Raw genomic sequence first — 60,948 nt, forward strand, 5'->3', positions numbered from 1 at the left:
TTTTTTTCCTCAGGAATGTCCGCAATGTAAACTATTGTGTTGTCGTGCTGACTCGTCGGAGGCATCAGAGGCGGGCCCAGAGGCACCGACGGTCAACGAATCGGAGGTTTAAAACTGTTTTATAAGATGTTGAAGCTTTGTCGAGTTGATTAGTTTTAGGATAAGATGTTACGGTTTTGTAGGCTTAAGTAGTTTTTAAGATAAGACTTGTGGGTTTGTAAGATGTTTATATTTGTTAAGGTTGTAATATTTGTTAAGGATATTGTTAAGAAGATGCTTGTGATTGTAAAATTTGCTGGACATTTTGTTTGTTGTTGTATTGCGCATTCTTCTGGCCTTTTTCTCCCTCTGTCCTTCTGTCTTTCACACCGCCATGAAGCCAGCGATGTTGAGCCACGGGGCGGTGTAAGGGACCGTAACCGTTGAACTGCTTTGGCTCAACATCGCTGCCAACCCCCCCACGATCTCGTAAGGGATCTTTATTGCAATGAAGAGCTGATCTCGTGAGCGCTGCCAAACTGTCCCCAACGGAAAAACCATGACATCCACCCGAAGTGCGCTTATCAAGTTGAACAGCAGCGCACGACAATGCCTTCCTGGACCACGACGTCTACCCAAAGCGTGCTTACCAAGTGGCACCTGGGCATTCCTGAAAATGGTTGGACTATTCGGGGAAACCGTGGACTGGGGCGATAAATGGGGGAGCCTCTGGCTTCTTCGTTGCTCGGTGGGCTCGGGGTGCTCGACTTCGTCATTGCTCAGTGGGCTCAGGGTGCTTGACTTCCCCATTGCTCGGCAGGCTCGGGGTGCTGGACTCCTTCATTGCTTGCTTCTTCGTTGCTCGTGGACTCGACCTCATGTGTGTTGCTGTGTGTGCCTTCGTTGGACTTCCTGGAGCTTGGAACATCATCATCACCCCGTGGCTGTGTCTTCATCATCACCTGCACCGAGACCGATCCAACGGGACATCGCTGGATTCGTGGTGGTGGTAATTAGCTGCATCTCTACCGTCTTCTTGCTTAGGGATTCTAACTTTTCCTTTCTTTTCCTCTCTGTCCTGTCGCTGTTATCAGTTGTTAAAATAAAGCTCATAAGATTGTACGGCATCTGACCTCGTTTGTGCCTTAATCTTGGTCTCTTGGGATCGTTTAAGAACCCTCCCTGATATTGGATCGGGACGCATCTCCGAGTGTGTTGTCTGCTCCTTAAACCTTTTCTCTCTCCTTCTCTTCCTGTATCTTTCCCACCACCGATCACACTTTCTATTACCCATAATATACACACACAACAAGAAAACTGCCTGCAGAAATAACCGCACAAGAAATTTGGGATAAAATCTTTTCTTAACGATCTCCCTGCGTAATCTCACTCTGTCCTGCGTGTCCGTGAAGGGTAAGGACTATGATCCAGCTCCCGGGCTCTGGCGTGGATGGACTGGGCGAGGTCTAGAGCCCCCCAGGACCCCTTTAGGACTCCTCAGGACCCCTCTAGGGGGGAGAAGCCTGGAGAAGAGGAGGCTGAGGGGAGACCTCATAGCTCTCTCTAACTACCTGAAAGGAGGTTGTGGAGAGGAGGGTGCTGGGCTCTTCTCCCAAGTGATAGGGGACAGGACGAGAGGGAATGGCCTCAGGCTCCACCAGGGGAGGGTCAGGGTGGACATTAGGAAAAAATTTTTCACAGAAAGGGTCACAGGGCACTGGAACAGGCTGCCCAGGGAGGGGGTTGAGTCACCTTCCCTGGAGGGGTTTAAGGCACGGGTGGACGAGGTACTGCGGGACATGGTTTAGTGTTTGATAGGAACGGTTGGACTCGATGATCTGGTGGGTCTCTTCCAACCTCGTCATTCTATGATTCTATGATTCTATGACTTCTCCAGGAATTCTACTCAACTGGAGCCCTGTGTCCAGTCCTGGAGCCCTCAGCACGGGAAGCATATGGAGCTGTTGGAGCGAGTGCAGAGGAGGCCACGGAGATGATCTGAGGGCTGGAGCACTTTTCTTCGAGGCTGCCCACCTGCCAAACCTTTTCTGTTGTTTCCACTATTTCTAGTGAGCTTCCACCTAGGGGCACTGAACCTCCAGTGAATGTGGTCACTGTATTTATTGCTGATGGGTGGAGAAGGAATTCTTGCTTCACGTGCCCAAACTCAGCTGCACGTGCCCAGCTGGGGTGGCCTGGAAACGGTAGGGTTGGGTCCTTATTATTCCAGCTCCCCCAGTTCCTGAAAGAACTGCTGGCACTGTTCTTCATGCTTCAGAAAGCGACCCTTCAGTTCAGTCAGCTTCTCTTGCAGCATTTGCAGGGGTCTTTTCTGCTCCCTGCGTTCTTCTGTCTGAGCCCTCCTCAAACATTCGCCTTCCACTGATTTCCTCAGGAGCATGGACTTGATCTCCTCACGCTCCTTCTCCAGCTCTTCTCTCCTTTCTGCCTCCCTTTCAGGGTGTTCCCGACCTCTTCCAGCACCTCTGCCACTTGTGCGAGTTTCCTTTTCAGGGCAGCATTTTCCCCTTGAAGCTCTTCTGTCAAACCCACCTGCCTACGGAGGTGAGCGTTTTCCTGAGCCAGGCAGGAGTAGGCATTCCTGATCTTGGTGAGCAGCACCCGCAGTGCCTCACACATTTGGTAGTCGGTGCTGGCAAGGGAGTCCTCTTCATCTGCAACCACTCGAGCCTGAAGCTCCTCCGCCACGTCCTGTGTGAATCACAGAATCACGAGGTTAGAAAAGACCCACAGGATCCCTGCCCCCCCCATGGCTGCGGCGGCTCGATGCTGCAACAGCTTCACCGGGCGCTCGGGAAACTTCTGGCCTCCTCAAGAAGCGGCTGGGAGGGAGGCAGCCCCGCTCTGAGGCTTTGCTTCCCAGAGCTCCCTGCTGAGCCCCACAAGGAGTCCAGCCACGTGCCCAAAGCAGATCCAGGCTACGATCCTACAGCTCTTCACTAAGTTTGCTACGGCTCTAAGCCAATTCCATTCCAAAGGAGTAAGGTACAAAGCAAAAAACCAATTCAACAACAGGCTTGAGGATCCCATTGATCCCACGTTTTGGCAGCGAACGCTTGCTCTCCTCAGCCAGAGTGTGCACAGGCATAACCCCCAAACCCTCAGCTTGCTGAGAAACACACCGAGCAGAGTCTGTGAGGGAAGAGCCGGAAACAGCAGCCCCCAACTGTCTGGGGCTGAGCGGGTGCCAGTCGATCGCTGCCGGTGCTACAGACTAGGAGAAGTCTGGCTGGAAAGCTGATTCTATGGTTCTATTCCAACGTTCCCGCGCTGGCGACCTGGAGAGGCTGAGGCTGAGGGCTCTTCATAGCATTTAAAATGACCTTTGGGATTTGTGATATATAAATGTTCTGTGATATATAAATTTGTGATATATAAATGCTTCTGGCCAGCATTTACTCGGGGGGAGCTGGCAAGGGCTGTCTGAGCAGATGCCGTTCCTAAGAGAATCCCTGCCTCCTCTTCTGAGCTGGGAGCGGAGGAATGTGCAGAGTCACACACAGACTGCCTGGGGTGGGGACCTGGTGGCCACGTCCCGGTTGAGGCTGTAGGGGTTACTGCGGGTGGGGAGCCAGACACGGAAACCACAGGGAGAAGGAGCAGGTGATAAGTGCCATCCCAGCGCCCCGAGAGGGTGAACCGGCATCAGCCGAGCTCTGGGTTTGTGACCTTGGCCGCAGGCAGCTCTCCAGTGACAGCAGCTTGAGAAAGGCCTTCAGGATCACGCCCAGCTTCAGGCTGCTTCACACCTTCGGAAAGAAGGACGAAGCCTTCCAAAGAAAAGGACTCCAAGGGGAACAAGCATTTGCCCCTACCCTTCTGTACAATTTCTTCCCAACGAGCCCGCTGGGAACTGGAGCATCTGAGGCCAGAGGGTGGAGGAGGTCCCCGGGAACAGATACGCAACCAGGCCACACTGCCCTGAGGAAAAAACCCCTGGAGGGGCTGAGGAGAAGGGAGGAGGCACGCAGGTGGGAGAGCTGCGGGCAGGGGAAAGCCGGGGTGGCAGACCTGTTACAAGGAAGGCAAAGCTGGAAAGATATTAGGGCTGTGGGAGGAGGTTGAGGACAAGCAAAGACACAGGTGGAAGCGGTAGAGCCAGCTAGAAGAGCAGCGGAGATGCTGAGACGGCACGGAGCTGTAGGGGAAGGAGGTAAGGAGTAACAGCAGGGGATGAGGAGTGCAATGCTACTAGGAAAGGACACCAAGAAAGTACTCGGGCACTGCTGTTCTTTAATGTTTGCTTTGTCTCGATCCCTGGAACTGGCCAAGCCTTGACTCCCGAGAGACTTCCTTGGAAACACATTTCTGAAAGAAAAACTAAGCAACAAAGCAAATCCATTAAAAATTCCATGGAGCTAAAACATGCCCAAGGTATCACATCCATAAGAAAATTCATCTCCCCTCCCGCTTTGATGTCAAAGAGACAGGACACACGGAAGGACTAAGGGAAGAAGTTTTAATTGCCATTCTTTCTCCTTCTCCACACTGACCCACACTGTGGATCCAGCTGGGAAAGGACACAAGGGAATGCTTTCACCCACAACAAACGTGCAGCCTAAGGAACCACTGTCACACCCTCCGGGCAAGACCACTGGGTCAGCAGTGTTCACACAACTCCTGGAGACAGCAGGAGAGCCCTGGGCTGGAAACACAAAAGGTCTGTAGCCTCTCACAGTGAAGGGACTTGGAACGTTATTTCTTTCCTAGCCTGAAATCAGTGACCCTAAACAGATCTTCTGGAGTGCAACAGGGAACGCTCACTTACAAGGAAGACAAAGTCAGTTACAGTGACCTCCTGGATATTGAGCCTGTCCCACATCTCAAAATCAGACAAAATTACTTTCTCTCAGAACCAGACCACGCTCAGCAATTCTTTCTGCCCTGAGCTGCAGTCAAGGTAAAAGCCTCCCTGCTCGGCCTCTGCCAAACACACTGGACAAATCCCTCGGATGTGCCCAGGCAGAGAGAGCCCTGCCGGAACAGGCGGGAAATGAGGTGCCCTCAAATATAGCCTCCCTCTCAGCCTGGGAGAGCAGACTGAGTCGCTCTAACACGTCTGTGTCATTGGCATGTTGGGGATTCCAGAGGTGAACACAGGGCTCCAGGTGGGGTCTCACCAGAGCGGAGCAGAGGGCCGCAGTCACCTCCCTCGCCGGTCCCACTGCACAGAACATCTCTGCCACAGCCACTGCTCCCTCTGTGGGGACAAAAGAGGATGAATCCCAGCAGTTAATTTTCCACTCAGTAAGTCACCAACACAGAACAATCGAGTTCCACTCCCTGCCAAGGGCAGGGACACCTCCCACTGGATCATGTGGCTCAAAACCCCTTCCAACCTGGCCTTGAACACCTCCAGGGATGGGACACCCACCACTTCCCTGGGCAACCTGGGCCAGGGCCTCACCACCCAAAGCACCAAGAATTTCTTCCTACTGCCTAATCAAAATCTTCCCCCCTCCAATTTACAGCCATCCCCCCTTGTACTGTCACTCCACGCCCCTGTAAAGAGCCCCTCCCCAGCTTTCCCAGAGCCCCTTTCAGTACTGGAAGCTGCAATAGGGTCTCCCCAGAGCCTTCTCTCCTCCAAGCTGAACAACCACAACTCTCTCAGCCTGTCCTCACAGCAGAGCTGCTCCAGCCCTCGCATCATCTTTGTAGCCCTCCTCCAGACTCGCTGTAACACGTCTGTGTCATTGGCTTGTTGGGGATTCCAGAGCTGAACACAGGGCTCCAGGTGGGGTCTCACCAGAGCAGAGCAGAGGGCCGCAGTCACCTCCCTCGCCGGTTCCACTGCACAGAACATCTCTGCCACAGCCACTGCTCCCTCTGTGGGGACAAAAGAGGATGAATCCCAGCAGTTAATTTTCCACTCACTAAGGTCACCAACAACAGAAGCACAAGGATTTTCAGTCCTTGAAAACAGAGAAGATTCCTACATCCCTTCAAGCAACATCAGTTGCCTGTTTCTCTGAAACACAGAAGCAAAGACAACGCTGACACCTGAAATCTAAGCAGCTGCTGGCTGGACCCCTAAAAGAAACATTTCGAAAGCTGAAGCATTCAGTCACTTTGAGTGACGCTATGAAACACATCATGGTGCCAGACAAGGGCATTGCTTGAAGATCTCTAAACGACTTCACAGCACATCTATGTAAACCTTGCAAACGGAATTTAGTTTAAAACTCTGTGTTTCACGAAAGGCCGAGAGGCTGATCTTCATGCCGTTTCCCATTGCAAGCACCCAGAGAGAAATAAAAAGGCCCTGCTGGAAAGCAGTGCCCTGCAGCTACGACAGACACCTGCACAACAGCAATTTCCTCCTTTCCTTCCAATGTTTCTTCCTCTGCTCCACGCTTCCTGCAGCTGTTGGCGTCTTCAGCTTCAAGCTGTCCCCGGGTTGAAGAAATGACAGGGTCCTTGAGCTAACGCTTCAGCTGCAGTTCCTGTGAGACACGGTGAGGATTAGGTGGGTAGCGCTGCCTTTGTCCCTCCAGAGAACCCGGGCAAAGCTGACTGGTCTCTGACTTTCTCTTGCACACGGCTAGATTTGGACTCCAACCACCCAGGGGATCCCGAGCAGGAATATATTTCAAATGTATTCAAATCACAGATCTCAGAACGGCTTGGGTGGGAAGGGACCTAAAAGCCCATCCAGTTCCACACCCTGCCAAGGGCAGGGACACCTCCCACTGGATCACGTGGCTCGAAACCCCTTCCAACCTGGCCTTGAACACCTCCAGGGATGGGACACCCACCACTTCCCTGGGCAACCTGGGCCAGGGCCTCACCACCCAAAGCACCAAGAATTTCTTCCTACTGCCTAATCAAAATCTTCCCCCCTCCAATTTACAGCCATCCCCCCTTGTACTGTCACTCCACGCCCCTGTAAAGAGCCCCTCCCCAGCTTTCCCAGAGCCCCTTTCAGTACTGGAAGCTGCAATAGGGTCACCCCAGAGCCTTCTCTCCTCCAGGCTGAACAACCCCAACTCTCTCAACCTGTCCTCACAGCAGAGCTGCTCCAGCCCTCAGATCATCTTTGTAGCCCTCCTCCAGACTCGCTGTAACATGTCTGTGTCATTGGCATGTTCGGGATTCCAGAGCTGGACACAGGGCTCCAGGTGGGGTCTCACCAGAGCGGAGCAGAGGGCCGCAGTCACCTCCCTCGCTGGTCCCACTGCACAGAACATCTCTGCCACAGCCACTGCTCCCTCTGTGGGGACAAAAGAGAGTAAATCCCAGCGGTTAATTTTCCACTCGCTAAGGTCACCAACAACAGAAGCACAAGGATTTTCAGTTCTTGAAAACAGAGAAGCTTCCTACATCCCTTTAGGCAACAGCAGTTGCCCTGTGTCCAAGGAAGCTTTAGGCATCTGTGTAAGGCAATGATGCACCATGGACCTCCAGGAAGCCCTAAGCACCGCTCCAGACTGGGGGTGAATTCTCTATGATTTTTCAGAACCATCGTCTGGACTCGCTCTAACAGGTCTGTGTCATTGGCATGTTGGGGATTCCAGAGCTGAACACAGGGCTCCAGGTGGGGTCTCACCAGAGCGGAGCAGAGGGCTGGAATCCCCTCCCTCGCCAGTCCCACTGCTTTGGACACAGCCCAGGACACTGTTGGCTTCTGGGCTGCAGGCGCATCCATCACCAGAGCTTCTCATCCCATCACGTTTCTTGGGGGCTGAGGTCCGAATTGACACAAACAAACCATAGCTGCTTCCTTCAGGACAAGCTTTGAAGCAGATCTTCATTCAGACTGGTTCAACACAGAACACCACATGCTGTCTCCAGATACCTCTGATCCAAAGAGGTTTCTCAGGTCTTCTAAATCCAGAGAGGGGACAGGAGCGCCTTTGATCTCTGGAAGGAGAAGACAGTACACTTGAATCCAATTACAGCACTCGCTCTGGGAAGACCTAACAGAAAATTATTACTAAGGGAAGAAAAAAAGAGCCGTTCAAATATTCCCTCATCAGTTAAACAACCTGTCACTGGCTGATCACTGCCACCAACCGATTCCTTCTGGCCAGCACAGAACATCTCTGCCACAGCCACTGCTCCCTCTGCGGGGAGAAAGGAGGATAAATCCCAGGAGTTAATTTTTCACTCCCTAAGGTAACCCACAACAGAAGCACAGGGATTTTCCATCCCTACAGAGAAGCTTCCTACATCCCTGGAAGCAACAGCAGTTGCCCGGTGCTGAAGGAGCTTTAGGCATCTGCGCAAAGGAATGTTGCGCCAAGGACCCTCGGCAGGGCGAAGCCTTTCAGAACACACTCTAGAAGCCCCAGAAAAGCAGAGTTTGTAAGTGAGCTGAGGGGAGTGGGAACTCCTGTTATCCAAGAGCTGTACATTTCTCCTACCCGGTTTTCTGACCCCATGCAGAAGGAGGACTTATTTACCACCTCTCTGGCTAAAAGTTCCCTCCCGTTCTGGCCTTTAACCCTCTGTGGAAACAACCCCTGAAAGTCGCCTGCATCCATACACCAAATGCAGACACAGGCAAAAACCCACCTTCCTGGTTTTCAAATGTCAGTCCCTGGTTCTTCTCTGCAGTTTTCTCTGGAGAGGCTTCCTGGGCTCAAGGACAGTTCTCCACTCCCAACTCGGCGCTGACTCGACTCGCATGGAATGGATCCACCTGTTGATTCCTTCGACCTGGAGCTGCGTGTTGTTATCAGCACCTGAAAGGGTCCCTTCCAGCTTTCTGGAACTTCTGCTCTCCCACGGCTTGATGTCGACGGAGTCTCCGGGCTGGAAGGGGCATCCTGGAGAATCTAAAGCGAGAGGCTCAGGACACGTTACACACCGCCCCAGGTCATTTACCCAACAACATTTACCCAACAACAGCAGAGAAGATTTTAGCTGTTTCTCCTTCTAGCACCACGTCTTGAGGAAAAAGGGTCATTTGATAAGGCCTCCCAAACACTGATTCATACAGACTGCCCTTAGTCTCAGCTCTCGGCTGTAGCCTTGTTCTTAGCACAGCCAGTACAAGAGCTCGAGGCCACCACAAAGAAGTCTCCTGACAAATTTTACCCTTTTCCCTCTGCAGAGTTTGATTCACCCTTTCCACCTTCCCACTACTCTGGGGGCTCCAGGGCGGGTGCAGGGCCCATTTTATTCCTCGGACTCGGCTCAGCTCTTGTACAATCCCCGCTAGAAAGCGAGGACCTCTAGCTGACAACAGACCTGTGGCAATTCCAAACCTTGGTAAAATTCCCTACAAGGAGGTTTGAGTCACCTCTCTTGCTTTGACGGTGCTGCAGGGCAATGCCTCTGGCCAGCCTCAAAATGTGGCTCCTGGTCCCCCCAGGTCCCGGGATCCGCCCTGTCTGGGCAGCTCAGAGAAATCTCTCTGCCAGGGATCACCAGGGGCATTTCCTCTGCGAGCAACTCCTAGGGGAGGGCGCTTGAGAGGGACAGGATTATTTTTCAAACAGATTTCAGGCCTCCCCACAATGGATTTAGCAAGGCAAATTACTTGTCCCCTTAAATGATCGATTACAGCCTCTGCTCCCCAGTGAATTTCTTGATGCTTTTACTCAATGAATTTTAGCACTACCAGGGAGAAACTACAGCCTCTTTTGTAGGGGTCACCATCCACCCCCTCTCGTTTGCTGTTGCCCTCACTGATTTTGCCAGTTCCAGATCAGCATCACTAGAAATGGCACTTGAGAGGGACCAGATTATTGTTCAAACACATTCACATCCCCCCACAATGGATATTCAGATCCCTCTCCACAGAAGGGATTAATACCAAGATACCTTTTCCTTCTGCCCTCGAGCTGCTCGCTCTGCCAGTCCACTACATACCTTCATCAGGGACTTTCCCACCTGAGGAGCCTTGCGATGCATTAATGCCGCTTCTCTCCGTTGCCCGATGTCTTCCCGCAACTGTAGGATTTCTTCTCGGTGCTTGACGGGGGATCCTTGTGCAGTTAACACTCCTCTTCCCTTCCATGTTGCCCCACGGGCACGGACCAACCCCAAAGCATATTTGGAGGCCATCCATCTATTTACCTTCTGAAAGCTGTCCTGATTCGATAATTCCCCTGTTACCTTTACCCCTAGAAAGGCAGCTGCATTTCCTCCCGTAGCTGTTTTCAGCTCCTTGAATCAGGAGCACTGGTGTCGCCGCTGCCCGCAGGCCCTGGCCACACCCGGCTCACGTTATTCAATTCCTTAGAAAAGGACCCACCAGTCCCCACACGAGCAGCTCTTCCCCAGAGGCCTTAAGGGCCTTCTAGAGAGCCATTACCACAAGTCCGTCACGAGGTATCCCCAGGCGACACCATCAGCCGTTCCCAGGAGGTCTCTCAGCTCCCACACGCCTCTGGGCTCGGCGGTTCGGCAGACGCTTCCCTGCGATCGCTCCTGAGTCGCTGATGTCCCAGCTGTCACCCCAGGGCTGTCTCTGTGAGCAGCACGCAGGGCGCTGCAACTTCCTCGGCGCGCAGGAAGGCAGGGGACCCAGGCTTGGAGACCGTCCTGCTGGGACACTGCGGGACTCGTCCTCCGCATCCACGCTGGGCTTGCTCCCATCAGCCACGGCCTTCTCTTCCAGCAGACTCCATAAAAAAGACAAAGGAAAGCACTTGGTTAATTTTAAAACGTTAATTAACATTTATTAACATTTAAACTACGTACAGAGGAAACCATTTAAACTATGTACAGGGGAAACCATTGAAACTATGTACAGGGGAAACCGGGTTTCCCCACTCCCCCCCCACCTCCATGCCCTCATCGTATGGCCTGGCGAATGAAGCTGCTCTGGACTATGTCTGCCTTCTCTCTCTCCTTCTTCCTGATGGGATCCATCACAAAGCAGCGCCAGAGTCGCAGCGTTTCATCCGCAGCAGCCGAGGCCACTGTTTTGCCATCGGGCAAAACAGAGCCATGCTCAAGACTCTCGCCGTGTGACCTGAAGAGGAGGCATGCGCTCAGGGACGGGCCGCTCGGCGCACGCCCCGCTCCCTCTGCTTCTGCCACCACGCTCACATTTACTGCGTGGGTCCCGGGAACCCCAGCAGCTCGCAGAGCTGGCCCCGCACCGTGCTGCAGCAGCAGGAATTCACAGCCCAGGCGGGCATTTGCACCAACAGCGTTCCTTCAGCAGCCCCCAGGAGGGCCTCCCTCGAGCAGCACACACCTCTGCTCACCAGCCTGCACCAGCCGTGCTCCAGCTCGGGCCACCGCTCCGCTCCACCCAAGGATCACATCTCCTTCAGCCGCCAGCAGCCCCCCTGCCCCAGGCAAAGGGCCCTGCCTACCTTGCAGCTCAGTGACCTTGGACATGGCTGGATACTTCCAGATCACCAGCTGATTCTCTGCGGAGCTGTGGCCCGAAATGAGCTCCTTGTAGGTGGTCGACCACACGATGGAACAGACCTGGCAGGAGGCGGCAATGCAGGGAAGACGAGCTGCTCGTGCCGATGCTCAGCACCCCGAGAGGAGCACAGCCCCCTCCTCAGCCCTGCCTCGGGGCCTCAGGAGCCAGCAGCTCCGCTCAGGCGTCCCACCACAAGCTGTTTACATCCAAGCCGATGCTCACGTCTCACCTGGGAACAGGCATCAATATTGCCCAGGCAGGTGCCAGAAGACACTTTCCAGAGGAGGATGCGTTTGTCGCCGCCTCCGCCTCCAGTGGCCAGAACGCTGGGCTGCCACGGACACCACGCCACAGCCTGACAGAAGAGGGGTCAGCCTGAGGCGTGCAACGAGCACCCTGCGCGCAGGCAGTGCCGCACGGCTGCCTCGCACACAAACGCGTGCCCACAGCTGCCCCGCGCTCACCTTGACAGCACCCTGGTGCTGACGGAAGCTCTGCGCTGGAGCAAATCCTCCACGGCCCCCCTGGCTGCTCAGCCAGATGTTCACCACGTGGTCGTCACCACCACTGGCGAGGAAGCGGCCGTTTGGAGACCACTTGAGGCCACACACCTCCTGCGTGTGACCAGCAAGCGTGGCCACCTGGTGCTGAGCGACTCTGACGTCGTGGTGCTGGATGCGGCCGCTGCGAGCCCCGCTGCAGAGAGAAGGCTCACAGGGTCAGGCTGCACACAGTGCTGGGAAAAGCCATCCTGGCGCTGGGGCAGGACGGCTGCACCTGCCGCAGGGTTTCACACCGGTGCTGCAGGCAGATCCAGGCTCTTGGCGTGAGCCGAGCACATCCACAAGGATCTGCACCAGCTCCGCTCCGCCCTTCCAACCCCACCCACTGCTTTACCTGGACAGGATGTAGCTGTTCCAGCTGAGACACCCGACACGGGACACGTGGCTGCTCAGCGTGCGGACACGTTTCCGACGCTCCACGTCCCACAGCTAGAGAAGCAGAACAACAAGTTCTCCAGAGTGCCAGGTAACGCCAGCCCCGTTGCTTTGCCCTACAAACCGCACCGCGCAGGCTCTGCCATTCAGCCTGCTCACTCTGGGAGCAGGGAACGATTTGTATCTCCTGCCTGCAGAACGGAAGGAGAACGCCAGGGGTCAGAAACCCCAAACCCAAGCTCTGCCTCACTGCCGCAGCTGCTCACTGCCTGAGGACATCTCTAGCCCACACCAGGCAAGTCAGAGTGCGTTGCATCCTTCTAGTGCCAGCCAAGCCTTCGTCCCAAGGCCCCACAGCTCCAGCAACCCCTAAACAGCTCCAGGTCGACTCCTGCACTCACCTGGACCTCACCGTTGCTCAAGCCAACAGCCAGGCAGCTGCCTCCGTTACCCCACGACACAGACGAAACATAATCAGCTACGTGCTCCGTCTCCATGAGGTTGATGATCTCCCCAGAGACGTGGTGCCACAGGTAGACAGTGGTGTCCAGAGCCACCGCCAGGAGGTTTTGAGAGCTCCAGTCCAGGAGATTCAGATCTACAGTTTGGAAGAGCAATGCAATGCAGGCCATCCTGCACTGCCCTGGAGAGCCCTGCCCTTCACCGGTGCTCATCATAGAATCATAGAATAACCAGGTTGGAAAAGACCCACCCGATCACCGAGTCCAACCCTATTCCACCTCCACCAGGTATGTGTCCCCCCCAGCCCCAGTCCAAGCCACCTGCCCAGCACTCGGGACCACTGCTCCTACAAGGCTTCACCCCAGAAGTGGTCCATGCCAGCCCGAGGGCAGAAGAGACCGAAACAGCCCAGGCAGAGCTCCAGTCCCTCAGACCATGCTGGCCTAGGAACAGCACTGTGCTACACAACGATCTCAATGCCCAGCACGCGACATCGCAGCCCACTCACAACAGTCATCACGGATGTCTGGGGCATCCAGGACCCGCTCTGGCACACAGGGAATGTATCTGCCCTTCCTCCTGCCGCACCCAGGCATCACCTCGTGCCCGCAGAGCGCTGTGACGTTGTTCTGAAAGCCTGTGTGCAGAGAAACACTTCTGTTAACCGGAGGTCCCGTTTGCTCCCAGCTAAGCCCTGCTCACCCGAGGAGAAATCCCTCCCAGGGAAAATGCAGCCCTGAGAGCAGAGCCACGCTCAGAAGAGTGCAGGGCGCGAACAGCACTGCTGGGGCGAACTGCTGAACCAGGGGCAGCTCCAGAGCTGGAACTCAAAGGAACGAGCATAACTGACAAGCCTGTGGTTTTCTGTGACCCATTCCGTTTAGAGACAGTTAAGGTACAAAGGGAACAGCAGGGAGTTGGACGCTTGTGCCGCCACCGGGAAGGTTTGCCACGTGCAGTACCAGGAAGCACCCGGCAGCTTTTGTGAATCAGTTCAGTGGAGCTGTCACACAGCCCCTCAGCCGCTGGACACCTAAGGATTAGGGAGAGCCCGGTGTGCACAGCAGCTCCCAGAAGCCAGTCGATGCCTCCAAATGCGGAGCCTCTGTGCAGCTGTTCCCCTTCCCAGGGCTCTCCAGCTGAGTCGACTCACCCAGAGCCTGTCCCTCACCTGCCGCAGGGCTCGGAGCCTTTCCACTGAGGCTCAGGATCTTTGCGTCTTCCACATCGAAGCCGTTCAGCCTCACTGCCCAGGCTTTCTGGCGTGCCTGTCAAGGCAGGTCGAACAGGACAGGTGACCCCAAAGTGACCAACGGAGGATTCCATCCCATCTACGTCACCCTCGCTTTGAAACCCAAAGACCACGAGGGTCGGCCCTCTCCTCTGTGACGGCCGCTGAGGACCTCGTCTCTCTGTTTGCCCCCAACCCTGGACCCGCGTGTTCCTGACTCCAGTTCCTGAGCTCAGCTCCCTCCTGGCTGTGGAGCCATTCCCTCGATTCTGCTCTGCAGGATCTGTGGTGACGTTGAGTCATCGAGGGGTGGGGAGGGGGCACGATCTCAGATATTTGCATATATATATATTACCACTTCCTAATAAGATCAATAACCTTTATTATTATTAATATTATTATTATAATTTTAATTAAAGCTGCAGTTTTAGTTTCCAACTCGCAAGTCTCCTTCCTCTCATTTCCCTTTCCCCCTTTCCAGGGGTAGGGAGTGGAGGGATTTGGAAGCGCAACTGCACCGTTTTAGCTGCTGAAATCAGCTGGGCTGGGGCTAACCCGTGACACAGCTCCAAGGGGTCTGACAGCTACGCAAGAGCCCAGAGGAGAGCCTTCCCGAGGCAGCCAAGCTGGCGCTTTTCCACATCCCCTCTCGCAGACAAGCGGGACTCCCAGCACTTGTGCCATCCAAAGCCCAACTCACTCGTAGCTCTGCCCCCCGTCTAACGCACCAGTTAGAGGCTGCAGAGCTCTGTGCCCCCGGCCTCCAGAGCCCCTCGGCTCCCCGCACCCCCCTCTGCCACCGCTCACCGCTCACTGGCTGCGCCGCACCACATCGCGCTGGAGCTGCGGCTGATGGGGCTGAGCTCTGCTGGGCCTCGGGGATCGCCAGGAGCAGCTGCAGCAGCACCACGGGGATCACTGCAGGGATCGCCTCGGGAATCGCCTCAGGAATCGCCTTGGGAATCGCCTCGGGAATCGCCTCAGGAATTGCCTCGGGAATCGCCTCAGGAATCGCCTCGGGAATCGCCTCGGGAATCGCCTCGAGCGGAAGGGTCGCCTCGAGCATCAACTGCACGTGGGACGCAGGCGAGGGCGTCAGCGCAGGCAGCAACGGGACTGGGCTGCAGCCTGGCTGCCAGGGCCCTGGGCTGATCCTCAGCACCCTCAGCACTGAGGCCTCCTCTGGCCCGGCCTCTCCCTCTGCCCCCCTTCTCCTGCCCCCTCCCTCTCCCCTCTTTCTCTCTCTCTCCCATCCCTCCTCTCCCTCTCCCCTCTCTCCCTCCCACCCTGCTCTCCCTCTCTTCCCTCCTCCTCTCCATTTCTTTCCCTCTCCACAGCTCCTCTAGGACCCCCCAGAATCCCTCTAGGACCCCACGAACCCCTCTAGAAACAGCAGAACCCCTCTGGAGACCCCCAGGATCCCGTTACGACCCCCAAAACCCCTAGAGGGAAGCTCAGGAATCCTCTAGGGGCACACCCAGGACCCCTCTAGTGTCCCCAGAACCCCTCTAGGACCCCCAAAACACCTATAGTGAAGCCCAGAACTCCCCTGGAGCTGCCCAAGCCCTCTCTATGTCTCCCCAGAAGCACTCTAAGGATGCAAAGACCCCTATAGGGAATCCCAGGACCCCTCTGGAGCTGCCCAAGCCCGCTCTATGACCCCTCAGAATCCTCTAGAGACCCCAGAACCCCTCTAGTGACCCCTCAGGTCCCCTCTAGGATCCCCCGAATCCCTCGAAGGACACCAGGACCCCTCTGAAGCCCCCCAGGACCCCTTTAGGACCCCCAAAAGCCCACACGGAAGCCCAGGAATCCTCTAGGCCCCCCACCCAGGGCCTCTCTAGGACGCCCCGTAACCCATGTAGGGATCCCAGGATCCTTATAGGGAAGGCCAGGACCCCTCTGGAGATGCAACCCCCTCCTCCAGACCCCTCTGGGATCCCCAGGACAACTCTAGGACCCCTCTAGGGTCCTGCGGGGGTCATAGAAGTACCCTGGGGTGTTCTAGAGGAGTCTTGGGGGTCCTAGAGGGGTCCTGGAGATCTTTACATGGGTTCTGGAGGTCACTAGAGGGGTCCTGGTTGTCCCTTGAGGGGTCCTGCGGGGATCTAGAGGGGATCTGGGGGTTCTTAGAGGGGTTCTGCAGGTCCCTAAAGAAATTTTGCAGGTCCCTAGAGGGGCCCTGGGGGGGTCTTAGAAGGATCCTAGGGGATTCTAGAGGGGTCTGGGGGAATCCCTAGAGGGTTCCTAGGGGTCCTTAAAGGGGTTCTGGGGGTCCCTAGAGGGGTGCTGGTTGTCCCTAGAGTGGTCCTGTGAGGATCTAGAGAGGACTTGGGGCTTCTTAGAATGATTCAGGGGGTCCTGGGAGTCCCTAGATTGGTCCTGGAGGGTCTAGAGAGATCCTGTGGATCCCTAGAGAGGCCTTGGGGCTTCTTAGAGGGATTCAGGGTATCCTGCGGGGGCCTAAAGGGGTTCTGGGGGTTCTAGAGGGATGCTCGGGGGTTCTAGAGGAGTCCTGGAGTCCCTAGAGGGGCTCTAGAGGGGTCTTGAGGAGCCTTAGAGTTATTTGGGGGGTTCTGGGGACCCCTAGAGTCATCACGGGCAGTCTAGAGGGGTCCTGTGCATCCCTAGATAATTTCTAGGGGTATTTAAAAGAGTTCTGCGGGTCCTAGAGGGGTCCTGGGGGCCCCTAGGCGGCTGCTGCGTGGCATCCCATAAGGCTCTAGGGAGATCTTAGAATGATTCAGGGGGTCCTGGGGAGTCCTAGAGTCATCCTGGAGAGTCGAGAGGCATCTTGGGGGTCTGTAAAGGGGTCCTGGAGGTGCTAGAGGTGTCCTGGTGGTCCCTAGAGGGGTTCTTGGTGTCACTAAATGGGTCCTGGGTGGCTGTTTAGAGGTCCTGTGGGTGCTGGGGGCTTTAGAGAGATCCTGGGTGTCTCTAGAGGGGTCCTGGTTGTCCCAAGAGGGGTCCTTTGGGGCTCGTGAGGGATTCCGGGGGACCCCATGGGGGTTCTAGAGGGCTCTATAGGGGTCCTAGGGGTCGCTAGAGGGGCCCTGGAGGTCGTGGAGAGGTCCTAGGGGGTCCCTAGAGGAGTCCTGAGGAGTCCTAAAGGGGTCCTGGGGGGCTCTAGACCTCGCCCAGTCCATCCACGCCAGAGCCCGGGAGCTGGATCATAGTCCTTACACTTCACGGACACGCAGGACAGAGTGAGATTACGCAGGGAGATCGTTAAGAAAAGGTTTGTGAGAATTTGTGAGAATCTCCACTTAAATACCAAAGAACCTGTAAGTCCAGAGGAGGGTGCTTATAGTACACGTGTGAAGGGGTCCCACGCTATATATGTTACAAGGGACCTCGGAGAGGACAAAGAGGACAAATGGGAACCCCTAGGCCATTTACCACCCCCATACAATCTTAGGGAAGTATCCAATAATCAAAATGGAATGCGGGAAACTAGAGAAGGGAGCAGTGAAGAAAATAGTACGGGGGGGAGGATGATCCTGCAGAACCATCCGCCCCCTCGACAGGGCAAGTACGGAGGTCTCGGGCCACTGATTTGGATCAGATTAAAAGGGATGTTCAGAATTTCCCGTTGCCTTCCTCGAAGGAGGCATCTAGAGGAGGAATGTTTCCCTTAAGAGAAGTACCCATGCCAGAAGCCCCAGGAGGAGTGGGATTTGTGAACGTGCCCCTGACCAGCGCTGAGGTCCGGGAATTTAAAAAGGAAATGAAGAGGTTATTAGAAAACCCGTTGGGACTGTCAGAACAGCTTGATCGGTTCCTAGGCCCCAATCTCTATACTCGGGATGAAATGCAGTTTATCCCCGGGGCCCTATTTACATCAGAGGAGAGACAAATGATACGGACAGCGGGAATCAGGATCTGGGAGCGGGAGAATCCCCCAGGTGCTCAAGGGGCAGTTCCCGTAGAGCAAAAGTTTCCTGTAGTCAGACCTGTTTTGAACCAAAATGATATGGAGGGGAGGAATAATATGTCTGATTCTAGGAGGTCGGTTATCCGAGGAAGAAGGGAACCCGTCCCCAAGGGACAGAATTTTGAAAAAGCTTTTGAAAGCAAACAGCAAAAAGAGGAGCCACCTACAGAGTGGTTGGAGAGGCTGAGGAAAGATATGCAGCAATACTCAGGAAGAGACTCTGGGAGCAATGCAGGGCAGGAATTGTGACAAGTGAATTGTGTGATAAAGGCTTGGCCAGATATAAAGAAGAAGTTGGAAAAACTGGAGGGTTGGCACGATGGAGATTTGAATGAATTATTACGGGAGGCTCAGAAAGTGCATGTCAGGAGGGATGATGAAAAGCAGAAGGCAAAAGCTAAGTTGATGGTAGCGACTGTTGAGGAGGTAATAAAGAGACAGCCTGAAGTGGAGACAAAGAAGGAAAGGTTAGCTGATCGAGGTCGAGTGCCTCATTATAAATCAAGGTATGGGGGGCCAGGAGCACACCAGGGCGAAGAGAAGCCTCTCAGGCTGGACAGGAGGCCCCAGGCAGTGTTATTACTGCAGGAGGGAAGGTCGTTTCAAGAGGGAGGGCCCAGCGCAACAAAGAGAAAACAGAGCATTCCAAAGGATAGCGCGGGATGATCATTTTCAAGACTAGGGGTGTCAGGGGCTCTATTCTCTGGGGTCTAACCATCATATTGAGCCCTTGATCTATTTAAAATGAGGACCCCAGAAAGAAGAATACGTATTTTTAGTAGACTCAGGAGCGGAAAGGACAAGTGTTATTAAGATCCCACAAGGAGGTAAAACAGGAAGACTTACAACTAATATAGTCGGAGTAAAAGGGGAAGGATTCCCAGTTCCCGTTGCAGAACAAGTAATGGTCCAAGGAAATGACAGAGAAGTTATGGCTGATTTAGTAGTGGTACCAGAGGCAGGAGTGAATTTGCTAGGGAGAGACTTGCAAATTTCGTTAGGGATAGGGATAGTCCCACAGGATAATGGAATGGTACTTCGATTGTTCAAATTAACAATTCAAGATGAGGAAGAGAGAGACCCGATAGTTTGGGTTGTGGAGGGAGACAGGGGAGGGTTAAATATACCCCCTTTGAAGGTGGAATTAAGGAAGGAAAGTCAGCCTGTGTGTGTAAAGCAATACCCCATATCACTAGAAGGGAGAAAGGGACTCCAGCCTGTAACTGAAGGGCTATTGAAGGATGGCCTCTTGGAGCCATGTACGTCCTGTTATATACCCCTATCTTACCAGCCAGAAAGAAAGATGGAAATTGGAGATTAGTGCAGGATTTAAGGGAATTAAACAAGATAGTGCAAGCTCGGCACCCGGTTGTGCCCAATCCTTACACACCGTTAAGTAAAATTCCCTCTGACCATAAATGGTTCAGTGTAGTAGATCTTAAAGATGCCTTTTGGACTTGCTCTTTGGCATTAGAAAGCCGAGATCTGTTTGCTTTTGAATGAGAGGATCCCACAACAGGGAGAAAGCAAGAGTTTCGCTGGGCTACTCTGCCCCAAGGATTCACAGAATCCCCCAACCTTTTCGGACAGGTCTTGGAATAAGTCCTTGAGGAAATTACCCTTTCTCCCAGAATCAAGCTGCTCCCGTACGTAGATGATCCGTTAGGATCAGGTGAAAAGGAAACAGAAGGTCGATCTGCCACCATGCAGCTATTAAACTTTCTAGGGAAAAAGGGTCTTCGAGTAACAAAAACTAAGTTACAGTTTGTGGAAAAGGAAGTGAGATACTTGGGGCACCTGATTAGCAAAGGGAAGAGGAGAATAAATCCAGAACAAATATCTGGCATTATAGCACTTACCCTTCCAAAGAGCAAAAAGGAGATAAGAAAGTTTTTAGGTTTGCTGGGGTATTGCAGACTATGGATTGAAAATTTTAGTCAGCATGTTAAGTTTTTATATGAGAAATGACAGGAGGAGACTGAAAGGTACGAGTGGACACAGGAGGAGCAACAGCAATTTCGAGTTAAAACAAACATTAATGCTCAAAAGGGGAATACTTTAGAAGATAGAGGTGATAGGCTAGCTGATGAGCAGGCAAAAGAAGCAGCGCTCAAAGGAGGGGCTGTTAGGATGCGAATTTTAATGCCTGGGAAAGAAATGTCAGTCAAATTGCCAGTATTTGCACAAGAAGAGGAGAAGTCTCTCCAAAATATGGGATGTATAAAGACCCAGGAAGGTAAGTGGATCCTGCCAGATGGGAGACAAACGTTAAACAAAGCAGTTACCAGAGAAATATTCTCCAGGCTACATTCAGAAACTCATTGGGGAGCTCAAGCTCTGTGTGATCAGTTTTTAAGAGGAATCGGAACTGCCGCAGGGAAGGACTTGGGTGCGTCTCCATAGGAAATGCCCCTGTCTGGAGCAGTAGAAAGAACAGACTCTGATAAGGGAACACATTTTACTTCTAAGGCCCTGCAATCGATATGTGCAGCCTTGGAAATATGAGCATCAGCTCTTGGAAACAGAACTCCTGGAGGTACAAAGGCAGAAATAAGAGGCTGAACCAATCCCTAAGATCAATGATATGTGCCTTAGAGACTATTTGCATGGAATAACTCAGTCTCTTGCAGATTTAAGAGAGCGTGGTTCGCTACCCCAAAAAGCTCCCCTGGATTTCAGCCTGCATCAAATACAACCTGGAGACTGGGTCCCAGTTACTCGAGCCCCGACGTGGAAAGGACCCTTTGTGGTATTTCTGACAATGGAAGCAGCCATAAAGACTAAAGAGAAGGGGTGGACTCATGGCACTAGAGTGAAGGGACCAGTGGCTCCTCCTTCCAGAGAGTGGACTCTGAATCCTTTGTACAAGCAAAATCGGTTGGCGAAATCCGTAAGGACATTTACCTGTGTTACATATAATAATGGATTAGGTAAACTTCTAGAGCCCTGCAGGACTCCTCCTGGGACAACCAGGATACCTCTAGGACCCCCAGGATCCCTCTGGAGCCCCCTAGGTCCCATCTAGGACAACCCCCCAGCCCCGTCTCGGGACCCCCAGGACCCCTCTAGGGACCACTAGGATGCCTCTATGTCCTTCAGGACCCCTCTAGAGCCCCCCAAGACCCCGCTAGGACTCCTCAGGACCCCTCTAGGAACCCCCTGAAGGACCTCTCCACAACCTCCAGGGCCCCTCTAGCAACCCCTAGGACCCCTATAGAGCCCTCTAGGACCCCCATGGGGTCCCCCAGCATCCCTCACGAGCCCCAAAGGACCCCTCTTGGGACAACCAGGACCCCTCTAGAGACACCCAGGATCCCTCTAAAGCCTCCAGCACCCCTCTAAGCCCCACAGGACCCCTATACAGTCTCCCAGGACCCATTTAGTGATGCCAAGAACCCCTCTAGGGACCACCAGGACACCTCTAGCACCTCCAGAACCCCTTTACAGACCCCCAAGATGCCTCTCGACTCTCCAGGATGACTCTAGGGCTCCCCAGGACCCCCTGAATCCCTCTAAGAACCCCCAAAGCTCCCTCTAGGGACCCCAGGACTCCTCTAGAACCCCCAAGCATCCCTCTAGAACCCCCAGAACCCCTTTACAGACAACCAGAACCCCTCTAGGCCCCCGCAGGATACCCTGAATCCCTCTAAGAACCCCAAGGCCCCCCTAGGGATCCACAGGATCTCTCTAGACCCTCCAGGACCAATCTAGGGACTCCCAGGACCCCCTGAATCCTTCTAAGAACCCCCAAGTCCCCAAGGACCACTCTAGGGACAACCAGCACCCCTCTACTGACCCCCAGAATCCCTTTAAGGACCCCCAGGAACCCTCTAGGGATTCCCCCAGACCCCTCTAGAATCCCCTAGGATCCTTCTAAGACCCCCCCAGGGCCCCTCTAGGGACCTGCAGAATTTCTTTAGGAACCCCAGAACCCCTCTAGGGCCCCCCAGGGCCCCCTGAATCTCTATAAGAACCCCCAAGTCCCCTCTAGCTCCCCACAGGACCCCTTAGGACCTCATTGCTCTCTCCAACTACCTGAAAGGAGGTTGTGGAGAGGAGGGAGCTGGGCTCTTCTCCCAAGTGACAGGGGACAGGACGAGAGGGAACGGCCTCAAGCTCCACCAGGGGAGGTTCTGGCTGGACATCATTTAAAAATATTTAACAGAAAGTGTCATTGGGCACTGGCAGAGGCTGCCCAGGGAGGGGGTTGAATCACCTTCCCTGGAGGGTTTTAAGGGACAGGTGGATGAGGTGCTGAGCGACATGGTTTAGTGATTGATGGGAATGGTTGGACTCGATTATCCGGTGGGTCTTTTCCAACCTGTTGATTCTATGATTCTATGATTCTATGATTCTATGATGCGGAGAGCTCCCTTCTTCCCTCTCAGACCAGGAGAGCCTGAGCAGCATGATGGGTGCCTTGTGCCAGCTCATCCGGAGGGGGCTGCTCATGGTGCTGGCCTGCACGGAGGTCCCGCTCCAGGACTACAAGGCAGTGCTGGAAGCTGTCATGAAGCCCTTCACATCCTCCAAGCAGATCCTGCTCCTCTGACCGGCAGCTCCTGGGCACCAGCAGCCAGAGCTTGGTCCTGCCTCACCACAGCCAAGCGTTCCCCAGCTGCCTTGTCCTCAGCCAAGAGGTGCTGAAGGGACAAAACCTTCCTGATTTAGGGAGTTTTGAACTTTTGGGTGCTCACTTGAAGATTTAAGAACCTCAGCAGGTTTGTGTGGCTGTGCGGACTTGCTTCTGGAGGGAGGCTGTGATCTGGCTTCAGCTGGGGGAGTTTGCTGAGAGAAAACTCGTGGAGCCTGGGGCTGGTGGTTTGCTCGGCTCGGGGGCGGCGAGGGAGCAGCACTTTCCCTCACACAGGTTTTTGGGGCTACACTGATGCCTCCTGCCTGCCTTGGGAGCTGGCAGTGCTGTCCTGCTGTGACTTTTTGGCTTCTTTTAGGTGCCTTTGCAGTGAACCTCAGGCTGATTGCTGCCCAGCTCCCAGCCAGCACAGCCCTGCTGCGGGGCTACAGCCTCAGAACCCACCTCCGTGTCCCCCATTTAGTTCTGCAGCTGAGAGCCCTCAGCCTGGGGCCACTCCCCACAGTGATGCACTGTGGAAAAAACCAATTTGCTTGTTATTATTTCTATTTCAGTTTCATTGTTCCCTGCCCAATCTGTGCAACGCTGGCAAGATGGGGCTGGGGACACGATGCAGGCTGGAGGACGAGGACACAAAGGGTTTTCCCAGACCTGGACATAATTTCATCTCAAAAATGAAGTCAAACCAAAAAAAAAAAGAAAAATGATAAGTTCCCAAGTGCAGCAAGTGCTGCCTCACGATCCAGAGCTGTGGGACACCACAGATATCATTGTCCCCTTCGGGACAGTGCTGGGGTGGTGATGTTGGATGTGGAGACTGGGACCCAGTAGGACTCATGCCGGGCAAGGGGGTTTTGGGGGGCACGGAGAATTGAATTCAATTGTGCTGCTGTTCCCGCTGCCACTACTGATTGTGACAAGAACCTCTCGCAAATCAATCTCTCATGCCTGTTGGGGTTTGTTCCGATCTTTCTGAGCTCAGAGTGATGCAGGGGGCACGATGTGGAGGACGGGAGACTGAACACACTGGGCTCCTTCACGGACTGGCCCCATCCCTGTCCTAAATCCTGGGGATTTTCCATCTAATCAAGTATAAGATACAAATGAACAGAAACAATTCCAGAATGCTCAGCACCAGGTCCTGCACTTGAGTTGCAACAACTCGATGCAGTCAAACAGGCTCAGAACCAAAAGGCAGTTTGAAAAAGTTTATTATTGGCAACAACAAACACCACTAAATTGCTTATTCCTAGACTAAAGTGTTTCTCCATCTGAAACATGACTCGCAGCCCAAGATCGCTGCTGTTTCCACCCGACCCGTTTCAAAGTCCATCGCCGTGTCCGGCAGCCGGGTTGTGGGGTGGGCAGGAGCAGGTCGGGCAGTGTCGGAAGATGCGACCTCGGAAGGGTGGGGGCCGTGGCGCGGGAGTGGCAGGAGGTGCTGGAGGGCGGAATGGAAGGGCAGCAGCCCCGGGGAGCTGCCCAGGATCCGGACCTGGCCACCAATCTGGGCGTGGAGGGGGCCCAATGAACAGCGGGGCAGGAGGTGAGCGGCGCTGAGGTGAAGGCGCGGATGCAGCCGGAGCCGCCTCTGGGACGTGCTCAGGGCTGCCTGTGCGGCGCCGTTTGGCCGGGGCTGGACCGGCACTGGTGCTCGGGCCGTCGGGGTCAGCCCATGGCTCGGTCACTGTGGGGCTGGGGGCTGCAGGGCTCTGGGCGTCCTTCTCCTCCGTGTCTCCCGTCGCCGCCTCAGCATCCGCTCCTCTCTTCTTGGGCCGCTCGTCCTCCTGCCCGGGGCTGTGTGGGGCTGCAGCCGGGGCTCGCTCTCCTTCCCCAGGGCTTTGGTGTCCCCTCGTGAGGAGCTCGGGCCGATCTCTCTGGAAGCAGGGGCTGTGGAAGAAGTGCAGCTGCGGATCGCAAAGGACAGGAGTCAGTGCCAGCATTGCCAGAAGGAGGAAGCCACAGATTCTCTAGGCGAGCGTTTGACTAGGACAAAGGGCTCTGGGTGGCCTGTGAAACCTCCAGCTTAGGCTGAATAAAATGTTGGGATAGAGCTTTTGTAAGTGGTGACCGTGCTGGTGTTCTGAGTATTTCGCAGAAGAGAAGCATAGAGTTTTCTAAGCATGAAAAATGAGGGAATTCTAGAGAACTCCAAATCACACAGCGTAGATTGGTCAATGTTCAGTAGAAGCCACAAGAAGATTTGAACTTTTGGTTCAGCCAGATAGTGAGCAAGCACAGAAAGAGCCCCAAGTGATGGAACTGTGCTTGCTTTTCACAGCCATAACCAAATCTCTTTGGTCAGCACTTCTGCTCCTCCAAAATCCTGCACTGAGAATTCCTGACAACGACCCCAAGACAAACTCGGGCCACGTGCTCCCACCCCCATCCTCGCTCCCTGCCTGGGAAAGGTTTCTTCTAGCTGAATGCAACCCTCTCCCCACCAAATGTCTGGAGGTTTCTCTCATGGGGGAGGAACTCACGTACCTTGCCCAGAGACGGTCCTGCTGCTGCTATTGCTTGCAGCTTCTCGATGGAGATAGAGATGGGAGAATCTCCTTTCACTGGCTGGAATCCGTGGAGGATCAGTTGGAGGATGAAGACCCCATGGACTTGGTGTCAAAGATCTTCCTCCCCAGCACTTCCTTCACAAAGAGTTGCTCTGCGATGACGATGCTCTTTCCGTCGTCGGCCCACCAGATTGACTGGAAGCGATGGCTGCCGACGATCTTCCAGAGGTTCTTGAGGAACCTGCAGGCTGAAGAGGGGCTGGGTTTGGCACAGCTGTCCTCCCACCAATGATACCGGAGGCTGGGCACCCCGCACTCATCAGGCTTACCTTGGAAGTTCTCTCCGGCGAGAGGTGCGCTGGCAGCATCACTGGGTGCTGCCATATCACCAACCGCGTGGTTGGGAGAAGATGGAGGCACCAAACCGGGCTCCTCAGTGTCGGAGGATGAATCTTCTGAAGGTGACTCCATGTCGTGTCTCATGGCTGAGCTGGGTTGCAGCTTGGAGCCTCGTCCCTTTGGCTGAGCAGCGAGACAGAGTCCTGCCTGTCAGCGGCTGAAGGGCTGTGGCGTCTGATGCCTGGGCAGCAGCTGGACAAGTGCCCTGGGTCACTGGGACGCCTGCGTCCCATCACTGTGACCTCACCGTGTGGCACGCGTCTCCTGGCAACCGGAGCTGGAAGGCAGCGCAACTTCTAAAAAGTCCTGTTGTCTTCCGTAAATGCAGCTTGGGACTGAAATAAACTGGGGCCCCAACTCAAAATACGCATTTTGGGTTCTCTCGCACGGCCGTGGAACAGCACCAGCCCGTTCCTCAGGCAATCCTCGAATCGCAGAGTCATTTAAGTGTGAAAACACCTTTAAGATCAAGTCCTGTCACATCCCGAACTCTGGCGAGCCAACCACTAAACCACGGAGCAAGCACGACATCCGCATGGCTTTTCAATCCCTCCCTTAGTAAATCCCCCACTGCCCTGGGCAGCCTCTTCCAGAGCAGGACAGCCTCTTCCAGAGCAGGACAGCCCTTGCCGGGAAGGAATCTCTCCCCATACCCAATCTAAACCTCTCCCGCTGCGGGAAGAGCCCGTTCCCTCTTACCATCCCATGGCTTGTTCCTTGGGAGAAGAGCCCAGCACCCACCTCCCCAGAACCTCCTTCAGGGGAGCTGCAGAGAGCGATGAGGTCTCCCCTCAGCCTCCTCCAGGCTCTGGAGAAAAATGCCCTTTAGGGATGTGCAAGAGGGACCCTGTTAGTCATCAGTGGGAATGAGGAGCGGTGGATGCCTCCAGGGCTGGGGTCAGTGCCAAAGGCTTGGGGGTGTCTCCAGGATGGGGCTGTCCCCAGGGAGGGGTGCCAAGGCTGCAGTGCTGGACGTCAAAGAGCCCAGAGCTGCAGTTCTTCCCTTGGGCAACTTCCCCCCGTGCAGAAACGCCCGTGCCCTCTGCTGCGGAACAACCCCCGCTCTGGGATCTCACCCATGACTGGCAGGAAAGGAAAGAGCAGCAAATGCTGGATTCTGCACCTGGGAGGGGTCGTGCCGGGACCAAGGATAAAGTGGGAGAGGAGTGGCTGGAGAGGGGCCAGCAGTGGCCCAGGTGGCCAAGAAGGCCAGAGGCACCTTGGCTTGTGTCAGAAACGGCGTGGCCAGCAGGTCCAGGGAGGTTCTTCTCCCTCTGTACTCGGCACTGGTGAGACCGCTCCTCGAATACTGTGTTCAGTTCTGGGCCCCTCACCACAAGAAGGATGTTGAGGCTCTGGAGCGAGTCCAGAGAAGAGCAATGAAGCTGGGGAAGGGGCTGGAGAAGAGGCCTTATGAGGAGCAGCTCAGGCAGGTGGAGTTGCTTATCTTTGAGAAGAGGAGGCTGAGGGGACACCTCATTGTTCCCTACATCTACCTGAATGGAGGTTGTGGAGAGGAGGGAACTGGGCTCTTCCCGCAAGTGACAGGGGACAGGGCAATAGGGAATGGGCTCAAGCTCCACCAGGGGACGTTCAGGCTGAACAACAGGAAAAAATATTTCATGGAAAGGGTCACTGTGCACTGGCAGAGGCTGCCCAGGGAGGGGGTCGAGTCACCTTCCCTGGAGGTGTTTAAGGGACCTGTGGATGAGGTGCTGAGGGACATGGTTTAGTGATTGATGGGAATGGTTGAACTCGATGATCCAATGGGTCCTTTCCAACCTAGTGATTCTATGATTCTATGAGACGCGCCGTGCCCAGAGAGAGGTGGGCTGGAGATGGGCAGCAGCTCGATGGGAGCCAGCAGAATCCCCTGGCAGCTGGGAGGGCAAACGGCATCGTGGGGCACATCCAGCACAGCACGACCGGCCAAGAGCGGTGACTGCAGGGTTTGGCGTTGCTGCTCCTCCCCTTGAGCGCTGCGTGCAGGTGGGGCCCTGGGGTTTTGATGGAAGAAAATATGGGACAACACGCAGTGATCAGTATGATCCAAGTGAAGCCACTTAATCGAAGCTCATAACACATTTTATACCTTACTTAACTCAAGCAAGCCATTGTTTTACAAGCTGATTTGACAATTCTTCATTAGCAACAAGTAATCATTAGTTACAATACATTATTATGTTTTCCCATGAGAAATAGCTATGTGAGCATTTCAGTCTACAAATTGATAGACTACAAAGTAACAAGTCAAGGACTACCGAGGAAAGCTTCCCCTGAAAAATGAGAGGAGTATAAGCTAGAACAACTCTCTATTGTTGCAAAGAGAAACCTTGAAGACAGTGTGTCATTTACAGCAGCTGCTGCTTCTGCAAAGTTAGCTTTAATTCTGGTGCAAAACCTGTGAAGCCTTATGCTAAGGTGCCTTTGTTTCATTTAGCATAAGCTGCTCAGTGCTTGGGGTGCTCATTAAATGACCTCTGGTTCGTAACCACCCATCAGGGTTTGAGAGGGATGGGAAGGTGTCCAGAGGAGGGCAAGCAAGGTGGAGAGGGCTGGAAGACAGATCCTGTGAGGAGCAGCCGAGGAGCCCGGGTGTTGTGTCTTTGCCAGCTGCAGGGCTGCAGTTATCCCCAGAGGGGACGTACGATGGGCAGAAGGAGGCCAGGTGTGCTCCCGCAGCCCTGCTGCCCCTTGGCCCTGGTCTGAGCTGGGGGAGGAAGGGCCATGGGCTCCCCAAGAGCTGTGGGGCACTGGTTTGGCTGGAGAGGCGCTGGGTGCTGGTGCAGGTGCTGGAGCAGCCCCAGGTCGGCTCTCGGCTGGGCTGTGCTCAGCGCTCCGGGGCTCTTGGCTTTGCCGCTCTGGGACCAAACCCTTCCCAGCCTGAAGGTGTCGAGAGAGCGACTGTGAGAGTGCAGAGACAGGACAGGGGAACGTGAAAACAGGTGTTTTGAACAACAACAAACACTGTTTATTACTTAATCCTGAACTAAGGTGTTTCTCCATCTACACGATGACTCGCAGCCCAAGATCGCTGCTGTTTCCACCCGACCCGTTTCAAAGTCCATCGCGTGTCGGGCAGCCAGGTTGTGGGGTGGGCAGGAGCAGGTCGGGCAGTGTCGGAAGATGCGACCTCGGAAGGGTGGGGGCCGTGGCGCGGGAGTGGCAGGAGGTGCTGGAGGGCGGAATGGAAGGGCAGCAGCCCCGGGGAGCTGCCCAGGATCCGGACCTGGCCACCAGTCTGGGCGTGGAGGGGGCCCAATGAACAGCGGGGCAGGAGGTGAGCGGCGCTGAGGTGAAGGTGCGGATGCAGCCGGAGCCGCCTCTGGGACGTGCTCAGGGCTGCCTGTGCGGCGCCGTTTGGCCGGGGCTGGACCGGCACTGGTGCTCGGGCCGTCGGGGTCAGCCCATGGCTCGGTCACTGTGGGGCTGGGGGCTGCAGGACTCTGGGCGTCGTTCTCCCGCTCCTCATGCCTTGGTGCTGCCGCCTGGCCGTGAAGTGGCCGTGGCCCAGGAACGGCAGGAGGTGCTGGCAGCGCATCCCTCGCAGGCTCTGGAGCTCGAGACTGAGCTGGGTTAGTCCTGCCGACCAGCCAAGGAAGCCAAGTGGGCCTGGGAGCTGGCTGGTGAGGGGGCTCAATGTCTTGTGGGGCAGGAGGTGAGTGGCGCTGGGCTGAAGGCGCGGATGCAGCCAGAGCGGTCTCCTGGATCTTCTCGGGGCTGCGTTTGCGGCGCCGTTTGGCCGGGGCTGGACCGGCACTGGTGCTCGGGCCGTCGGGGTCAGCCCATGGCTCGGTCGCTGTGGGGCTGGGGGCTGCAGGGCTCTGGGCGTCCTTCTCCTCCGTGTCTCCCATCGCCGCCGCAGCATCCGCTCCTCTCTTCTTGGGCCGCTCGTCCTCCTGCCCGGGGCTGCGTGGGGCTGCAGCCCGGGCTCGCTCTCCTTCCCCAGGGCTTTGGTGTCCCCTCCTGAGGAGCTCGGGCCGATCTCTCTGAAAGCAGGGGCTGTGGAAGAAGTGCAGCTGCGGATCGCAAAGGACAGGAGTCAGTGCCAGCATTGCCAGAAAGAGGAAGACACAGACGGGTGGACGCGGCTCTGAGGGACATGGTTTGGTGTTTGATGGGAATGGTTGGACTCGATGATCCTGTAACCTGGTGCTTCCGTGATTCTATGACTTCCGCCCTCTCCTACTTCCGCCCTCCCTTACTTCCGCTGGCCGCCACTTCCGGTCCGCCACTTCCGGCGCGGACGCCGGTGCTGAGGCCCCGCGGAGCTATGGGGGACGTGAAAAACTTTCTGTACGCGTGGTGCGGGCGGCGGCGGCTCAGTCCCGCCTACGAGATTCGCGCCGGCGGCACCCGCGGCCGCCCCGGCTTCCGCTGCGAGGTGCGGAGCGGGCGGCGGCCTGGGGCTTCAGGCTGGGCCGGCGCTGAGCTTGGCGCTCCGGGAGAGAGATTCGGGCTCAGGCTGGCGCTCTGGAGAGCTTGTGGGTCCAACAGAAAGGGTGTAGATGGAGCAGAGCGGTCTGGATTTGGACTGATCTGTTGGGGAGGTTGTGGGTCACAAAGAGACGTGTGGGATCAGGCTGGTCTGGTGCAAAAGCTGTGGATCCAGCAGAGAGGTTTGGAGTCAGGCTGCTCTCGTAGGGAGGCTTTGGGTCCAGCAGAGAGGTTTGGGTTCAGGCTGGTCTAGTGCACAGGTTGTGGGTCCGGCAGAGAGGTTTGGGGTCAGGCTGATCTCATCGAGAGGCTTCGGGTCCAGCAGAGAGGTTTGGGTTCAGGCTGGTGTCATGGAGAGGTTGTGGGACCAGCAGAGAGGTTTGGGTTTAGGCTGGTTTTGCAGAGGTGCTTTGGATACAGCAGAGAGCTTGGGGTTCAGGCTGGTGTCATGGGGAGGTTGTGGGTCCAGCGAAGAGCTTTGGGTTGAAGGTGGTGCTCTGGAGAGGTGGTGGATCCAGCAGAGAAGTTTGGATTTAGGTTGGTGTTGTGCACAGTTGGTGGGCCCAGCGAAGAGATTGGGGTTCAGACTGGTGTCATGGAGAGGCTGTGGGTCCAGTGGAGTCGTGTGACTTCAGGTTGGTCTGGTGCAAAGGTTGCCAGTCTAGCAGAGAGATTTGGGGTCAGGCTGGCCTCATAGAGAGGCTTTGTATCCAGCAAACAGATTTGGGTTCAGGCTGGTGTCATGGAGAGGCTGTGGGTCCAGCAAACAGGAATTGCTGCTCTAAAGGTTTTTCTCTAAGTTATTGAAATACATTGCATCTCGCTAGCTGCAATAGCATGGAGTTACAGTAGAGGATAGGCGAGCTCCTTCCTGGCGCTGTTGTCTGAGGGTTTGGGATTAAAGGAAAGTGGAGCTGGGCAAAGTTTGCCAGGATTTCTTCCTACGCCGAGGTGCTTTCATCAGCAAGGTTCCGGCCAACGTGCTCGCTGAGCATGGACTGTGTGTGTTTTCTTTAACAGATGTAAAGCATACAATCAAAAGCTACCGAAATACGTATACGTTTAATGATGAGGAACTATACTTAGTAATAACGTTTCTCCTGTGCTATTAGCAACTGGAATTCGGGGTTTCAGTCGGTACTCTTGGTTTTCAAGCCCCTTTTTGCTTGCCTCCGCCACAGAGCTGTGTTTGTATTTGCAGGTGCGAGTGGAAGGCTTTAACTACATTGGCATGGGCAGCTCCACCAACAAGAAGGATGCGCAGAGTAACGCTGCTCGAGACTTCGTCAACTACTTAGTGCGGGTCAATGAGATGAAGAGAGAGGAAGTTCCTTCTTTTGGAGTAAGCTGCTCTTTCTCCTCTCCCCCAAATCTTGAATTGCAGCGCTGTACACCCCTTGCGTCCCATCCCTGGGGTTCAGTCTGTCACCCATGTGCGATGAATAAGGCTGAAAGTGCAGGACTTCTGCGTGCAGTGCTGGAATATATGCAGGGAATGTTGTAGGATGATGGTGTAATGCCAGCTTCGTGTTGATTTGCAGAACAGATGAGGCTGGGGAGCAATCAGAGACACTGTGAGGCACAGCCTGGCTTTACAAGTGCCGAGCACTCACGTGTGACACTGGGGATGGTTTTAAATGCATGGCAGGATATAGAATACTGTGTGCTTCACAAAAATAGAGTAAGACTAAAAAGAACACAGATTTCTCAAACCAGGTACTGAAAATTTGGCATTTTTTAACAGTGGCTCCTCACGTGTGTAACAGAATCACTGCTTTTTATGATATTTTATGAGCTGTGCAAGTATCAGGGTGAATCAAGCAGAGGTGGTGTGATCAGTTAGGTAAGCATCTCAAAATGGGAAGAATTCAAGTGGCAATGATTAACCACCACTTTGTCATTTCTTAAAGGTATTATTGCCTGTTTATGGCATGTTCATGAATTGTGTTTTGAGTTCCCCTGGATAGAGACAAGTACCTGTTATTTTAACCTGGATGCTGAAACAGTTGATATTATTCCTAAATGTAGTAAGTCAGGGCTACTTGTTGGCTGGAATTCCTTGTATAGAACACCCACAGCAAGCCAAATACTCAGTGGTTTTATTCTTTTCAGTTTTTAAAAGGGTGTTACTGTTGGTGTAACTGTTGTGTGAGGGCACACGATCTCTTTAAACTGTTCTAGATAAATAGTAACAAGACTTTGTACAGATGTGCAAATACTTCCCTTCGCTCTCTCTGCTAGCCAGCAACTGGTGATGCCCCTGATGGACACGAAGCAGCTAAAGATGTTGGTGGTTCTAGTTCTACTCTAGGTGGACCTCTTCCTCCGCATTTGATTATAGCGGCTGAACAGGCTAAAATAGGTAAGGCAATGAAAACTGTAGTTTTTATGTGTGGATATAATATGTGCCCATAGCTTTGGGGTTTTTTTTTCTCCCAAAGAGCATAATTCTGCAGGCAGAAGACTGTTAGAAATTGTTGTAGTTTTGAGGCAGATGTGTGAATGCCTGCATGAGATCTGAGGACTCGAGTCCTGTTGAGATTGCCAGGCAGCACCTCTCCATCGCTAAGAAGGTCTTCTGGGAGAGTTAGTTTTGTTTTGGTGGTTTTCTTTTTCCATGTGGCAGGCAATGGCCCAGACGCGGCATCTGGAAACTCTGGCAGTAGTGGAGCTCAGTGGGATCGGGGTGCAAACCTAAAAGATTATTATTCAAAGAAAGAAGAGCAAGAAGCACAGGTAGTAAGTCATTCTATGTAATTCTCCTTAAAATAGATATCCTTCACTCCCTTTCATTTTTACTAGCATTTATAATCAAGCTTGCAGTTTTCATTTGATATTTTGCTGTCAGTTTCAACTTAAGCTGCAGATTTACCTGCTGACTTTTAACAAAGGTAACTTGTTGAAGCTAAGAACAAAATAAATCACTGTGGGTACTGTGAGTATCCAATAGTATAGACATTTTTATGTGAAAATAAACATACGGTGAGGAATTTTTAGCATTTTCTGTAATGAAGTCTTATTTACTTTATGGACTCTAGATAAGTTATTTCAAAGACTTGTAAGAGCATTTAAAACTGAAATCAGAAACGAGAAAATGATACTTTTTTTTCCTCAATATTAGACCTCACAGTCAGAAGTGGAATTAGATGCTGATCTTCACGGGGGCTGGACCTTGGAAAATGCCAAGGCACGTCTGAACCAGTTTTTCCAAAAGGAGAAGATTCAGGAAGAATATAAATACACTGAAATGGGGCCTGATCACAACAGGTTTGGTAGTTTTAGTCACCTTCTGCGTATGAAGGGTTAGAAACATTTTCGGGGCAGTGGCTGATGCTGCTTGTTTGCAGTGCTCCATAGTGGAGAAAGTGTTCTTTACCAGGACCAACACCACCCCTCAGTCTTGAAATGGGGGGGATGAGCCTTGGGACTGAGATCTGAGTGACTCTGAAGGAATTTCTGTCTAGTGGTTTTCATGGATGGGCAACTTCTGAAACGATTGCTGTGCTGAGGTGTTGGTTTGAGTGGAAAGAGGGCTTGCTTGTGTGCAGCGATTGTTTGGATGACTGCAGTTCCCTCTCTGCATTTGGAGGAAATCTTGAATACGCTTACATAGAGATGTGCTTTAAGAATGTTTTATTTCTATTTGCATTATAACTAATTTTTTTTTGGCAGTGGAATCTTACTGAAGAATTAGTTAGACAGAATCTTCCCAAAGGAATTTTGAGGGTCTTAAATTTCACTTGAAAGCAGCTGGGTATTATTCTTTTTGACTTTCTGCTCATTCCATAAGAAAATTCACATGTGCTTCTCCCAGTTATGAAAATAACACAGATTGTGTGTAAAGAATTGATGGCTTTTATTTTTTTACCCTGTTTGAAATAGTCTTAAAAAATGATCAAAACCTCAGGACATTGTGATGATAATGATGTTTAGTGGTCAGAAACGATGGCATGGCATGTTGCTGCTGCTGGATTCTTGTTGATTTTTTTTTTTTTTGCATTATATAAATTTATTTGCTATGAGAGTTTTATGGGTTTTTTTAGAAAGGCAAGTGAATTTTCTTCTTGCTTGAGAGTCTTACTTGCAGGACTTCTGGTATTCTTTTGTTGTTAAGTCTTTCAAGCATTTAGAACATCTAAAATATGTGTCTTGGTGTCAGAGAGTTGTAAATTCCCATTTAAGACTTGCCTTCAAGTCACTCATCTCCATTTATGTTTTCAAGCAAAGGCATATCTTTCCCTTAAATGAGTAAACATAAAGTCAGGTTTTTTAGTACTAGGAATTTTAAATATGGTCATTGCAGATGTAGCTCTTGAACGCTTCTTTCATTCTATAACGTGCAGGTTATTTGTGCAGCATTAAGCCCTGGGTATTTAGATGCATATAATCTTGAGCAGAATGAGGTGGCATAGGTGACAGTATGTTTCTCAGCCTACTTGCTGTTCTTCCAGAGAGCATTTCAGAGTTTCCTATTTACTACATCCAGGGAAGCTTGTGTGAGTTGCCCTGGATGGAGTGGCAGAAGGGGGAACTCATGATCTGCTACAAGTGATCAAATAGGCCTGAAATGTTCGTAATATGCTCTAGTGTTCATTGAGACAAGGCAGACTATTGGGTGTAAACCTTTTGGAACATGTAATGGGAGAGGAATGGTTTCTGAAGTTTTTTGAGTTTTGAGGACAGTGATGTGGTTTGGTTTATTTTTTAAGAAATACCAATCGCCATGTATCTCACCAATCTGTTTTTTTAATAAAGTAATGGTCTTCTGTAGAGGTGTCAGCCTTGTGCTCAGAGGTTTTTAAAGGAGAGATGTATTTGTTATCAATTAAGCATAGTCACATGGTTTAAGAACTTAGTAATAGCTGAAAAATTTGGATTCGGAAACTTTGTTTTAATTACAACAGGAGGGTATAAACTGTAAATATAAACGTGACTCTCCTACTGCACAAAGTCTAAGCTAAATATTGAGGGATGGGATGTGGCTTTTCTCTTTTGGGATGCCATATGTAGCGTGGGATGCCTTTACCTCCTTGTGTTCCCGCTGAAGACGGTAGCAGCGAGCGGCACCAAAGATCTGTGCGTGTTCACCCATGGGCTGCTGAGGCTGTGCTACACAATCACACGGGATGCTGCTGCAAACTGATTTCTGGTGTTGCTGTTCTCCCCTTAGGTGGAGGAGAATGAGATTGAATGCTGACTGTAGGCCTGGCTGAGAAACATACTGTCATCGGTGCCTTAGTTGGCTGTTGTGTCCCTGACAGCCAGTGGCCTTCGACCCATGAAGCCACTGTGCCTTAAGGTCAGTTCACTGGTAGTACAGGAAGGAGTTCTAACTTGGAATTTAAATCCCTCACTTAACCTTTATTTGTTTGTTTGTTTACAGTAAGAAATGAAGGACACAGGTGCAAGGCTCTGCCTGCAGCTGTGCAAGTACCAAGGCATAGTTTTCAAAGAGGATCTCAGTCCAATAAAGCCCAGTCATACATCATAAGTCACATTTGCCAGTTTAAAATCCTGTCTTATAAGAATTTGGCTTTAATTTTTAATCTGTCCAAATGCAGGCTTTGGTTTGTGATTCCTAAGAACACGGATCTTGGTTTCCGTTATCCTTTGTTGGCACGTGGCTTTCGCGTTTTTTTTTAAGCCTAAATTAATATGCCGGTTGACCTTTTAAATGGGTTGATTACATGCCCACTAGGCAAACTATTACATTTTCTGCACAGAGTTGCTTTGACTGTATTCTGTTTCCAGAGTATGTCAATAAGGCCTTCAGGAAAATTCAAGTATTCTGCCTCCTCCTGTGCAGAAATGTTCAATTGTCTTTGACAAAATGACCTGGTCTAGTTTTGTCAGTGCTCTGAGCTGCCCCATTGTGTGACGAAACCCCAGGGTAGCTGTATGAAGTGTTGCATCTGAGTTAATAAACTCAGGCTACTAGTGGCTCACACAAGTATAACGTGAGATGCAGCTAACGTTACGTTAACGTGCTGTCTGCTTTATAATTGTTGCCTTAAACTTAGACGGTTCAGAGCATATTTCCTGATAACATTGCTTTAAATTTCAATGCTGAATGGTGGCATTTGCAGGGCTCTTCTTACAGATCTTCTGGTTCTATTGGTGGTACATCTGTTACTTACTAACTTGGGGTTCAAGGGACTGAAAGTAGTGATATGTTACCTCGGCCACTGATGAGCTGAGAGTTTGACTGAGGATGCAGATCTTTGCTTAGAAAAATTGGAAAGAGTGGATATTTTTGCTGTGTCAATGTCTGGTGTTGATCCAAAAATTGTACCATTTTGTGTTCGTTGTTTCTCTTACAGGAGCTTTATTGCAGAAATGAACATCTATGTGAAGCAGTTGTGCAGAAGTAAGTGTTCCCATTTATTTTTTATCTTAGCAAGAGATCCATGTTGGTACGGAGAAACAGGTCGTATTCAGGGGTCATATTAACAGTTCTGTGTTGGAGCTGCTTCCAGAACTGCAGGTTCATGTTTGTACCCCAATATGAAATCTTTTTCCTGTGGGCTGTTTTTGTGTTCTGCTGCTCGTCCATTACATGCTTCCAGTAATCTTTTTTTTCTCAGTACAAAGAAATGTTCGAGAGATACAGTAGGTTTGGTTTGTCTTAATTACTTGTTCTTCACATATCTGAGAAATGCAGGTGTCTAATGTGTTCCCAGGCAATGGGTGTGTGCTCCATACCATGCCCATTTGCGTAGGGCAGTGAAATTCGTGCGATGTGGTTGGGTTGTGTAGGATAATCATAATTTCTGAGATGCTGAATGCAGACAAAACTTTACAGCAGTTCCCCAAGAAGTCAGTAAGTAACATTACACAGCTAGCGTGAGTCAGCTGGTGAAGGGACCTGCTTGGATTTTGTGTTGGAACTCTGGATTCATCAAGATTTGAAACTTTGTGAAACCTGGCCTGCACGTACAATGAGAAAATCCATTCCAGAGTAGCGTCTTCTGTGGAAAATGTTTGACCTATCAGCGACTACAGCTGTGACCTTTGTGTGCCGCAGGGATTTTCAGTCGTGAGCACGGATCAAACAAAAAGCTGGCAGCACAGGCCTGTGCCCTGTCCTTGGTTAGACAGCTCTACCATCTCGGTGTCATAGAACCTTACTCTGGGCAGACAAAGAAAAAAGGCGAATCGGTGAGTGTGGTGGAAGGAGCAGAAATTGTTGCTTTCATTTTAATAGCCCAGAAGTGCACTCTGATAAAGATGAGCGACTTAGAGTTTGCTCTCAATATTTTAGAGCTTACAAGATAATAATGGTAATAATGGTTCTTTAGACCAGCAACTGGTTTTGTTCTGGCCAGTGATTTGGATCAGAGCTACAACTCCATGTGTCTGTGAATGGAGCAGTATGCTAGTTTTACAGCATGTTAAATAAAAAAGGTTTTGTAGTAAATGCTTTTTTCAGTATAAATTTTCTATATTTTCTCTGTTTGTGCTACATGCAGTTCTTGGCTATTTGGTTTCGTTTTCTGGCACATCAGCATTTTTTGGTTATTTGATTATGCATTTGGGAATGTTTTCCTCTGAAACGAAACTTGGATGTTTAAAAATATTCTGCAGGTTCTTGTTGTATGAAAAGCAGGCAAAATGCTTCAAGAGTGTAGATTTTGAAGCGATGGAACTCATTAGCCTGGTTTCACAAGGCACTGTGTGATGGTTCACTATTGTCTCTAGTACCCTGCAGTTCTAGCTTCCATTGCGAGTCTCTTTCTGTATATCAACGTGTAGTTTTTAACCATTTAATAGATGGAACCCTATGAGGTGTCACTGTCTCCTGACTTAGAAAATCAGCTGCAGAAGACTGTACGGGAGCTGTCTCTGGAGACTGTGCCTTTGGTGAGTGTGTGGCTCAGATACTCTGGTATTTAACATCAGGTCTGCTTGTTTAATACATTTCTCTTTCTTTGTCCACTTTGCTTTTGGATTTATAGCCTGAAGATCCCAGTAATCCAGTTCTGATTAATGTTGGGAAGCTGGCCCATTTTGAACCATCGCAGAGACAGAATCATACGGGAGTTGTTCCATGGTCACCACCTTATGCCAACTGGAACCCTTGGACCAGCTGCAATATTGATGAGGGTCCTCTGGCAAATGTAAGATGGCTTAAAAAATTCATTTGTTGTTTGTTTTCCCCTGTGCTTCCAGAACTTTTAAAAGCTTTTGCCCTCCCAGGGTTTAAAGTGTGAGCTGTTCCAAAGAAAAAAAACAAGTTACTTAGAAATTTTTTTTTTTATTTGGTAGGTGTTCCTTGTATTCAGGGCACTTTTTTTAAGATTCTTAAGCAGCGGTGTCTTGGATGTCCCAATGCTTTGCTTTGTCACTTTTTGCCTGATGTTGGGCAGCCCATGCAAAGCTCTAATTGAAATTATGAGGTAAGCTTAAGGGCATGTTGTTTATAATTCACTAGCCTCTGTTTCCCATATTTCCATGCTGGGGTTTTCTTTTCTGGGAGGAGAAACTGCTCTAAGCCAGTGTCAGTACACAATCAGCCTGCTTGGTTTTTTTTTGTCATTCCTACTCCCGTTCACCGCAGAATGAATCAAAAGCAGCAATTGCCAAACTAACCTGATCGCCTTCTATGATAAAGTGACTTAACTACTGGACGAAGGAAAGGCTGTGGATGTATCTTCCTGGACTTCAGTAAAGCCTTTGACACAGTTTCTCATAGTATTCTGCTTCGGAAACTGTCAGCCTCTGGCCTGGACAGGCGCACACTCTCCTGGGTGGAAAACTGGTTGGCTGGAGGGCCCAGAGGGTGGTGGGAAATGGTGTGAAATCCAGCTGGAGGCCAGTGACAAGTGGGGTTCTGGAGGGCTCAGTGCTGGGTCCAGCCCTGTTCAATGTCTTTATCAATGACCTGGATGAAGGCATCGAGTGCACCCTTAGCAAGTTTGCGGACGACACTAAGCTGGGTGGAAGTGTTGATCTGCTGGAGGGTAGGGAGGCTCTGCAAAGGGATCTGAACAGGCTGGACCGCTGTGCAGAGTCCAATGGCATGAGGTTTAACAAGGCGAAGGGCCTGCCCTTGGGGCATAACAACCCTATGCAGCTACAGACTAGGAGAAGTCTGTCTAGAAAGCTGCCTGGAGGAGAGGGACCTGGGTGTGTTGGTTGACAGGGACTGAACATGAGCCAGCAGTGGCCCAGGTGGCCAAGAAGGCCAATGGCATCTTGGCTTGTATCAGAAACAGCGTGACCAGCAGGTCCAGGGAGGTTATTCTCCCTCTGTACTCGGCACTGGCGAGACCGCTCCTTGAATCCTGTGTTCAGTTCTGGGCTCCTCACCACAAGAAGGATGTTGAGGCTCTGGAGTGAGTTCAGAGAAGAGCAACGAAGCTGGTGAGGGGGCTGGAGAACAGGCCTTATGAGGAACGGCTGAGAGAGCTGGGGGTGTTTAGCCTGGAGAAGAGGAGGCTGAGGGGAGACCTCATTGCTCTCTACAGCTACCTGAAAGGAGGTTGTGGCGAGGAGGGTGCTGGCCTCTTCTCCCAAGTGACAGGGGACAGGACGAGAGGGAATGGCCTCAAGTTCTGCCAGGGGAGGTTTAGGCTGGACATGAGGAAGAAAATTTTCACAGAAAGGGTCATTGGGCACTGGAACAGGCTGCCCAGGGACGTGGTTGAGTCACCTTCCCTGGACATATTGAAGGACGGGTGGATGAGGTGCTAAGGGTTTAGTGTTTGATAGGAATGGTTGGACCTGATTATCCGGTGGGTCTCTTCCAACCTGGTTATTCTATGATTCCATGATAAAACGAAGAAGGGAAGAAATACTAGGCTGCCGAGTTCAGAGGCATAATTTGTCCACTGATATAACCTGGTCAGAAAAGACTTTCAGGGTGGGAGCTTCAGTTTGCTACAACTGAGAACCAGAATACTTAATGACCAAAACAATATTTTAATGCTAATTTCAACTGCAGCTTCTTTTCAATAAGTGGCAATAACTAACATTGATCATTGTATGTAGATTTAAAGAATATGGAACTGATCTAAATTTGAGTGTTGCTGCTTCAGACACATAGTCAGTGTATTTACAGACATTGCAAACTGAGCTGGCTTGAAGTCTCATTAGGATTTCTGCATGCTAGCCATGGTGCAGCTAACTTACTTTCAGTAAAACCAATTTGGCCCTTTGGTAACAAATTTCAGTTTATCTAGATTTCTTTCTTAGATGGAATACAAGAGTTGCCTTATCAACTTCCCCCTCTGCTCAATTTTTCCTTTTTCAGCTCCTGTTCTGTGGGTGGTTATGTACTTATATTACATCATTCCTGACATTAGAAACTCCTGTCTGAACAATCATTTAAGTATCTCAGCTCCCTGCTGAATGGAGGGTGTTTCTCAAGCAGTTCGAGTCTTTATATTTAACCAATCATTCTTCTCAGTATTCAGGATCTCTCTGCGAAACCTCTTTGAGGATGAACGTTTAGTTTTAATACACTGAACTAAAATAGCTCATAGGTGTAAATGATTTCATGGAGTTACATAGGAAAGATCCTTTATTCCTTTATTGCTATTTGGAATCTTAATGTTGATGTGTTGGTTTCTGTGTTGAAGCTGCAATACAGATAGCAGAGGGATCAAAAAGCCTCTAAACAATGTCTTGTATTTACAGCTCACTCCAGAGCAAATAAGCACCGATTTGAAAAGTGATTTCTTGTACCGTTTGGAGCACGATGAAGAATTACAAAGGGTAAGAGTAGTTCCTGTAACGTGGCGTGCTTGTGCTGTCTTTTTCTTTTCCGAAAGAGATTGAACATACCGTATACAAAGTGCATAAGACTGGATTTCAATAGCAGTATCCACTAAGTTTTCAGAACTGCTGGATGGATATGGGGATGTGTTGCGCTCAGTAAGAAAAAAATACAAACTGGTCTGTTCTTACACAGTTTTTCCTTTGTGTTAGTGAAATCTGGGCAGAAGAGTGAGACAAAATATGGATGTGGAGCAGCACAGGTTGATTTCATCCTGCAGAAGAGAAGGCTCTAGGGGGACCTTAGAGTGTACCTTGCAGTACCTGCAGGGGCTACAGGAAAGCTGGGGAGGGACTTTTTGCGAGGGCGTGGAGTGATAGGATGAGGGGCATTGGGTATGAACTGGAGAGGGGCAGATTTAGACTAGATATAAGGAAGAAATTCTTTACGATGGGGGTGGGAAGGCCCTGGCGCAGGTTGCCCAGAGCAGTGGTGGCTGCCCCATCCCTGGAGGTGTTGAAGGCCAGGTTGGATGGGGCTTGGAACAACCTGATCCAGTGTCCCTGCCTGTGGTGGGGGTTGGAACTGGATGTGCTTTACGGCCTCTTCCCACCCAAGCCATCCCATGATTCTAGGATTTTTGAAGATTTTTGTAAATGTGTTGCTTTTTTTTTTGTTTTGTTTTTTTTCCCCAGATCCAAGAAGAGAGAGAGGCCTTACCTGTGAAAAATTTTGAAACTGAAATTCTGGATGCAGTCCGTCACAATTCAGTTGTTGTAATTCGTGGTGCCACAGGTTGTGGCAAAACCACACAAGTGCCACAGTACATCCTGGATGAGTTCATCCAAACCGATAGAGCTGCGGAGTGCAACATCGTAGTGACACAGGTGAGGAATGGGTTACACGTGCAACCCCTGATGTTTCTGATCAGATGCTAGGAGTCACCTGTTAGGATGTGTTGAGAAACCTGATTAGCATTACAGGACATAGTTCTTAGAAGTATCTTCTCAGTACTGCATGTAGGAGAAATCTCAGCATCACGTGTGCTCTCATTTGGAATGTTGTTATTTCATGTATCTGCAGTTGGGATAATCTGGCTTGTACCCTGCCCAGGTGAAAGCTGTTTGGCAGAAAGAGGAGAAGCAGTTCGGCAAATGCCAGCTGGTAGTTCCCATATATCCTTATATGCCCCCTCTGGAATTTCATGTGCAGAATTGACCATTTCAGAGCTAAGAAAACCTGCTGTTACAGATATTACTGTTTAATGACTATTCTATAAAGCAATCTGAGGACACTTGTAGCTTTTATAATTTACTTTCTTGTTTCTGATGGGGTTCTGATGAGCTTAAACACTTTCATCATTGAGTCAGAGAGGACTTTTTCCTCCCTCAGCCTCGGAGGATTAGTGCAGTTTCTGTAGCGGAGCGTGTGTCATATGAGAGAGGAGAAGAACCTGGACAAAGCTGTGGATACAGCGTTCGATTTGAATCTGTGCTTCCTCGGCCACATGCCAGCATGATGTTCTGCACTGTAGGTCTGTATTGGTTTGTTTATGTTTGGAACTCATTAATGATGGGTCTCAATATTTGAGTGAGCAGCAAAAGCAGAAACATGGTTACATTTAAACAGATTTTCTAAAACTTGTAAAGATTAACATCTATTTTGGATAGAACAGGTTTGCTGACACACTGTTGTGCAGAGAAAGATGAAGACTGTTGTTCAGAAGTAGAAAACAGGTTTGATACCTTGCAGAAATAATTGCCTTAAGAGATACAATTGCCATATATTGATTCTCCGTAAAAGACAGAAGTGGAAGCAATACTGGGTGGGAAAGAAGAGAGAGTCTGTCTAGCAGTACTACTTTCTACCCTAATTTGTGCCAATGAAAGCATGGCCATTAGAGATGGGGCTGGGAAAGGTGCTGGGCACGGGGAGTGAGTGGAGAGGATAAGCTGTTACCTGTGTGAACATTTAACTATCATATCTGTTTAAGGTGTTCTTCTGAGAAAGGTGGAGACGGGCATCCGTGGCATTAGTCACGTTATCGTTGATGAGATCCATGAGAGAGACATCAATGTGAGTCATTTGGTGATTACGTTCTTGTATCTGTGTTTCTATTTAACTTTGCTTGTGTTCTTGTGTAATGGTGAACATGGGAAGGGAAACTGCGCTTTAGTGATGGCCATATATGCAAGTTTTCAGTCTTCAAGAAGATTTTTAGGAATTGTTCTCTTAATTATTTCTTACCGGATTAAAAGAGCAAGGACTTGTGCTTACTTGCTTCCCTGTCTCTTTTGCCAATTAGGATTTCCTTCTGTGTCCTGCTTCTCTATGGAAAACGGAGGCCATGGTACAAGCAGTTCTTGTCCCAATGTGGGAGCGTGTTGAATGTCACTCTTATTTTGGAGTGCTTTTTCTACTGACCACGTTATATCCCTGTAACAGAACAACAGTGCTGTTTACAGAAGCTTCTGTCTTGATAGTGGCACGTTTCAGTTTGGTTTTGACACAAAGGAAAATGTGACAAATCGAAAATAGAATCAGGGGAGGGATTGTGTGTATCTGAAAAAATGGGAAACATTTTCTGTCCCCTTGATTCTTCTGTAGTTTTCAGCTGTGCCACACCAAGAGTGAGAGGAATGCTAAGTTCTGACATGATGCTTCAGCTAGTTTTGACAGATTTTGGGGACTCATTTAGATAGAATTGCGATGCAGATTTTTCTTCATCTATGATGTTAGGATTAATTATGTAAAATAGAAGTTTTCAGGTTTCGGATGAGATTGGAATTTTTCCTCTTCTCTTGCCCTACGAGTCTGCCTAACTACATGACGAAACTAATTAATTGTCATGTTTAAATCAAGCTCTAAGCTTTCACATACAACTGCACTGAGTTGTTCCTATTTATTTTATGAACTGTGGCTACTTTATATGCAAAGCAAGTTTAAAAAGACATTAAGTTTTAATGTATTGTTAGGAAGGAAGCAAACTACTTGTGAATGCTTTTCTTTTAGTTTGTAACATTCTGATAGAAGAATAAATCTTATTTTGTACTGCAGATCCTGAAATTCATTTATCCCAGGGGTTGCAGTATTTGCAAAATAAAGCACTGGCAGCTGTTTCTGGCTCTAGAATGTTGTGATAATTGTTAATTCTCTTGCCTGGTGAAGCTCCTGCTCGACAGATGTATTTGTGTAATTCTTTCTGGTCTCTTGGGAAGACGTTGCTTCTTATGGGTAGGAAATTAATCATGCTTTTTTTTCTCTTTATATGCAGACTGACTTTCTCTTGGTGGTGCTGAGAGATGTGGTTCAGGCATATCCTGAAATCAGGGTTGTCCTTATGTCTGCCACCATCGATACCAGTATGTTTTGTGAATATTTCTTCAACTGTCCTATCATTGAGGTCTATGGTAGAACCTACCCTGTCCAAGGTAAATCACTGACTGAGCTTCCAGGAACTGCTTTTGTTTTTATTTTATCAGTCATGTGCTTTAAGATTATGAGTATGGCAAGATACATGGGGATTTTAGATTCTCATGTCTTACAGAATATGGGTTATCCTGGGCAAATAATGAACTGTTTTGTAGCAGTGTTTGGTTTAAAACCACAAACCAATAATGCTACTCCTCACCCAGCAAAGCACCACTGCTTGCAGCAGTTTCTGTTGGAGAATAAGACAGTAATAGTCAAGCTGTGGTGTTTCAGATCAGCCGTCTGTGATGTTAGGAATAATGGAGATAGCTTTAAATCAGCCAGTACTAGAAGCAAACCCCAGTAAAAAATATTGTGTTAGTGTATTGAACAGAGGAATAATCATCAGAGTAGTGTGGAATTAGTTCTTTTACCCTAGCTGATAGCCAAGGAGTTTTCTCCAGTCGTGGCTTCGTACTCTGAAACGTCATGATTGCTTCAGAAGAGTTTCAGGAGATGGTGATAAGAATTGTGTTCCCTTTTAGAGGCTTCGGTTGGTCTTGATAACTGATGTCTCTCTATCCTTGCAGATTATTTTCTGGAAGATTGCATTCAACTAACTCAGTTCGTTCCTCCCCCAAAGGAAAAGAAGAAGAAAGAGAAGGATGAAGAAAATGGTGAAGAGGAGGATGTATGTTTGACTTCATTAATATGAAAGAATTAATCAAGTGCCAGTTAGGACTCCAGCTCAATTGTAATTAATTTGGTATTGTCGTATTTGAACATTTTTAGCAGCTTCCATATTTTTAAGATCCAGGTTGCCGTTAACTTCAGAAATAGAGTTGAGTTTTCTCATGACCCTTGTAAACCGAAGAATTTCTTCTTTTGTTGAAGCTAAAATTCTTATTTGTCTGCTTGCTTCTCTTTAAAGATGTAACTGGAATGCTTTTAACCATGAAAACACTGGTGACGTTGGAAGAAGAAATAGATACAGAAATATGAGCTTGGTGATACCTTTTCAGAGAGAAACTTTAGATTCTCTCCCTTCTCTTGCAGGTGGTGTTAGTGCTTACATACATGGTCAAGAAACTGTCACTTCCACGATACAGCTTTTCATTTGTGGGTCTGAAACTAGTGTTTAGGCCAGTTATTTGGAATTTAAAAAATGATTAGTTTTTCTTGAGGGAAACATTTTCTTCTGCTTCTTATGATGTCATCGTCATTCGTCTGAGCAGAAGTTAAATTCGTTTGATAGCTTCCTGCTGCAAATTTGTATTCAATTATAACTCAATGCAATCAAATTCTAATTCCGTTCTTGTATGGACATCTGGGGAAGCAGGACTTGGACTGCTTATTATGAGTCGTTCCATAAGCTATCTGAAAAGATTTTCCCCATCCACACATCTTGCTTCCCTGTTTGCCTGGCCAAGCAGTCTCCACAGGTTGTGTAAATTAATTTGTATGATTTCTTTGGCCGTTTGTTCTTTTTTAGTATTTTTGTTTGTTTATTTGTTTTCTTGTAGACCAATTGCAACCTTATTTGCAGTGATGACTATGGCCCAGAAACAAAGAACTCCATGGCTCAGCTGAGTGAGAGAGAAACGTCTTTTGAGCTCATTGAGGCCCTGCTAATTTATATCAAGACTCTGAATGTCCCAGGAGCTGTACTTGTTTTCTTGCCTGGCTGGAACTTGATATATACAATGCAGAAGCATCTAGAAATGAATCCACGCTTTGGTACAAGCAACTGTGTTCTATTATATTTCATGTCCTTTTCCTAATGAAGCTGCTGTCTACGTAAAGATGAGAGGTGGCTGAGTGGTTGAGAGGGCTGGATTGATTTGCTGTGAAAATGAATGGGTAGACGTTTCTTATGTTGTGCAAAGAAGAAATGAGATGTACACAGTAATAGTTACTGACTTTCTTCTGTTCATATTGTAGGAAGCCACCAGTATAGAATTTTACCTCTGCATTCACAAATTCCTCTGGAAGAACAGCGTCGAGTGTTTGATCCGGTGCCTTCTGGAGTAACGAAAGTATGAGAGCCTTCTCTGGGTGGAGTGTAACATACTTTGTTCTGTTGTGCTTTTGTGGAACGTGCTGCTGACTTGTTTTTGTAGAGTCTATGCAGTTTATCTTGCAGTCCATTCTTGACTTTTTCGGACCAAATATATTTCAACGTACATTTCCTGTCTTTATAGGTTATTTTATCTACCAGCATTGCGGAGACCAGCATTACTATCAATGATGTGGTCTATGTTATAGACTCCTGCAAGTAAGTTCATGAAGTAGCTTTTTGTTTTGTACATCCTAATCTTTGGAATGCAACGAAAGGATTCTGGATGCACAGAGCTGCCTTGTGTTCCCACAGTCACAGAGCTGAATTTGAGGACTTGAACTCACGCAAGACAACTTTGCATTGTCTCTAGCTGTTTGGCACAGTGACAAGCTGTGCTGGCCTTTCAGTGGGCTGCTTTGGGTCAGCGGCGTTCGCGCTGGCGCTATTCACTTGAGGTGTCACAGGGTCTCCGTGCCTATTTGAAATATATCGTCTGCCAAATGAATGTTACAAACACTCAGTGTGTAGCCGATGAGAAACAGGAAGGGGTTTGTAGTCTGTTACCAAATCCTGTCTTGCTGGGCGCGTTCTGAGTGAATTACATATAGCGATCTTGTTCACTCCAAGGGAATTGCAAGCTTTTGAGGCAATTGTGAAAGCTTAGTTCTCTGGATAGCTCAGGGCGCTGCTTTATAAAGAGGATATTCCTTTAGCTTCCAGATAGATGGCTAGCTAGCCAAAGCTTAGCTAGTCAAACAGAGGTGGTTTGCTTCTTAAAAGCAGCGTGGCTGCAAGGAATGTTCAGCATGGCTGGACATTAGGAAAAAATTTTTCATAGAAAGGGTCACTGGGCACTGGAACAGGCTGCCCAGGGAGGGGGTTGAGTCACCTTCCCTGGAGGGGTTTAAGGCACGGGTGGACGAGGCGCTGAGGGACATGGTTTAGTGTTTGATAGGAATGGTTGGACTCGATGATCCGGTGGGTCTCTTCCAACCTGGTGATTCTATGATTCTGTGAATACAGTAAGAGCCGATTTGGCAGGACTTCGGAGGAAGAACATCTGATCTTGAGGGTTTGTTTTTTTTTCCCCTGTAACAGGCAAAAAGTGAAGCTGTTCACTGCTCATAATAACATGACAAACTATGCCACGGTCTGGGCATCAAAAACTAATTTGGAGCAGCGGAAAGGAAGAGCTGGACGTGTGCGCCCTGGATTTTGTTTCCATTTGTGCAGCAGAGCTCGCTTTGAAAGGTGAGGCTGTGCTCTTCAGGAATAAAACAACCTTGGATGCTCCTCCCAGAAGTTTTTTGTGCTATTTCTGATCAAACTAGGGAAAGGATTTCAGAAGGCACAGAGGAGAGGCGTGAAGCCACTTCACACTGAAATATCTCAGTTCTTTTGCTTAAAAAAATGTACATATATTTATACGCTTTTAGCCATAGTGTGAGGGGTTTAAATAATTAATGATTTTCTTATTAAGAACTTCACTGCAACCTATGGAACCTCTCAAGAGAGTAGTAATCCTGTTTGGGAGTTGAGGCAAGGCAAAAAGGAGCTTGGTAATGAGGATAAGGTTCTGATTTGTCTTGAAACATTGCAGGCACCTGGCATCTTCACGCAATAGGCAATTTTATCATGAAAGTGGTAAGAAGCAGGGAAAACAGATGCTACATTTTCCTCCATACTCATTTTGTGGCCAGGGAGCCCCTTCATGCTGCTGAAATGCTACTCTAGCACCTTCCCTGCTGCTGAAACTTCTGACCCCTTCTGCCTGTCAAGCTGTTTCTCAGTGACCAGAGCCTAGGAAATCTCTTTGCTGGTTGCAGAAGGCTACACAGCTGTTACACTCGGTGTTTGATCTCCCTCATGAAAGTTTCGGTGCCCCTTTCTCAGACAGCAGTTGGAGCGTAGCTGTGTTTTGATGTTCAGCTTTTTGTAACCTCTGAAAGCATCAGTTGATCAAAACCTTTCCTGAAATTGTTCAGATGTATATAGATCTGCAGTCCAGTACAGTGGACTAATTTTAATTTAGAATTTTTGACAGTGAACTGATTTTAGGCTATTGAAGTAACCATGGGACTTCATGACTTCAAGGTTACCTTCCTTCAAAGGTATAGTATATATGGGTAACATAAGTTTAAAATTGTAGTAGCTCCGTGGTGCCTAGGAAGGAAAGAGTGTTTGTGCAGAGAATCTTGAGAGATACCATCTAAATCTGGTGCCACCTGAATCTGGATGTCTGCTCAAGGTGAAACCTTTTCAGCTGTGTGTTGCTCACTGCAGTGATTCCTAAGAATTCATATTTCAACCGGCAAGCTAAAAGATGGCTAACAATACTCTGTTAAAGACTTTAAGAGCTCCACCTGTTTCCAACAGATCTTTTTCCTACCAGAAACTCACATTTAGAAAGCATCTAGCAAAAACGCTTACTCTTTGGGATCAAAGCAGAAATGTTCAGGAGGAGCTGAGTGGTTTGGAGTTGATAGGAGGTCAAGCAGAGTATGTAAGGCAGGCTGAAAGCAGGTTGTCTCTCTTGGGAGTGGGAGACCTTCCCTAGCGATGTAGGAGATGATTGTAAAGCAGCAAGTGTGGGGGCTGGACACAGCCATGCTGCGAATCGTGCTTCAGCTGTGCAGACTCTATGTGTGGTCAGCTTGTGCTGGAAACCACACTGGGTAGCGGTGACGTGAGGGCTATACCCTCTCTGTGTTTCTGTCGTAAATTTACTCTGAGATGAAGATTGAAGGACAGAAGATAAGTCCTGGTAGAAGAGCCTCAGTTACAGGAGCAAGCTGAGTGTCGGTGGGTTGGCTGGCTGGCAGTGTTCGCTATGGAGGGAGGTAGTTTGTGCTGATGGAATGTCTCATGATGGTAGTCAGAGCCTGTGGGCTTTTTTGTTCTCATCTCATTCCAGACTTCAAACTCATATGACACCCGAAATGTTTCGAACACCACTTCACGAAATTGCTTTGAGCATCAAATTACTGCGGCTGGGAGGAATTGGTCAATTTTTGGCCAAAGCAATAGAACCACCACCTTTGGATGCAGTGATTGAAGCAGAACGCACGCTAAAAGGTATCGTTTTTTTGTCCCTAGGGTTATATATTCATGAAGCTGATTTCCCATGTGTAACAATCACTCACAAACAGCTTTAAAATCTCCGATTAGATTGTTTGTGTGGTAGCATGCTGTCTGAAACAGCAAGGTGTTTCCCGGATGCATCGTGTGGGTGGCAGTGGCTTTTGCAGCTGAAGAAATACTCGAATTCCCGAGTGGAGTGTCATTCCTTTAAGAAACTTGAGCCTCCAAACTTAATGCTTGTTTTGTTATTTTACCAGTAACTACTGCGAGCTTCCAGCTTCCTGTTTTCCAGCTGTGGCACTGCTGCGTGTGACATAGGCTCGGTCCAGTGCCTGAGGCATTTAGAAAAAACTATAAAAGTACTGAAAAAGAGACATTAGTGGTTCGTTGTGTAATCACCACTTTGTACAATTTGCTGACACAAGATCTCAGTGTTTTGTCAGGTAATTAAATCTGCAGTTTATGAATATGTGAGCATCAGTATCTTCCTAAAACGGGAGAAATGGAGGTGGGGGTTAGGCTGTCTCCCCAGTTTCTTCAAGGAATTAACTAGAATCAGTAAAATGGAGCAGGGAGGATCCCTGCGTTTATGCTTTAGATTTAAAGCAGTGATCTTGAGCCTCAGTGTGCTTTGCAAACATCACTAAAAAAGCACTTCTTAAAATTTCTAAGAACTGAAATATCTGTTTGACTATTGAAAATCTTGTGGTGCAAGCCTATACGCTGGTGTGCAGAAGGGAGGTGAGGCTGAAAAACATTGCTAGGGTTGTGTATTCAACTATCGTGACTTTCTGCTCTAAAAATTTTTAGTGCTTTTCTTACACTGCAGGTAAGAACTGCAAAGACAGGGGAAAAAGCAACTGTTTTCAGCCCCAACACCAGGTAGATGTTTCTGCGTGTGTCTCCATTGCCTGGATGACCTGTGATTTTCCAGTGCATATGTACTACTAGTATGTTTTTAGGATGTTCTTCAAAGTAGTCTTTAGGGATTCGATAGATACCAAGAAAAATGGATTGGATAGTTGCTAAGGAGTCCTTTATTTCTTCACTTTCCCATTTAATTTCTGTCCCTACAAAGTTGTTTGGGTTTTTTTTTTTTAAATGTAAAGCATTTACTTCTGCTGAAGTTTTGCACAGTAGTTTGTAAATGGAGCATACGAGCTATAAATTTCCATTTTTCATTTGGATCTTAAAAGGGTTTTTAAAGCTGGAACCAGTATTGCTTTTCTTTGTCACACAAACTTAAAAAGAGCTTTATGAAGCAGAATTTAATCATAGTATGGTTTCAGTTGTGAAAGTACCTTTAAGATCATGGAGTCTGATCATTGATCAGCCCTGCTAAGCCTGCCACTAGGCCATGTCCCCAGGTACGACATCTGCTCGTCTTTTAAACTCCTCCAGGGGTGGTAACTCAACCCCCTCCCTGGGCAGCCTCTATCAGTACAACTTTTTCAGGAGAGAAATTCCTCCTAATATCCAACTCGAATCTCCCCTGGCACATCTCGAGGCCCTTTCCCCTGTCCAGTCTCTGGACAGCAGGGAGAAGAGACCAACCACCACCTCACTGCAACCTCTTTTTGGGTAGTTGTAGAGAGTGATGAGCTCTCCCTGTATTCTCTTCTCTCCGGACTGAATGACCTCAGCTCCCTCAGCTGCTCCTCGTAAGGCTTGTGCTCTCAGCCCTTCACCAGCTTTGTGGCCCTTCTCTTTGTTTGTCCTTTCTGGCCAAATGGCTAGAAAGATAAGGAGAGTCACTAGACCCTTTGGTCTGAATCAGCCACAGGCACTTGTTAGACTTCAGTGTTGACAGTGGTTTGATAGCTCTGAGGATAATTTTCAGGTAATGGAAGGAGGGAAAGGCAAGCAAAGCCTCTTGGAGGAGAGCGTTTGTAGTGTTCTCTTTTTGATGACCAGAGGGTTCTGTGATTTGGTGATTGCAGTGAAGACTCTACAGTTGCGTGTGGTAGGGCTGCTTTGATTTCTGTGAGGCAGAAATTAGGTTAGATTAATTAGATCAAATATAGGGAGTTGAAAAAAATGAAAGAGTGGTTTGTGCAGAAGCAGACTAAGAAGAAATGGAAAAATATGACTGTGAATGAAATAGCAATTATTTTCATTGTGGAGAAGGTAGTAGAACATCTGTAAAGTTAAAGTATATTTGTTTATTTGACTTCAGGCTAGTTTTGAAAGTCAGGTTGGCGACATTGTAAACAACATTAAACTTAAAAATAGGTGGGGTTACATTTAAACACAACTATTAAAATCCTAGATTTCGTATCTAAGGATTTCTGGGACTAGCAAATCTTCTTTAATAATAAGAGATCTTGTTTCAGAGCTTGATGCCCTGGACTCCAATGATGAGTTGACACCTCTTGGAAGAATCCTAGCCAAACTCCCCATTGAACCTCGTCTTGGCAAGATGATGATCATGGGCTGTATTTTTTAGTAAGTTTAGAAGTCTCAGCAGTCTTTTTCTTGTTTCTCTGAATTCCTGAGCCTCTAAACGTGCACTCTGCAGAGGGAAACCAGTACATCTAGATGAGCAGTAGATGCTACGACTAGGCATGGGAAATTGAATATTCATGAGAGCGAAGGATAAATAACTTAGAGGGGGATAAAGTAGTGATGGAATTCAGGGTTAACTGCGAGGAACCAGTAGAGTCTGAATACTTGTGAATTAAGAGTAGGACTCTAAATACTGAAGTAGAACAGTGAGCCAAAGGCGGGGAGATGTGAAATTTGACACCTAGATCAAAAGAAAAATGTATCCATGTGTTTGTGAAGATGTGTTATTTGTAATTGTGGTGGCTGAGGGGCCTTTTCACCAGATGAAGATGGTTGTGTGGATGAGGGAAAGCGGGGAGAAGACAGACAAAGGGCTTGCGAACACTTGCTGTTGGGAAAGTACTGGAATTGGAGCTAATTGAACACCCGCTTCCAGAAAGTGTTCATGTGAAGAAATCTGGGATGTAAGGGCCACATTACTAAAGTCTCTAGCGAAGATGTTTTTACTAGAATCAACAGCCTGTAGCAGCTGCTGGCAGCAATACTGTGAATAAACCCTATCCTGACGCCTTTTGTGGTTTCTTCCAGCGTGGGAGATGCTGTTTGTACCATCTCTGCCGCCACCTGTTTCCCTGAACCTTTCATCAGTGAAGGCAAACGTCTGGGTTATGTCCATAGGAATTTTGCTGGGACCAGGTTTTCAGACCATGTTGCTTTGCTCTCCGTCTTCCAAGCCTGGGATGATGCAAGGTATATTGTCTTGGCAAAAAAATGTGATAAGAACCTATGGGTGACACAGGGTGAGCAGTTTTGTGACCAGGCTGGATATGACAATGGATGCTATGACAGTCAGACTGTCGCACTTCGTCTTTTCTTGAACAAACTCCTAATTCACTCTGTTTGTTTTGCAGAATGGGTGGTGAAGAAGCAGAAAAAAGGTTTTGTGAACACAAAAGGCTCAGCATGTCTACTCTTCGAATGACCTGGGAAGCAAAAGTCCAGCTGAAGGAAATACTTGTAAGCTCTGGCTTCCCTGAAGGTAATTCTTCTTGGACATAGTAATTTAATGATTTCATTTTTCATTCTATAAAGAAGATAAACTATGATGAAGACACGAGCACAGAGGCCTCTAGTGGGTTTGCCATAAAGCTGTTCTGCTTTTAGAGCTGTGTTCAGGTGAAGTTTTAGTGCTCTCTCATTCTCTTGTTGTTGTCTAAACCAGAGAAGTTGTAGTGGCTGTGGTGCAACATAGAGAGATTTCGGAAGCTGAGGGTAGAGCTGCAGGATTCAAAATCTGTTGAGCAATTGTCCTCAGATAAATACTTCCAGGATTTTCCTCCTTCTTCACTAGTGGCATCTCCATTTTCTGGGTGTGTGCCGCAGGAGGGATGTCCTGTAGTGTGGTATATTATTCAGTTTTCTAAGGGAAAAAGAAATCTTCAAGTTCACCAGGTTCTGAATTTGCCTAATATTCCTGAGACGCTTGATCAGTTAAATGGCATGGCTGGCTGGATTCAGCAGATGTTCATCTCCCCCTCCTTATTTTTGTTTTGTTTTGTTAAAATTCCTGTAATTTCTTTCTCCTCGTGCTTTTTGGATCATTGTTGCATTTATCCTTAACTTTATTTCTGGGCAAGTTGACCTGAAACCAAGCCACCAGGGACTCTGGGGAGGTTTGTAACAAATAAACTAATGAAAACATCCATTCTGACCTCTCCAGAAGGTCTGCATCCAAAACAAATGACAGGAAACACACTGTGGTACAGCACATTCCGGGCAAGCCCCTCTCTCCTTGTTTTTTAAGAGCTCAGGAGAGAAAAATATCTCTTTGCAGTAGTGTTTTTTCAGCATTTTGGTCTCTGCGAATAAACTGAATGTAGAACTTAAAGTGCTTTGAGTGCCCAGGTCATTTGAGAGCACATGCACATCTGCCAGTTGATTGAGTCAGAAAATTGATTGATGCAGCACCCTAAACAACTCTGCTGTGCTGTCCTACGTGACGGTGGATGCGAGCCAGCCTTCTGTTCTCTGTCAACAGAATGTTTGACGACTCAGCCGTTTAACAACACTGGACCAGATAACAATCTGGATGTTGTAATCTCCCTGCTTGCTTTTGGGGTCTACCCCAATGTCTGCTACCACAAGGAGAAGAGGAAGATTCTTACCACTGAGGGGCACAGTGCACTCATCCACAAGTCCTCTGTCAACTGTCCTTTCAGCAGCCAGGACATCAAGTACCCATCACCTTTTTTTGTTTTTGGAGAAAAGGTAAAGACTTAGGATTTGTTCTTGTTCATATGCTACCAAGTTGTCTAAAAGGCTTTTAATGAAGAAGGCATAAGTAAAAAAACTACATTGTGCAATATTTAGCTTGGTTTTGGTTTTAGGGATTTTTTTGTTTGTTGTTTTTGTTGTGGTTTTTTTTTTTGTCAGAAAATGAACCTCATGTGGTCATGGTGTCACTCAGCCTCCCAGTAGTTTCCAGTCAACTAGATTCAGTAGAAGCAGAGCTGCACAGAAAGTTCTTCCAAGCTTTGTGAGAATGGCCAGGTCATAAAGAAAATAATAATTTAGATCATTCTCTAGGAGATTGCTTTAGGAACTCTTTCATATGAATTAGACATCAGAGAATTTTTGCACTCATTCCTTCTGCTACTTATGAATCCAGAGAGAAAACAGGAACATGTAATATTACAGCAATGGAGTGCTCCCTTTCTGGCATGCTGGTAGTTTGTCATCTCCTGAGGACAACTGCCAGTTCCCAAGCATCTCATAAAAACTCTGAGGTGCTTTCCCATGACCCTTTCCTCCGTTTCATGAGTGGTGTGGACTCGGTGCTTAGTGTGCACCTCCGCTTCAACCCCTGTGCGCTCTCGTGCAGTCTGGCAATGGCCATCAGCAACGCAGCTGCTCCTGCTCTCCCTTCTTTCAAGGAGCAAATGAAGGCAATGCCTTTATGTTGGACGTAGCCCTGAAATGGTCCTTGGGCTTCCCGCTGCTTGTGCTGCTGGGGCAGTTCCTCCAGCGCAGTGATGGGGAGGCCCTGACATGCTCTGTTGCCTGTTGTTGAAAGCGGCCGTGCACAGCACCGGCCTTCCTGCTGCCTGGGAAGTGCTGTAAAGATGCTTTTGAGGATAGGTATCAAATTAGCCACCCCTTTTGCTGTAAAGATAGCCTCTTAAAATCATAGCAGAGGGGATGCTGCAGGGGTTTCTTTTTTTGTCACCTTGTCTACACTGGTTAGTTCAGAATTACAGTTTATTTATGCTGATTTTTATATTCCCAGTCCTTTCTGCTGACATGCAACTTGTTTTAGTAAAGGCACATAAATGCTTTCATTGGTAATATATGGAACTCTTCTAGACATTGGCTGGGGGTTCTGCTTGACACTCGATTCCCACCGACCCCAGCACAGAGCTGTGATGAGGCTTGGCCTCTTCTTCAGCCTTTATGTCAGGATCCCGAGTGGGACAGACCTCTGGTCTTCCTTGACCATCTCTGTGCAATGAGCTCTCCTAAAAATACCAGAAGACTTTTGGACTGAAGAAGCTGTGCTTTATTAAATCAAAATACACGTGGGAAACTCAGAGTCACTAAGATGGTGGCTTAAGAGTGGCTGAGACGGCACCTGGGTGAGGCTAGGGTGAGGGAAAGCTCTCTCCCTCCCCATTCCATACCTGCTGAAAGAGAGCTTCTCTCTGAGGTCTGGTTGTTTTTGGCTGCGTGTGGCAGTCTCTCAGACCTGCAATTTCCCCACTCCTTGTACTGGCTGGTTTTCTGCTCTGGGAGTTTTTCTTTTGAGCATGAGCTGTAACTTCCAGGCAGGAGCAAAGCTTTTCTGTGAGGACTAACAAGTGCAACGGATTCTGCCCATCGTGCTCCTGTGTGAAGAAGAACAGAAAGCAGGGAGAGAGGCAGCTGTTGGGGTGGGAGGCTGACATCCCAAGTGCTGCTCTTCAAAGTGCAGGGCAGTAACGCATGTAGTCAGTGCTGTTATCTCTGGCTCAGGTCAGACAGCTCGTTACTGTCAAAGCGCTCACTTCAAGTTCAAGCTTATGGTCTTGTTTCTATAAATTGACAAAGTGGGCTGCACGAACATGTAGCAACTTCCAAATCAGCACGTGTAGGACACTCCTAAAGAAGCAACATGAGCTTTTCATCCCAGCCCCAGCAATGCAGAAGGTCGGAAAGGAATTCAGCTATGCCTTGGTCATCTCCATGGTGACAAAACAGGAGGTGGCTCTCGCAGGATGTCAGCTGTATAATTGCAGATATGCACTCGTGGAAAAATGTTTACTGTTAAACAGCAGGTAGTTTTGGTGGTTTTTTACATTAGCCAGTGCTGAATCCCTGTAAAATCCCCTAGCATTCATTCTGTATGCCTGTGTGTTCTTGTAATTTCCAGACACTGTACTTCCATTTTTTGGGTGCAGGGTTTTTTTTGTTTTACACAATCATCTGGTTGCAGTGGCCAGCAGAAGGTGTAGGGCTCTGTTTGCTGTTTCAAGAGTCACATTCCTCTTCTACCTGCAGATTCGGACGCGAGCCATCTCTGCCAAAGCGATGACCTTGGTGAGCCCACTGCAGCTGCTTCTCTTCGCCTCCAAGAAGGTCCTGTCGGATGGGGAGATCATCCTGGTCGATGACTGGTACGGACCTCCTGGGTGCTCTGACGTTCTGCTCTGTGAACAAACAGAGGCTGAGGGGGAGCGGCTGCTGACACAGACATAAATCTTCATAGAACAGGAGCCCTAGAGCAAGCTGTGCACTGCAGGTTAATTGTGAGGGCATTCCCTTTATTTCCTAGGAGGAAGGGAGGGGTTCGTATTGGCAGCACTGCTTCATGCAGATTATCTGCCTAAATTGAAAACACAATACCAGGCATTTTCCATAAAAGCTGCTGTTTCTTTCTCTTTAACTGGAGAGGGAGTAAGAGGTATGCTGTATTTCAGACCTCCTCCTCAGACAGAGGCTGAGAAAACCTTGTTTTTAAGTCTCAGAAACACAGCTTAAGAAGAAAAATGCTAGGGATTTGTTGGTTGCCTCTGGCAGCTTACATTTTATGGCCATGACCAAATACCATCTGGATGTCTGTTTTTACTCCTCCCACCCCTCCGAGTCAGTTAAATGGAGGTGAAGAATTGCTAAAGCTTAATTCAGTAATATTTTTGAGAGTGGCCTGGAAGTTTCAAAATCTTGAGGAACCTCATGTTTTTAGTTTACTTAATTTTTCTGTGTCACTTTGGTGCTAGGGAATTACATACTAATATTGTCTGAGTGTGTTAGATCTCAAGACCACATTTAAGCAGAATCATAGTTACGTTTTAACGATGTCCGATCTTGCAGATTTGCCTCCTGAATTTCATGTTCCTTCATTGACAAATAAGAATTTCAAAGATGAGAATATAGGCTTCTGGCAGCTCTCAATGGAAAACCCTTCCACGGGACACACAGATTCTCTCCTAGAAGTCGCCGTATATCTAATATCTCTCTTTGTGCTGTAGGATCAAGCTGAAGATGCCCCACAACGCGGCTGCCTGCATCACCGCTCTGCGTGCTGCGATGGAGGCTCTTGTGGTGGAAGTGACTAAAGATCCAGAGATCATTCGGCAGCTGGACCCAGCACATGAGCGAATGCTGAATGTGATCCGTCAGATCTCCAGGCCGTCTGCCGCAGGCGTCCGCCTCATGGCTGCCAACGCCAGGTTAGCTCCGCTTCCCTGGGCTTGTGCCACCGGCAGCTCTGGGGGCACCGCTGTCCCTGAGGCCAGCGGGAGCTTCAACCGAGCAGGTCACAGCTGTGGGCTCCACTGCTCCCTCCCTGCACAGTGGTTGCCCAGAGCTAAAATCACTAGGACAGCCTTGTCCCGAGTGGACAGGAGCCCCGGGCTTTCCAAGTCAGTAATCTGTGGGGAAAATTGTTGTGTTCAGATTCTGACGTGGACAGATCGCTGCCTGTTTCCACAGGAAGGACAAGGGTCTCCCAGGAATAAAAGCTGTCATCCCCTCTTCCAAAACACAGCGACTTTTAAAGAAAATATAAACCAAATCTATATAATCTAAACTTACTCATCTTTGTCTCTGGAAATAAACCGGATATTTGGCTGTGCTTGCGCCCCCCAGTTGCCCCTGGTTTTCATATCTTGCTTCTGAAGCAAGGAGAAATGAAAACACCTGCGAAGCTCAGAGTAATTCAAGAGACAAAACAAAGAGCAGCTTCGGTGTACACTTGATGGTGGTTTTGAGGAGGAAAATAAGGACCGTCATGCTCACATAGACAAGAACCAGGCTCCCTACGTGTTTGTGTGAGCTGGAGAAGTGGGATTGATGGGAAAACTTTCTGTTCTGGGTGTAGGCTTGCCTGAGATGTAGCAGAGGGACTGCTTATGTGGCACAACAGGCTGTCCCCAGCTTTCCTGAAGTGGAAAAGGTGCAGACATGAAACTGTAATTCCCAAATTGTCTTATGGGGAGCAGCTGAGGGAGCTGGGGTTGTTCAGCCTGGAGAAGAGGAGGCTGAGGGGAGACCTCATCACTGTCTGCAACTGCTTGAGAGGAGGCTGTACTGAGGTGGGTGCTGGTCTCTCCTCCCAGGTGACAGGACCGGAGGGAATGACCTCAAGCTGCACCAGGGCAGGTTCAGACTGGATATCAGGAAAAATTTCTTCCTTGAAAGGGTTCTCGGGCCCTGGCAGAGGCTGCCCAGGGAAGTGATGGAGTCCCCATCCCTGGAGGGGTTTAAAAGACAAACAGATGAAGTGCTTAGGGATTTGATTTAGTAGTGGACAGGTGCAGTTGGACTCGATCTCAAAGGTGTTTTCCAACGTAGGGATTCTGTGATTCTGTTAACAGAAAATAGAGGCATCTTAACCAAGGATCTTGGCAATTTGTTATTCCTGTAATATTTTAAAGAATGGAATCCATAAGATTGCATCGAGTACATAATGTTTTTCTTTGCCAGGTTCGGAGATGGTCCTCGCCCCCCCAAAATGGCTCGCTACGACAGCGGAGGCGGCTGGGGCGGTGGCTACACGCGGGGCTCCGGCTACCGGGGCCGAGGGTATGGTGGCTACAGCTACTCCAGCCGGCGCGCGGGAGGAGGATACCAAGGTAGTCCAGGGAGAGGCTACGGAGGGAGGGGGGGCTATCATCAAGGAGGAGGGTATCCAGGAGCAGGCGGTGGCTACAGGGGAGGCTATGGGGATCCGGGGAGGGGCAGGTGGTAGTTACAGGAATTTAGTGAAGTCTTTCCACTTTGACAAAAGAGTGTTTTTCTCCTGAATCCCTTTCTTGTTGTTACCGGTCTGTTTTGCCATTTCAGTTTCTTCATACAAGTATAGCTCTGTATCATATCGTGCCCTTAGCGAATTTACTGCAACTTGTATTATTTTATTCCTAATAAAGAGTTGTTTTTAGAGACTTACTCTATATGTTTAATTTTGGATTTGGATTTAGATTTTGAAGCTGTTCGTTGTAAGTTTTGATTATAGGGAGTTACACGCATTCAGAAGAAACCTTTTAAAGTGTCTAAAACCATCCTCTGCCAAACAAATTTCAAATTACAGAACTTGGACCCAGTCAAGATTTTTCTTTGTTGTCCAATAAACTATTAAAAGAGGCCTTGCTGCGGTGGTTTTCTGTCTATGCCAGGCAGCACTTGGTTCCTTTGCAGCCAGGCCCTGCCCTGCTGCTTTCTGTGTTACACGTTGTGGCACAGCAGCCACTGAGCTCTTCGGCGGATCCAGATAATGTGGGAATGTGGAACACTATTTTCAGGATTGATGTGATGCTGCTTGTTGCTGGTGGAATGGATCTCACAAGGACACCCAGACCTGAGGGCTGCTCAGGTTGCAGGCTGTGGAGGGGGAAGGTGACCTGTACTAATGAGCACCTACAAATTATACCTTGGCTGGTTTTTGTCTGTGTGCTTGATGTTTTCAGGAGTGCCAAGTGTGAAAATATTGCTTAAAAATATTTGTCTGGGGTTTAATATCTAGTGTAGTGTAACACCTAAGGTGCATTAGGTTTGGAACTTGGGCTTTTGGTACATCAAAACTCTCATGAGGGTGTTTTCAAGTGTTCCAAGTCTTGAGACCCATGTCATTGAATGACCAGCCCCAAACTAGATGGAATAAACCCAGATTAATCAGCTAAGTTTTGCTAATTCTCTGGGTTGTAACCTGAGTCTCAAAGAGCCAGGAGTGAGCTCTGAACCACTTGCTCACACTCATACCACGCTCGCATCCAAACTACTTGGATCAGTTGAGACAACAGATGAGTTTACTGTGTGACCTTTTACAGCTGCCATAAAATGGTTCATCCTCCTCCCTTAGGGCTAGTGCAGACGTTTGGTTTGGCGAGCGGAGCTGGCAGGCTGCTCGCAGGACTAGCCAGAGGCTCAGCAATGCTTCTGGAATGGAGTTTGGCTTCGCTCATCGCTTGGGCAAGGCAGCAGCCGGCCACAAAAGAAGAGAAAGAGAAGAGGGTTAAAAAACCATCTCACCTTTGTGTGCGCAGGTCTGGTGAACTCAGGTGAGAGGGTCGCGTGTGCTTTAGCCCAACAAAAGCCATGTGGCTCTGCTACACTGGTAAAGAAGATGAGCAGGGGTGATGAAATTACAGACGGGTTAAGCCATGCTAATAAAAAAAACCAGACTGCAAGTAGACGCCGGTGGATCAGCATCTTCATCCTGCACCAGTCCTTCCCATAGCAGAGAGAAAGAGGTCTCACTAAAGGAACATCCAACTGTTTCGGCCTGGGAGAGGCACTGGAGAGGCAGTCAGTCTTGGGCACAGCTTTGATGACCTGAGAGGTTCTCAGGCCCTGGGAGTGGCACTGGAGAGGCCATCGGCCTTAGGTGCAGCTTTGATGACCCGAGAGGTTCTCAGGCCCTAGCAGAGGCTGCCCGGGGAGGTGTTGAGTCTCCGTCACTAGAGGTATTTAAAAGATGGGTCGATGACATACTTAAGGATATGGTTTGGTTACGTATGGTTGGACTCGATGATCTCAGCGGTCTTTTCCAACCTGGTGATTCTGTGATTCTATGATTAAACTAAAAACCAGTATTTGTTAGAGCAGCATCTTCTCTTCCTGTAGTTCTTTCCAGACAGAATATTTTTGAGTCCACGTGCAATATATGTCAAAAACGTTGGCTACATCATGTAGCTGTAGGAACCAACATCTACAAACAAGCAACAGAAGCGGGTTTAAGCTGTCCTAAGTGCTGGTTTCTGACTTCACATTTTTAAGGATGATTCCTTTCCTCATTGCCTGTGACTCATATATTCAAAGTTATCTAAATGATGCAAGGGACTTACTTAGCTTTCCCACACTAT

The 60,948-nt window shown here is 49.3% G+C and overlaps 1 protein-coding gene and 1 long non-coding RNA gene across 4 annotated transcripts; one reads left to right on the forward strand and one right to left on the reverse strand.

Annotated features, from left to right (window-relative positions):
* Nucleotides 1-4,543: 4,543 nt before the first annotated feature.
* On the reverse strand, nt 4,544-11,405 carry LOC138723129 (uncharacterized). Its single transcript, XR_011337817.1, has 8 exons — nt 11,277-11,405; nt 8,518-10,574; nt 7,799-7,863; nt 7,550-7,684; nt 7,134-7,213; nt 6,303-6,446; nt 5,750-5,829; nt 4,544-5,200 (listed from the first exon to the last, which is right to left on the reverse strand). It is a non-coding gene; the product is annotated as an uncharacterized lncRNA (long non-coding RNA).
* An 18,246-nt stretch (nt 11,406-29,651) lies between these two features.
* Nucleotides 29,652-59,035, forward strand: DHX9 (DExH-box helicase 9). 3 transcript variants are annotated; one of them, XM_069862234.1, is made up of 27 exons: nt 29,652-29,787; nt 31,042-31,182; nt 32,082-32,202; nt 32,467-32,579; nt 32,962-33,107; nt 36,161-36,207; nt 36,865-36,998; nt 37,611-37,700; nt 37,796-37,957; nt 40,479-40,556; nt 41,253-41,444; nt 41,950-42,091; nt 42,551-42,633; nt 43,832-43,988; nt 44,559-44,659; nt 45,492-45,705; nt 45,910-46,004; nt 46,170-46,243; nt 47,126-47,278; nt 48,942-49,102; nt 51,442-51,553; nt 52,202-52,363; nt 52,525-52,652; nt 53,652-53,881; nt 56,147-56,262; nt 57,118-57,318; nt 58,574-59,035. In XM_069862234.1, exons 1-27 carry the CDS (start codon nt 29,677-29,679, stop codon nt 58,836-58,838), a joined length of 3,729 nt encoding a protein of 1,242 aa, XP_069718335.1. In that variant the 5' UTR covers nt 29,652-29,676; the 3' UTR covers nt 58,839-59,035. The 3 variants fall into 3 exon arrangements, with proteins under 3 accessions (XP_069718335.1, XP_069718336.1, XP_069718337.1); XM_069862235.1 differs by having other exon boundaries at nt 32,467-32,576; XM_069862236.1 differs by lacking the exons at nt 29,652-29,787; nt 31,042-31,182; nt 32,082-32,202; nt 32,467-32,579; nt 32,962-33,107 and adding an exon at nt 35,011-35,139.
* The last annotated feature ends 1,913 nt before the right edge of the window (nt 59,036-60,948 follow it).

The sequence above is a fragment of the Phaenicophaeus curvirostris genome, chromosome 8, assembly GCF_032191515.1.
Source record: "Phaenicophaeus curvirostris isolate KB17595 chromosome 8, BPBGC_Pcur_1.0, whole genome shotgun sequence".
NCBI lineage: Eukaryota > Metazoa > Chordata > Aves > Cuculiformes > Cuculidae > Phaenicophaeus > Phaenicophaeus curvirostris.

What these genes read in the sequence shown, in the direction of transcription:
- DHX9 (XM_069862234.1), top strand. Translation starts at nt 29,677, where the DNA reads ATGGGGGACGTGAAAAACTTTCTGTACGCGTGGTGCGGGCGGCGGCGG. An exon ending in AAAATGGTGAAGAGGAGGAT is followed by an intron (nt 44,660 to 45,491) that starts GTATGTTTGACT and finishes GTTTTCTTGTAG; the next exon opens with ACCAATTGCAACCTTATTTG. An exon ending in AAGCTCTGGCTTCCCTGAAG is followed by an intron (nt 52,653 to 53,651) that starts GTAATTCTTCTT and finishes CTCTGTCAACAG; the next exon opens with AATGTTTGACGACTCAGCCG.